At 39.8% G+C, this 64389-nt stretch overlaps 2 protein-coding genes across 11 annotated transcripts; one reads left to right on the top strand and one right to left on the bottom strand.

Moving 5' to 3' along the window:
* Window positions 1–17168: 17168 nt before the first annotated feature.
* LOC107775352 (thylakoid lumenal 17.9 kDa protein, chloroplastic) lies at window positions 17169–19845 on the top strand. The gene is made up of 4 exons (XM_016595080.2): window positions 17169–17480; window positions 18907–19021; window positions 19110–19179; window positions 19410–19845. Exons 1-4 carry the CDS (start codon window positions 17197–17199, stop codon window positions 19628–19630), a joined length of 690 nt encoding a protein of 229 aa, XP_016450566.1. The 5' UTR covers window positions 17169–17196; the 3' UTR covers window positions 19631–19845.
* Window positions 19846–21244: 1399 nt separating this feature from the next.
* Window positions 21245–60880, bottom strand: LOC107775353 (uncharacterized). Of its 10 annotated transcripts, XM_075251782.1 has the most exons (13): window positions 60737–60880; window positions 60305–60392; window positions 32622–32801; window positions 31813–31919; window positions 31647–31730; window positions 27663–27723; window positions 27198–27345; window positions 27002–27052; window positions 25251–25394; window positions 25065–25154; window positions 24652–24758; window positions 23814–23898; window positions 21245–21643 (listed from the first exon to the last, which is right to left on the bottom strand). In XM_075251782.1, exons 7-13 carry the CDS (start codon window positions 27288–27290, stop codon window positions 21545–21547), a joined length of 669 nt encoding a protein of 222 aa, XP_075107883.1. In that variant the 5' UTR covers window positions 27291–27345; window positions 27663–27723; window positions 31647–31730; window positions 31813–31919; window positions 32622–32801; window positions 60305–60392; window positions 60737–60880; the 3' UTR covers window positions 21245–21544. The 10 variants fall into 10 exon arrangements, with proteins under 10 accessions (XP_075107883.1, XP_075107888.1, XP_075107882.1 ...); XM_075251787.1 differs by lacking the exon at window positions 27198–27345 and having other exon boundaries at window positions 60737–60876; XM_075251781.1 differs by lacking the exons at window positions 32622–32801; window positions 60305–60392; window positions 60737–60880 and adding an exon at window positions 32092–32285 and having other exon boundaries at window positions 27198–27723.
* Window positions 60881–64389: the final 3509 nt, after the last annotated feature.

The following is a 64389-nucleotide window of genomic DNA, read 5'->3' as shown; positions in this document are numbered from 1 at the left end:
GTGTGAGGTGTGTCACAGATTTGAAAATGTCAGACCCATTGATATTGTTGATAAGTTCAACAATAACAAACAAAATGGAAGTGTGGATAGCTATCAAGAAAGGTTTGATGAACTCAAATCCTACATATTACTAGTAAACCCTCTTTTGAATGAAACTCATTTTATTGCTAGTTACATTAGCGGATTAAAACCTGAGTTGAAACCCTTAGTATAAGCCCTTAGTAGGTTTAGCCAATCCTACATCTCTAATGGATGCATACGAAATAGCTAAATCCTATGAAGCATCTTTCGAAGCCTTGACTAGAAACACTACTCCAAGAATTTTTCATTACCCAAATCACCCTCAAACTAATTTTAGAGCCATTGTGTCTTACCAGGGAACCTATAACCAACCTCAAAATATCCAACAATAAGGCGCTTGTTCCTAGACCAAGAGTTCCCTTCAAACCAAACACTTATTTTGATGCCACTAGAGATAAAAGTCTTTGCTATAAATGTCATGAGAAGTATTTCCCTGACCACCAATGTAAGCCCAAAATAGTTAATACCATCACTTGGGAAGGTGAGATTCCAGAGGCCCAGATGCAAGTTATGGAATAAGTGCAGGCTCTGCAAGAAGAGGGTGAAGCTAGTGGAAACAAGAATGATATGCAGGAGAGAAAGTTCAGGAGGAAGTGCAAGCTGAAATATCTCTTTGTGTGGCTATGGGGAGGCCCAGTTCTCCCTCTACAGTCAAAATTTTAGGTTATGGAAAGAAGATTCCCTTATCTATTTTGATCGACTCCGGGTTAACTCACAGTTTTGTAGATCCCCAAGTGGTTAAGAGTCTCAAATTAGAGGTGATGCCCTGTGCTATGAAAGTAAATGTAGCAAATGAGAAAATAATGTAGTGTAATAAAGTTTGTCCTCAATTATGGTAGTAAATACAAGATGAATATTTTTGTTTTGATATGGGAGTACTGAGAGTGGGAGGTTGTGGCTTGGTTCTTGGGATGAACTGGTTGGATATGTTTTCACCTCTTATCCTAAATACCAGGCCCCCTAGTGTCACGACCCCAATTTACCCTCCGTAGGATGTCGTGATGGCACCTAGTCTCTAAGACTAGGCAAGCCTAACAAATTACGGAATAACATAATAAGAGTCTGAAACTCAAACCTCAATAGTTGTAATAAATGAAAACTGCAAGTCAAAGAACTACAATCTCCCAAAATCCGGTAGAAACAAGTCACAAGTTTCTAAGAAAAATACTAATGTCTCTATACATTAGAGTCTACTAAAATAAGAAAAACAACATAATAAGGATAAAGCGGGACTCCGAGGTCTGCGGACGCTGACAAATGTACCTTGAAGTCTCCGCACACAGGTAGCTCACTAATATCTGGGCTGGTAAGAAGTACCTGGATCTGTCCAAAACGATGTGCATAAGCGTAGTATGAGTACACCACAACGATACCTAGTAAGTGTCAAGCCTAACATCGATAAAGTAGTGACGAGGTCAGGTCAGGCCCTACTGGAAATAATAGAAATGTAAGGCAGAGGACGTAATAATATAACGAAATGACCGAGAAGTGAGCAACACAGCAAATAAAGGTAAACAACAGGGGCGCTCCCGAGGTACCGCCTCGTAGTCCCAAAAAGTAAATATGCAGTGCGGGGGGATCTCCCAAGGAACCGCCTCTTAGTCCCAAAAGTAAATATGCAATATAGGGGGATCTCCCGAGAAAACGTCTCGTAGTCCCAAAAGTTAATATGCAGTACATGATGATCTCCCGAGGAACCGCCTCGTAGTCCCAAAAGTAAATATGCAGTATAGGGGGATCTCTTGAGGAACCGCCTCGTAGTCCCAAAAGTAAATATGTAGCACATGGGAATCTCCCGAGGAACCGCCTCGTAGTCCCAAAGTAAATATGCAACAGATATCCGAAGAAAACAGCAAATTTACAGCAAGAATCTCACAGTTAAAGATTTAAATCAAATCAAATAAGCAGGTAATTCAGCTAAGCATGTTACACATATTGCAAGTAAGAGTTAGGGCACGTAGACATATGATACTAGACTAAACATGATCACTACATATACTAAAGCAACTCAGTTAAAGAATTTAAAAGAAGACTACTCAGCAAGAACCTATATTTTCAAATTTAGCCCGTGTACGCACTCGTCATCTCGCATACATGGCACGTACATATCACAAAATGTTACAACAGGTTCAAATCCTAAGGGGCTTTTCTCCACACAGGGTTAGACAAGCCACTTACCTCAAGTCAAGCTCACTCAGTCAATAAGAATGGCTTTCCCTAGATTTTCCGACTCCGATCGGCTCGAATCAAGTCACAATTAATTCGATTCAGTGAATACAAATTATAGGAATTAATTCCATATGAAAATACAGATTTTTCAATAAAAATCCAAAATTTAACTCAAAAATCACCCGTGGGGCCCACATATCGGAACCCGACAAAGGTTACAAAATATGAACTCCCATTCAACCATGAGTCCAACCATACCAATTTTATCAAATTCTGACATCAACTCGACCTCCAAATCTCAAATTCTTATTTTGAAATCCCTAGGCCCAAATCCTCTAATTTCACCTAAACAAACATGTAATCTAATCGAAATACTCAATGATAATCCAATATTATTGACTAACAATGATCACAAGTGACTTACCTCAAGTTTTTTCGTGAATTCTCTCTGAAAATCGCCCCAAAACCGTGTTGGAAATGACCAAAAATGACAAAAACTCGGAACCCTCTGTTTTTGTACACTTCCTAGAGGTTCCGCTTCTACGGAATATTTAACCGCATCTACGGTTCTGCTTTGCGGTAAGTCTCCTGCTTCTGTGACAGCCTTCGCTTATGCGGACAAGGAGTCCGCTTCTACGATGAAGCGTCCGCTTCTGCGGTCCCAAGCGCACCTGCGATCCTTCGTCCGATCTGCGGTCGCGCAGATGCAAAAATTTCCTCCGCACCTGCGGCCACTGCTTCATTCTCCCTTTTCCGCTTCTCTGCTCCCACACTCGCTTCTGCGAGCCAAATTCCGCAAGTGCGATTGCATCAGATGATAGAAAGTTTCCAACTTTGTTCTAAGTCCAAATTTCGATCCGTTAACCATACGAAACTCACCCGAGGCTCCCGGGACCTCAACCAAATACACCAACAAGTCCTAAAACATAATACGAAGTTGGTCGAAGCCTCAAATCACATCAACCAATGCTAAAAACACTAATCATACCTCAATTCAAGCCTAATGAATCTAAGAAATTCCAACTTCTACATTCGATGTCGAAACCTATCAAATCAAGTCCGATTGACCTCAAATTTTGCACACAAATCATAAATGACATAACGGACCTATTCAAATTTTCAGAATCGGATTCCGACCTCGATATAAAAAAGTCAACTCCCCGGTCAAACTTTTAATTTAAATTTTTATTTTTGCCATTTCAAGCATAATTTAACTAAGGACTTCCAAATAATTTTCCGGACACGCTTCTAAGTCCAAAATCACCATACAGAGCCATTGTAATTATCAAAACTCTATTCTGGAGTCGTTTACACATAAGTAAATATCCGGTCAACCTTTTCAACTTAAATTTTTCCTCCTTGAGACTACGTGTCTCAATTCATTCCTAAACCTCACCGGACCAGAACTGACTACCCCGACAAGTCATATAATAGCTATAAAGTACAAAAATGAGTAGTAAGTGGGGGAACGGGGCTATAATTCTTAAAACGACCGACCGGGTCGTTACATCCTCCTCCTCTTAAACAAATGTTCGTCCTCGAACGGGTTTAGAATTATACCTGGAGTGGTGAAAAGATGAGGATAACGGATAACGACTGCACATATCATGCTCGGTCTCCTAGGTCGCCTCCTCGACCAGATGACCCCTCTACTATACTTTCACTGAAGCAATGCTCTTCGATCTCAACTTTCTAACTTGTCTGTCCAAAATGGCCACTGGTTCCTCAACATAAGATAGATCCTTGTCCAACTGGACTGAGCTGAAGTCTAACATGTGAGACGAATTGTCGTGATACTCCCGGAGCATGGAAACATGGAACACTGGATGAACTGCAGAGAGACTAGGTGGTAGTGCAAGTCTGTAAGCCACCTCTCCAACTCTCTCAAGAATCTCAAAAGGCCCAATATACCTAGGGCTCAACTTGCCCTTCTTCCCGAACCTCATAACACCCTTCATAGGTGAAACCCGGAGCAAGACTCGCTCACCAACCATGAATGCAACATCACGAACCTTCCGATCCGCATAACTCTTATGTCTAGACTGTACCGTGTGAAGCCGTTCTGAATCAATTTAACCTTCTCCAAAGCATCCTGAACCAAGTCAGTACCCAATAGCCTAGCCTCACCCAGCTCAAACCAACCCACCGGAGATTGGCACCGTCTCCCATATAAAGCCTCGTATGGAGCCATCTGAATTCTCGATTGATAGTTGTTCATGTAAGCAAACTCTGCAAGTGGAAAGAACTGATCCCAATCACCCCCAAAATCTATCACACACGCACGAAGCATATCCTCCAATATTTGAATAGTGCGCTCGGACTGTCCGTCCGTCTGAGGGTGAAATGTTGTACTCAACTCTACTCGAGTATCTAGCTCACACTGCACGACCCTCTAGAACCATGATGTAAACTACGTACCCCAGTCAGAGATAATAGATATCGGTACGCCATGAAACCTGCCAATCTCGTAAAAATAAACCTGAGCCAGTCGCTCCGAAGAGTAAGTAGTAACCACATGGATGAAATGCGCTGATTTTGTCAATCTATCCACAATCACCCAAACTGCATCGAACTTCCTCTGAGTCTGTGGGAGTCCAACAGCGAAATCCATAGTGATTCGCTCCCATTTCCATTCTGGAATCTCTAACTTCTGAAGCAATTCACCCGGTCGCTGATGCTCATACTTCACCTGCTGGTAATTTAGGCACAGAGCTATATATTCCACTATGTCTTTCTTCATCCGCCTCTACCAATAGTGTTGTCTCAAGTCCTGATACATCTTTGAAGCACCCGGATGAATGGAGTATCGCGAACTGTGAGCCTCCCGGAGAATCAACTCATGCAAACCATATACATTGAGCACACAAAGCCTAATCTTGCATCCGTAATACACCGTTATCTCTAATAGTGACTTCCTTGGCATCACCGTGCTGAACTGTGTCCTTAAGGACTAGCAAATGGGGGTCATCATAATGACGCTCTCTGATATGATCATAAAGAGAAGACTGAGAAACCAGACAAGCCAAAACTCGGATCGGCTCGGAAATATCCAATCTAACAAGCTGGTTGGCCAAGGCCTGAACATCCAAGGCTAAAGGCCTTTCTGCTACCGATAAATATGCTAAGCTTTCCAAACTCTCCGGCTTACGACTCAAGGCACCGGCCACCACATTGGCCTTCCCGGGATGATAGAGAATGGTGATATTATAAACCTTAAGCAACTCCAACCACTTCCGCTGCCACAAATTAAGATCCTTCTATTTAAATAGAAGTTGTAGACTCTAGTGATCGGTATAAACCTCACAATGGGCACCGTACAAATAATGCCGCCAAATCTTTAAAGCATGAACAATAGCTGCTCACTTAAGGTCGTGGATAGGGTAATTCTTCTCATGTACCTTTAACTATCTGGACACATAGGCAATCACCCTACTGTCTTGCATCAACACTGCGCCGAGACCAATATGCGATGCATCATAATACACAGCATAAGACCCTGAACATGTAGGCAACACCAATACTGGGGTTGTAGTCAAAGTTGTCTTGAGCTTTTGAAAGCTCTCCTCACATTCCTCGGTCCACCTGAATTGAGCACCCTTCCGGGTCAATTTGGTCATAGGTGCAGCAATAGAATAGAAACCCTCTACAAATTAGCGATAATACCCTGCCAAACCAAGGAAAACTCTGGATATCCGTAGCTGAGGACGGCCTGGACCAACCCTGCACTGCCTCAATCTTCTTCGAATCTACCTTGATCCCTTCGTACGAAACTATATGACCCAAGAATCCCACTGAATCAAGCCAGAATTCACACTTTGAAAATTTTGTGTATAACCTCTTTTCTCTCAAAGTCTGAAGCATAGTCCTCAGGTACTGCTTATGATCCTCCCGACTCTGGGAATACACCAAAATATCGTCAATAAACACAATGATGAAAGAATCGAGATAGGGCTGAAATACATTATTCATCAAGTGAATAAATGTTGCTGGGGCATTGGTCAGCCCATAAGACATCACAAGGAAATCGTAATGACCATACCGAGTCCTGAAAGCAGTCTTCAGAATATCTGGCTCCCGAATCTTCAACTGGTGATAGCCTGAACGCAAGTCAATTTTAGAGAACACCCTGGCACCCTGAACCTGATCAAATAGGTCATCAATACGTGGCAATGGATACCTGTTCTTCACCGTAACCTTGTTTAACTGGCGGTAATCAATACACATCCACATAGAACCATCCTTCTTCTTCACAAATAAGACAGGAGCACCTCAAGGCGATACACTGGGCCAAACAAAATCCTTATCAAGCAGCTCCTGTAACTGCTCTTTTAATTTTTTCAATTATGCTGGGGCCATACGATATGGTAGAATAGAAATGGGTTGAGTGCCCGATAACAAATCAATGCTAAAGTCAATATCCCTGTTGGGTGGCATACCCGGAAGATCCGCTGGGAATACATCTGAAAAATCCCTTACCACTGGAACTGACTACACGGTAGGAGTATCAACACTAACATCTCTCACATAGGCCAGATACGTATCACATCCCTTCTCAATTATTCGTTGAGCCTTAAGAAATGAAACAACCCTACTAGGAACATAATCTAAGGTACCTCTCCACTCTAGACATAGTAGATCTGGCATAGCCAACATCACCGTCTTGGTGTAACAATCAAGGATAGCGTGATAGGGCGACAACCAGTCCATGCCTAAAATAATATCGAAATCCACCATATTGAGTAATAATAAATCAGCTATGGTCTCAAAATAGCTGATAGCAATCAAAAACGACCGATACACGTGGTCAACAATAATAGAATCACCCACGGGTGTAGATACATAAACAAAAGAACTCAAAGAATTATGGGATACGCCCAAACACGGGGCAAAATAAGATGACACATAAGAATAAGTGGAGCCTGGATCAAATAAGACATATGCATCTCTATGACAGACCGGAACAATACATGTGATAACAGAATAGGATGCGACTGCCTCTGTCCTAGCAGGAAGGGCATAATATCTGGCCTGGCCTTCCCCTCTAGTTTGACCTCTACCTGTCCGACCTCCACCTCTAGCTGGCTGTGCAGGTGGAGTGGCAACTGGTGCAGTAATCATGACCTGAGAAACCTGAGGGCCCTGTGGAATAAGTCGGGCCTGAGAAATCTGTGAAGGTGCACCCCTCCTGAATCTGGGCCAATCCCTCACCATATGACGAGTGTCACCACACTCAAAACAAGCTCTCGGAGGACTTGTCTGTTGTGACTGGCTTAGGCATGATCGACTGGAATGACCACTGGAAGCACCCCATACAAGAGGTACATTGGCGGTGCATAATAAGGATCCTGGGGCCTAGGAATTGTCGGAGTACCGCTAGCGGCTGGAAGTGCTGAATAAACAGGACAATTCCTATAACCCCTACCCTGACGAGTTGTAAATGGGGCACGAGAACTGTTATACATGCCAGAATATCTGGGTCACTTAGCTTCCCTCTCTTCTCTCTCCCGGATCCGCATACCCTTCAATCTCATAGCAATTGACACCACCTGCTGGTATGCGATGTCCATCTCCAACTCTCGGGCCATACTGAATCGATGTTGGAGATTGTGTCTTTTTCCTTCGGGAAATGGTCGCAGTGCATATCAGGGAAAGCCTAGAGGCAAGTCCCGAGGCCCCTTGTTTGGAGGATACGAGTATGCGTCCTGTGGAGGGCACAATCGAAGGTGTGGTAAGCAATAACAACCTTGCTCTTCCGAGACGCGGAGAGGCCTCGGCTTCCGGGGTTGCGGCAGATGTGCGTTCTTCGACTGGTGATAGAGGGAAGGTTATTGCTGAGGAGGATGTTGGATCCGATTCTGACATGGATGTAAACAAATTGAGGATGATCCACGAGGGGCTTACTCATCTTGAAGTGAGGTTGAAAGGGGGTTCAAGGGCTATATCGATACTGATGGACCGTAATCTTCTTGTGGATACCAAGAAAATTATCCCCTCCCTCGTCCCTCTTTGTTCTGAGATTGAGGGTACGACCTTCAAGACCATAGATGACAACGCCCTGTTAAATAACATTGCTGGTCTCGCCCTACGGGTAAGTGCATTTGCTGTCAGCTATTTTCCTTAGGTTTTGTTCTTTCGTAGTCTCTAACTTCCTTCATTCATTTTGTAGACAGTTGTCTTGGAGATTGAAAGTGTTCGTAGAGAGTAGAGGCATAAATATATCTATGTGAAGTTGAAGGACAAGTATTTCAAATGTCTTGAGAAGTATCGGGAGCTTCGGTGCCTGCTTCGCGAAGGCGGCGATGTGTGCCAACTGAGGGAGGACTTGAAGGCAAGAGACGAGGAGCTAGTATGGATGGCGGGGAAGTGCAGCATCCTAGAGGGTACGTTGAGGAGCAAGGAGGAAGAGCTTGAGCTTAGCAAGGGGTCGAAGTCCATTGCAGTGATCTCCAAGCTCAGGTAGTCATGTTGCGAGGCCAACTTGAGGAATGTCAGTTTAGGGCGGAAGCTCTTAGTGGTGAGGTCGCTAAGAAGCATGGGGAGCTAGAGAAGGCGGAGTCTGTACGGTCAGAGGCTTTAAGGAAGGCGGAGTCCCTTGAGGTGGTGATCCGGATTCTCCGTTTCGAGCGAGAAAATGATTTAACGAAGGCAAGGCTCAAAGAAGAACGGCTCGATGAAAGGATTGGGGAGTTGGAGAAAGAGACTTCTTGTCTCTACGATCGAGTTGTTGCTCTGGAGGCTGAGAAGGCCGAATTACTTGCATAGCCATCCTGCCCCCACACTTCATATTTTTCCAATGTTCCTCGGGAGTTATATGAGGAGTGGATTCATCCCGAGGCCCAGTTAGATGTCTTTCGAGATTTGCATGCGGCGGGATCCGTTTCTAAGAGTGCCCTTGAAGATGTTCGTGTTAAGGCTCGTGAAGCTCGAGTCGCTTGTGGGCACGATCCCTCTACGCCTAAGGCCGATAAGATGGAGGTTGACTAAGTTATAGACTGGCTTGAGGAGAATGCCTAGTACAATACTGCTTATCCTGAGGGAGAAGGTGGCGATGGCAAGGGGAATCGAGATGGCGAAGTTATTGGCAGTCAGGGTGATGACACCATTGAGAACTAAGTTGGGGCGTTACTGAAGCTCGTGATGGCGACGACCAGTAGTTTTCTTTTGATGTTTTGTGTGTTTTTGCTGGCGTCTTCACGAGCCCTTGTAAACAGTTTTTAAGGATGAAATATCAATGTTGTTCTTTGTGTCTTTTTCCCTTACTGTGGTTTACTTTCTCTACTTGTATGTTTTTTGCTTCTATTGTTTGCTCGTTTCGCTTTTGTCCTACTTTTGTTGAAATATGGTCGAGGGCCGATAGGTGTTTGTTCGAGTGAGGTCGAACATAACCTTTTATTGAATCATGGCCGAGGGCCGGTAGGTGTTTGTTCGAGCAAGGTCGAACATAACCTTTTCATTAAGTCGTGACTAAGGGTCGGTAGGAGTTTGTTCTAGCGGGGTCGAACATAACCTTTTCGTTAAGTCACGGTCGAGGTCCAGTATGTGTTTGTTCAAGCGGGGTTGAACATAACCTTTTATTGAATCACGGTCGAGGGCTGGTAGGTGTTTGTTCGAGCGAGGTCGAACATAACCTTAATACGAAAAATGTGTTCTGATAAGAGTACTCTTCTTATTGCTTTGACATTGTTGCTTTGGTTACATACTTGGAGAAAATTATAGATTTTGGGTGTTGGCTGGCGTTCCAGTCCCAGTCCCAGTCTACCCAGTCCCTGCATTGTTTGACTTGGAGAGTATTGAGAAGTCGAGATATGAAATAGTAACAAGGGTCCTACCCTCGCGTACTTCGATCTAAAGTTCTCCCTTTGCCGCCTCATTAAAAAACTCCTTGAGAAAACCCAAATAGGACAAAACTCAAGTGAGGGAAAAAGAGTACGACTCGGGGGCCCCTTTTTCTCTCAGAAGTTGAAGTATTTGAGGTGGCTGATATTCCAGTTGTTTGGTAGTTGCTTTCTTTCCATTATCTCTAGTTGGAATGAACCCTTGTTTGCTTTGGCTGTGATTTTGTACAGACCATCCCAGTTTGTTCCCAGCTTGCCTTCTCGGGGGTCTTTGCTCACTTGAGTTTTGGCTTTCAGTACGTAGTCCCCGACTTTAAGTGGCCGGAACTTTGCTTTTTTGTTGTAATATCGTTCTGCTTGTTATTTTTGGGCGACCATTCTTATGTACTCCATATCTCTTCGTTCGTCGATTTCGTTAAGTTCCTGCCTTCTGCTATCATCGTTACTCATGCTGCTTTCATGGGAGTACCTTAGGCTTGGTTCTTCGACCTCTACCGGTATTACTGCCTTGGTCCCATAGACCAAAGAGTAGGACGTCTCTCCTGTGCTCGTTGTCAGAGTTGTTCGGTAGGCCCATAATACTTCCATTAGTATTGCCGGCCACAGTCCCTTAGCGTCTTCGAGCTTTTTCTTCATGATGTTTAGTATGGACTTATTGGAGGATTCTGCTTGCCCGTTACCCGCTGCATGATATGGGATTGAGAGTATCCTTTGGATACACCATTTCTCGAAGAATTCTTCGGTTTTCTTTCCTGTGAACTGGGGTCCCTTGTCAAAATCAAATTCTTTGGGTAGGCTGAATAGGCAGATGATGTTTCTCCATATAAAGGTGATTACTTCCTGTTCCTGTATTTGGTTGAATTCTCCTGCTTCCACCCACTTAGAGAAATAGTCAGTTAAAACCAAAAGAAATTGTACATTACCTCGCCCTGCTGGGAGGGGACCCATGATGTCCATTCCTTATTTGATGGGGGAGATGACTGAGTGGAGGTGTTCACCCGCTTGATGAATCATTGGGGCGTACTTTTGGCACTGTTTGCATTTTCTCACGAAGTTTACGACATCCTTTTTCATGGTGGGCCAATAGTATCCCGCTCGTATGAGGCATCTGACCAGTGCTCGATTGCCGGAGTGAGCTCCGCAATGGCCTTCATGGCTTCTTCAAGGATGCGCTGAATTTGGTTCGTGCCCAAACATTTCGCCAGAGGGCTGCCGTAAGTCCTCTTATATAGATCGCTCTGGAGAAGACTGTATCTGGCCGCCAGCATTCTTAGTTTCTTGGCTTTTTTTTTCGCCTGGTAGTGTGCCGTCCTGCAAATATGCGATAATACGATTGCGCCAGTCCCAAGTTAAGTTTATGGTTTTTACCTCGATTTGGTCCAGCGATGAGTTGAGGAGATGAACTATGCTTCGATCTCCGGTCGTTTTGCTTTTGGTAGCTGCGGTCAGTTTGGCGAGGCCATCTACTTCGGCATTCTGTGCACGCGGGATCTGATCGAGCTAGCACTCGTCGAACTCAAGCAATAGCTTGCAGATTTTGGTCTGGTATTTTTGTAACCTTTGTTTCTTGATTTGGAAAGTCCCAGCGACTAGGTTGACTACGAGCTGGGAATCACAATGGAGTTTAACCGTTTCTCCCTATACTTGAGTGCTTGCCTTAATCCTGCAATTACGGCCTCATACTCGGTCTCATTGTTAGTCATATCCAGGCACCTTATGGAATGGCGAATTACTTCACATGTTGGGACCTCGAGTATGAGGCCCAGTATGGACCCTGATGCATTGGATGCGTTGTCAATGTACAGGACTTAGAGGTCTTGTGTTTGGAGGGAAGGTTGGACGTCTTCTCTTTCAACTTCGGGCATTATTTTAGCACTGAAGTCGGCGAGAACTTATGACTTTATCGCCGTTCTTGGCTGGTATGTGATATTGTGCTAGCTTAGCTCGATGGCCCATTTGGCCAGCCTCCCTGACAGCTCGAGTTTATGCAACATGCTCCTCAAGGGAAAGGTTGTGACGACCGAGATGGGGTGGCATTGGAAATAGGTTCTAAGCTTTCGTGAAGCTACAACCAGGGCCAGAGCAAATTTTTTGAGGTGCGAATACCTCGTCTCGGCGTCGAAGAGTGTTTTGCTAATGTAATAGATGGGAGATTGCGTACCTTTGTTTTCGTGGATCAGGACTGTGCTTACCGCTACCTCGAAGATGGCTAGATAGACGAGGAGTTGCTCCCCAGGTTCGGGTTTTGAAAGCAAGGGCGGTGATGATATGTATGCCTTCAGTTCTCGCAGAGCCTGGATGCACTCGGGAGTCCATTCAAGGTCATTATCCTTCTTGAGTACACCAAAAAATTAGTGACATTTATTCGACGACTGTGAGATGAACTTTGATAGGGAGGCGATTCGACCAGTCAGCCTTTGGACTTGCTTTTTGATGTTTAAGAGTTCTAGTATCCCCTGACCTCGATTCCTCTCTACGACACCAAAAAACCCAAAAGTTTTCCAGAGGCTACACCAAACGCACATTTCTCCGGGTTCAGTTTCATTTTGTACCGTCTGAGTATGTCGAGAGTTTCTTTCAAATGATCGATGTGATCCTCTGCCCTCTCGGACTTAACCAACATGTCGTCTATATATACCTCCATGGTCTTACTGAGCTGGTTTTTGAACATATTTGTTACCAATCTTTGATAAGTGGCCATCACGTTCTTTAGTCCAAACGGCATGACCCTATAGCAATACGTCCCTTGGTGGGTGATGAACGTGGTCTTCTCCTGATCATCTTCCTCCATAAAAATTTGGTTATAGCCTGAGTAAGCATCCAAGAAACTTAATAGTTCGTGCCTGGCTGTTGCGTCGATGAGTTGATCGATATGGGGTAATAGGAACGAATCCTTTGGACATGCTTTGTTCAAGTCTGTGAAGTCCACACACATCCACCATTTCCCATTTTTCTTTTTGACCATCACTACGTTGGCGATCCACTTGGGGTATTTCGACTCCCTGATGGAGCCATTCTCTAACAGTTTTTCCACCTCCTCGCGGACTGCATCGTTGATGGTGGAGTTGAATTTACGCCTGACCTGTCTTACTGGGGGTGGAGTGGGTCGACATTTAATTTGTGTGTGGATATTTCCTTTGGGATGCCCGACATATCTGTATGGCTGAAAGCAAACAAATATGCATTAGCTATTAAGAATTGACTGAATTTACCTGGTTCTCGGAGTTTGTAGTCGATATAGGCCTTCTTGCTATGGTCGTTGAGGTCCAATTGAATGGGGTAGAGGTCTTCTATGGTCGAACCTGCATCCTCGATCGTGTCGGGATCCATGATGATGTCCCCGGTCTCATCTTGCTTCGACCTCGACCCTGTTGATAATTATGCCTCTTTTTCTTTGTCGTTTCTCTATTGGGTGGCCATGCTGTCTAAGGCAATGTGGTAGCATTCCTGGAATGTGCGTTGTTCCCCGCGTATGTTGAATATCCCCCATGGTGTTGGGAATTTAATTACTTGGTATAGGCTAGAGGGGATGACTCTCATGGGATGTATCTATGGTCATCTCACTATGGCGTTGTACGCAATGGCCTGGTCCATGATGTGGAATATCGTCTCCGGTGTCACTCCACCGGCCAAGATGAGGAATATAATTTCCCCGAATGTCCGCTCAACTTCATTATTAAAACTGGTTAGCGTGATGCAGCGCGGCACTATCTACTCCTCGAGTCTCATTTGGGTAAGGACTCGGGGATGGAAAATGCATGCGCCACTTTCGTCGTCCACCATGACGCATTTGACATTGGTATCTAAAATGCGTAAAGTAATAACGAGGGCATCATTATGAGGGAAAGTCAAACCGTCAGCATCTGACTCGTCGAAGATGATACTTTCTTCGAGTTCGTCGTACCGTTCGCGGGTGATAGACTGCTTGAGCTTATGAGTGGTGGTGAACTTCACGTTGTTGATAGAGGTGTCATCGCCGCCACCGATGATCATGTTGATAGTACGAGCTAGTGATGGAGGCTTCGGCGGGCCTTGGAGTTCGTGTCCTCTAGCGAAGTTGTTTCTTCCCTTATTGCTTAGCAGCTCCTTGAGGTGCCATTGCCGCAACATGTTTACGACTTCTTATCTGAGGGCGATGCAGTCCTCTGTTTTGTGCCCACATTCTTAGTGGAACTCACAGAGGGCGTTGGATTTTCTGGTGTTCGGGTCTAATCTCATCTTTGACGGCCACTTCACCTTCGTTTCGAGTTTCTCAAGAGTGTAGACTATTTTTGCAGCTGACACACAAAAATTGTGAGCAGATAATAAAGGGGGCATACCTTTTTTGTTCCGGTGAGTCCTTGTCATTGGCCTGGATGGGCCTTCTTCATAGGAGGGGAAATGGCGGTGACTGCCCTAATATATGGTTGATGTCGTTCCATATTAGGTCGCAGAATCGGGTGATCCCTCCTGATGTTGTCTCTTCGTTCCTTTCTGGATTCGGTTTGTACTAATACTAGCCGATGAGTCGGTCCGTTGAGGTCATCTTCATCTGCTCGGACCTCGGCGCAATAAGCATTATGGATTTCATCCCAAGTGTTTGGGGGATATTTCATCAAACGGCTTAGCAGTTTCCTAGTTTCTCTTGAACCATCCCTACTCAGTGCGTTCTGTAAGGCGACGACCGCCATACCTTCGGATACGTTCGGTAGAGTCATCCTTAATCTGTTGAACCGGGCGAGGAAGTTCCTTTCCCAAGGACTGCTTAATAGCGAATATATCATTTACTCTCGCTTTGGCCTTCTTGGCTCCGACATGGGCGATTACAAACTTACCGGCCATTTCATCGAAGTTTTCTATGGAGCGGGCTGGTAGTTGTGAATACCATGTTAATGCTCCTCCTGTAAGGGTTTCGCCAAACTTCTTCAGCAAAATAGAGGACACTTGTTCCTTGGCGGGGTCGTTGCCTTTCACGATGGTGACGTAATGACTCACATAATCCTCAAGATTGGTCGCTCTGTCGTATATCTTGAGGTAGGGTGGCATTTTGAAGGTCTTTGGTATGGCATGCGAGGTTGCGTCATCGCTGTACAACTGTTCTATGAACCTGTCGGCGTCCCTTTTTGGCAGCAACTTAGGAGCGCTCGGTATCTTGTCGATCCGTTCTTGGTATTCTTTCATCTGGTTTCGGAATGCCTTGTTTTCGTTCTCCATTTCTTCCATCCTCTTTAGAATGGCAGCGAGGCCGTTGTCGCCTGCATTGTTAGTAATATTGCGAGTTATACCTATTATTGGAGGGTTTGGTCGGTTGCACTGCTCGTCTGTTTGTTGTATCATGCAGGCTTTTACGGTTTCTGCAGCCATGCCTGGAGCGGGTTTGTTGAGGCCGCTTGCTAGTGTGTCGGTCAACCATGCTTCGAGGAGCTTCTTAGCAGCTGGGGGCGTGCGTCCCTTCTTCTGCGGACGTGGAGGCCCCTTTTCCACTGGGTTTTGTTATGCTGCAATGTAGGGGAGGCGACCTCGCTTGCATAGGGGACGCGTTGGGCGTCGTGTCCTCACATACTGTTTCACAGCTTTCATTGATGACATTCCTGAAGTTGGTTTAGAAGTCACTTGTTATTTTTGTCCTTTCTCCTTGATTACCTGCCATGTAGGGTTTTGCATGCACGAAGAAAGAAGATCTCGGGGGTTTTGACGTTAGTGACTTCCGTTAATTGTAGATCTAGAGGAAACTAAAAATTTAGCTAAGAAATCTCCACAGACGACGCCAGATTGTTTGACCAAAAATAATACTTGATTCAAATAATTAAATTTATATAAATGAGGGTTAATCTTAGCTAATAATAATATCCCTAAGGTAGAGTTCTCGGAAATGCAACAAATACTATGTAGATATATCAGGGTAACAACGGCAACATGCAATAAATATTCCAAAAATCAAAGATAATAATGTAGTATTAAATCTTAATGAATAGCAATAAATGACATTTAAGTAAATAGAATGAATGAGTCACCCAAGAAAGGATGGAATCGGTGAATGTTCTTTCTAACAATGATGAGTGATGGACAGTCCTTTGAATATTTGAGTTATTCTCATATAGTGGAAAAGTATAGACAAGAATCTTAGTGAGAAGATGATGTTTGTATATTTGCAATGAGATCTGATTCTCTTTCTCAAGTCAAAGTGTATTTTTACAAATGAATATCACATGTTCCCTATCATTGTATCTCTTTCCATTTATAGGAAACATGTTCCTAAAACCCCTAATAGAACAAGTGTAGAGAATATTCACTAGAATATTCTCTTTTGTATCCTATCTCGAAACTAGCCGTTACAGCTCTGTTAAGGGTGCTCGACCTCGGCCTCAATGACAACTCCTCGACTTCAGACTTGCTGACTCTTCGACCGCGGCCTTCGCTGATAATTAGATTATTTCGACGCGTGACATCCCAGGAATATTTTACTAATACTATTTTGACTAAAGATGGATTTTGACTCATTCACTCACGACAATTTCTAATAGTAGAAATATCTAATTTATGATAAAGTGAAGTTATTTATCACTAATAACAGCATAGTGAAATAAACCAACTATGCTATTTAGCAGCTTTATGGATGGATCCGACCGGATAGCAATTCCTCAACAGTTACAGCTTACGAAAATTCACATTAAGTTTGTATATCTTCAAAGATCAAGGAAAGTCGATCGCTTTATAACTTTTCTATAACTTGATTCGTACCATATCATACGGCACCAAATTTGATTTCATATTATTGCAAAAAGAGAAAAACGTAACTGGACTTGTAAATATAAATGTCTATAGAGCACCGTTAATAAGTAGGGTAGAATTGATGAAATTTCTCCATCTATAACTAAATATCTCGAATTTGAGTATAAAGAAACTGATACAAAAATGCTTTCTTCTTTGTTGAACCTAATCCAAAACAAATTCAAATTTATAAAACCAGTAATTTTAAACAATAAGGAAATTAAAGTAGGCTCTAAAAGAGCAAAACCAAGAGCAAACATATGGGATTCATGAAAGTATCTGTTGTCAAACGTGGCATTCCGTGGACCATAAATAGTAGGCTTCATATAGACGGGACGGAAAAGAAATAGAAACATCAAACATGGCATTTGGAATGAGCGGTCAGCTTCTTCCGCTGCTTCCCAAAGTCACTGCCAAACACAATTCGCCGACCAATGTAGCAGCTACTACTAAAGTTGAACACCACCAATCCGTAGCAACAGTACCATATTTTTGGTCCAAGGTACTCCCTTTAGCAGTTGCTGTTTCGCTGGTCACTCCCTTGTCTTCTTCGGCGATACCTTTTCTCGACTCCAAATCTTCTTCGCTCGTTCCCACAACCCCATTCTCACAATCCAAGAACTTGCCCACTGGACTCGAAAATGGGTAATTTTCTGCGCTCTCTATTTCCTCATTTTAGCTATCCTAATCAAGTTTATAATAATGTTGTTAATTATCTGTTTTGCACTTTGAGGAAAGTCAAATGGGCACTTAAATCTCTCTCATTGCAGAGTCCGAGTCGGAGTTGTTTGTGTAACTCATGGTAATTAAAGCTACTGTGTTGAATTGTACGACCATCTATCTTAAAGTTTAAATCTTTTAGGTAAGATAGTCACATTACTCACATAATTCAACATGCATATCAAAGCATACTAAGGTTCTGAGTACAGGTCTCACCTCGACCGTCTATCACAATGAATTTCCATATGCTAGTCCCACGTGAGGAGACGTGCTGGAGACAAGTAAATATAAATTTTATATTTCCTAACTGTTTAAATTTTTAGATAAGATTGTCGCACAATTCAAAATGATATTAGATAAGTTAGAGATGGTGCAGGTTTCACAATTACCACTTCATAAATAATCTCAACATGCTAGGGCGAAGAAACAGAAAATTGAAAATACAGTAAATTTTTTTTTATGCAGGGGGTTGGGGTGGGTGGTGCAGGAAAACGAAAAAACAGAAAATTGAAAATACAGTAAAAAATTTTTTTGCTTCATGGGTTGTATTTGGGCTACTTCATGTGTCAGAATGAGCTATAAAAAATAATGGGTTAACTTGGGCGCAGTCCAAATAGACCCATGAGTTAAATGTTGTAGCTCAACCCATTAATCTCTTGGCGGGTTGAATGGGTTTGGGCTCAAATTGACACTCCTATAGAAATCTGTCCCTCCTTAACAGTTCAAGTTTTTTGATGTGGTCGTTCACAATTCAATAAGGAGGCACAGCTAAGTTAATTTTGTCAACTGCTAGAGGTAAAATTTTGTCATTGTCGGCAGCTTAACACACGCATGATCCATTATTCCGTTACGTTGAAGGAGTAGAATCTATAAATGCTGAAGCCTATTGCAGGAAGATAGTCTAGTTGCGAACCTCCTCGGCTAAGAATGTTTACCAAGTATTGGTACTAGTAGTTTGTAGCAGGTACCTCATGTACTCATCCTCAAATATGCTACTGTCACAAAGTCACTTCAATAGACAAGGTATAGATTTTTTGGAATTCACCTAGTCCCTTAATGTCTATAGTGTTATTTCGTAATTCCAATTGTTATTTGAATCTGATTTTTTGTAGTTTTAGATACTGTATTAGGGACCGTCGTGTTAATTTAACTCCATAAGTAAAATATGCGATGCACTCCTTGCCTACTTGGGGATATAATTAATGTTGCTAATTTAGCTTCCAAAAGTACAACCATTCTGTTCTCTTGCATATATAGAATTGAGACAATTATCTAAAGGCAGGCTGCTGAATTAATTAAGGTTTACTTCTTCCATTGGCTTATGGTTTATGCATGTCGCCTGCTATTGCAGAAAAATCAGACCTTGCCCCTCAGTTAATCCGGGGTGTGTGTCGACAAATCCCCAGTCTTCTTCTTCTGCCTTCCCCTGGATGATTCCTCAAAATTCTACTGGCAATGCTATTACGGTAAATAAGATGTAGACTTCCGATAGTCGTTTTGATTTTGTTCGCAATTGTCTATCTGTCTGTTAAATTCTTCATCTGTACGTTGCAGCAATTGCAGGACGCCATTTTGAAGACACAGAAGAATGCAATGATTCAAGTTATTGAAGATATCCCTGATGGTAATCATACTAAAAGAAGATGCATCAAACACTGCACTTTACTCGATCGATATGCAATAGATGCCTGAAATGACTAGATAGATACAGATGAAACTGCAAAAAAGATCACAAAGTGTTCAAATGAAATCAAGATGTATTGAACATTTATTTCATCAAACATTGATTAATTAGAATTTAGGACTGAATAAGAAAAATTCCTGTTTGCTGATGATGGAAACAATTGCATGCAGGAAAATATTTGCAGGCTGAGGTAGATGGAGGATTCGGCAGAGATGTTTTAGAATTTTTGGTGAAAGGAGATTCAGTTGCCTATAGAGCAATGGCCACAAAAGTGACCTATATATACCCATTTACTACAGCATTAGGAGATTCAAAAGGACAAGAAGAAAGAATGAAAAAGATCACAGAAGAGTTGGGCTGGTATGCACCAAGTCTTGACTCAATGGATTAGAACTATGATGTATATAAATATCTACATGCATTAAGTTTTGTAGAACCACTTGTGCACAGCGTAAGTCTTAATCAAAATACTTGTTTTTTTGTCCTGATCATTCAAAAAAAATATTTCTGCTATGTATCCTGGCTGGCACTCCCCTTCGACGGGGAAACAAATTGGACAATCAAGGAGTTTCTTTCCAAGTGTTATGATTTCACTATATTGTTATGTATAGGACTACTAGCAGAGCAATAGTCCATCTTTCCCAGTGTATCAACGAGTTAGTTTCTCTAGCTAAGTTGCTCGGACTCGGTTGTAGTTATCCGATACGGATGCGGATCTAGAGGTTGAATCCTCTATGATCCAAATTTTAAGATTGGGATTATGTATCTAGCTACGGATACGGGTGCGGGGATTTGACTAAAAGTAATTCAAATATCTAAAAATAGAGTTATAAAAATGTTTAAATTATGAGACATTATGTGAAAAATTTATGTGGTACTTGTAGAGAGCAGGAAAAGGACTACAAGTTCAGTAACCATAAAAAGTGAAGAACATTATTAACATTTGAATGAAGCTAATAAGATAACAGAAAAGCATTTTCTAACAAAGATTAAGTAGTTTCTTTTTCTATCCTAATACATAGGATGCTTCTGGTGTTGGAACTCAAATTTCTTTTGTGATTATTTGACCTCTTATTGCTAAAAAATAAGCATCAAGAGGAACACAATTACACAGTTATAGCTAATGGTTTGCTGATTTTTTTTAAAAAAAAAATTTTAATTTTTTTTTTTGTTGGGAAAAGTAGTTTATGGCAGTTAGAAGATGTGGTGAAGGTTTTGATATTTTTTAAAAACTACCATCCCACATTACTTGTTGAAGTGTGTGGCCACATGAACGAGCTTGATCTTTTTTATGGGGTAACTACGTGAAAATTCATTGACTCTGCATACTCTGCTCTTATGGTTAATTGTATGATTATCTCATCTAAAAGTTCCGTAACAACCTAATAGGAGCTGATACAAGTAAAAGCCTCGCTCCAGAAGAAAAGGAAAAAAGATTACAAGTTATTCACTATGGCTTTGAAGTGGTCCAGTAATCTTACACTTAATTCATACTCGAAGAAAGGAAACCTTCTGGCAGTAGTTGCAATTTTTTTTAATGAGAAGGCGAGGCTTTGTCAACCAAAAAATATTATAGCAGTTGGTCCTGGAATTGTCATGAAACTGACTTATCATGAAAGTAACTTATTATAGCTTGAGAGATGCAAGGTGGGAATATCTTCCTTAACCTTTCCATTTCGAGCCACTCCATAACTAGCAAACTAGAATGGGGTCGAATGAAGAAAGGGATTAATGATTAGCACTCAAAACAGATTAGTGCAGCATCGCAACTTCAACGCACAACTTTTCAACATAATCATTAAGGGGTCGTTTGGTTTAACGAAACAATAATAATAACAACAATATACTTGTAATCCTTGTAATCCTATAAGCAAGGTATAAGGAGGATGGTGTGTATGCAAACCTTACGCCTACCTTGAGTAAGTAGATAAGTTGTTTTTGATAGACCATCGGCTCAAGGGAAGCAAAATAAAAGCAGTTTAAAAAGAAACACGATAACAAAGAATTTAGTTTAACAAACTAGGAGAAATAGTTCCATAACAAAATTTTGCATAAACTAATCAGCGTTAAACTGGAGATATTAGAAAAAATATTTCCGCGTAAATATTGCATTATTTAACCTATTTGCAATGATCAATGATCAAACCGAGAGATATATAGCTCTCCTGCGATTCAATGATCAAACACATATATTGCTATGTGATGTTTTCTCGCTAACAAAATTGATTTTGGCAGCAACGACCACCAAAGTTTGAAATCAACTTCTGTTAATGCTTGGGGGCTTCAAAGTTTATATTCTGCAGCTTCAGTCCCCTAGAAACTTCTGTTTTTTGGATGTGTTCATGTAAGGCCTTATGACCCACTCGGTTTGAGCTTCATCCTGATCCATCGTTCCTAGTTTTATCTACAGAAAGGAAACAAGTAACTTGATCAGACACGACAGATGGAACGCTGATCAAGACTTTCAGCAAAACCAAAAGATATCACATGATGCTAACATAGCATGAAAGCTGTACATTATGTACATTGACATTCAATAAAGAGACAGCACAAGCACTTGGAAACTTGCTATGGAAGAAAATCATGCATCTCGATGAGGACATTATGTTCGACCATGTTATACTTTAAAATGGAGAAAATGATCTATTCAGAATCAGAAACTGTCAGGCACACAAAAGTTGAACTACACTGTAACATGTAAATAGTATGAAGCGCTACTATTATCTTACATCAAATTGGATGTAAATTATAGAACTTTCAGAGATTAGAGGTAGATTAACTACCATATGGAATATGTTCTACCATATTTTTGGCCTGAGTTGGGTTATGCCACAGAATATGAGACAGGCACACATTAGTTGGAGTTTGTGGAAAGTTAATACGGCCGTCAAGAAAATCTGGTTGATGATTCCTACAGCTATTTTTTGGTGTTTATGGACAAATAGGAATAGAAGATATTTTGATGGCATCTCAACTCCAAATCACTCTCTCAAGGCAAAATGGCTACTTGAACTTTTTTGCATTTTTTGGACTTTGTTAGTACTTTTGTCCTAGATTGACACTTTGTATAGGGTGCTTCTCTCTTTTGTTTTTGTCTTTTGTAACTAGGCCTTCCGTAACTATGTAAATATGCATCTTCTTGATGCTTGTTTTTAATGAAACACCTTACTTCATAAAAAAAAAAAAAACTACTACTAATATCTGGCACCAAATCAGAGAACTGCGAAAAAGAAAATATCAAACTGCTGAATATTTCACCACTTGTGTTCAGGAAGAAAGTAGGATATGGTCTTTCCTAACTTCCACCGTCCTCCACAATATCAATTTCAAGCGCGGAGTCTTTAAGACCAAAACAATGATGTTAAACAATATGACAAATTTCGCAAACAAGAGAAAAAGATAGTTTCAAGTATCTTGGGTCGATAATCTAAGGCAATGGGGAGATTGACGAGGATGTTACTCATCGCATTGGAGCGGGGTGGATGAAATGGAGGCTAGCTTCGAGGGTTTTGTGCGATAAGAATGTGCCACCTAGATTTAAGGGCAAGTTCTACTGGGCGATGGTTAGACTGACTATGTTGTATGGAGCTGAGTGTTGGCCCGTCAAGAAGTCCAATGTCCAGAAGATGAAAGTAGCTGAAATGAGGATGTTGATATGGATGTGCGAACATACAAGGAAAGACAAGATTAGGAATGACGTTATTAGGGACAAGGTGGGAGTGACCTCTACGGAGGACAAGTTGCGGGAATCGAGGTTGCGATGGTTCAGGCATGTGAAGAGGAGAGACATAGATGCCTCGGTTAGGAAGTGTGAGAGGTTGACCATGGCGGGCCTGAGGAAGGGCAAGGGTAGGCCAAAGAAGTATTGGGGAGGGATGATTAGGCAGGACATGTCATTGCTTCACCTTACTGAGGACATGACCCACTATAGCAAGGTGTGGAGGTCGAGGATTAAGGTGGTAGGTTGACAGGTAGTTGTGAGGCTTACCAATTGTACTAGTACTAAATCTGTATTCTCTTATTCCTGGTTCTTTATTACTTGTCATGCCATTCGCTTCCATTACCCTATTACATTACTGTTGCTATCGCTTGTTGCTTTATTTTTATTGTTCCTTGAGCCGAGAGTCTATCGAAAATAACATCTTTGTCTTTATAGGGTAGGGGTAAGGTTTGCGTACACACTACCCTCCCCAGACCCCACATATGGGATTAAACAGGGTTTGTTTGTTGCTGTTGTTGTTCACAAACAAGAGAAATCACAGATTAATAAACTCATGGAGACAAGGGTCCAATATCACTTACAGTCTAGTTACTTGACATCCATTATCATGATACAGATGCGAGAGCCTGCAGCATTTTTTTCTTTTTTTATCATTCCGAATTTTTCTATAAGGAATATGTAGATATGAATCCTTACAACCCCCCCCCTCCCCCCCAAAATACAACGAGGAAAATTATATAGATATGTCGGTCTGCTAATAAACTTAGATAAGCTATAACACAGTTTCAGAATTATACATAAACACGGATGCGGACAAGAATGATGAATCAAATCTCATTTGAATTGTGGTTACCTGGTAAAGCCGTAGTTCAAATCGAGGACCAACCTCTTTCAGCTCAATTGATTTTGGACCTCCGTGCTTTTCATAGATGTGATGTCTGCATGTTTCGATCAAATTTAATACCAAGCAAGGAGGAAAAGAAGAAGCTGTATATTTGGTAAATGATCAAAACTTAACCTCCTTTTCAACTATCCTCTCTGTCAATCAGAAAAGGCCCTTCTCTTTTCCCTCTAATGCTTAGGTCTATATAAAGAGTTCTTTGACAACACAAGGGATAGCCTAGTGGTAAAGACCCTCCACCTCCAACCATGAGATTGGTGGTTTGAAACAATCAAGAGCGTAAAGTGGTAAAAGCTACTGTTATATTCCTGGTTATGAAATTTAACCAGGATACGCCTTGTCATAATCCATTTGTATTGTCTATCCTTTTCTCCTTTTAACTTTTTGAGACGCAGAATTATGATGCATATCTTGGATCTTGCCACCTTTCTATTTGTTAGGATATTTCAGGCAAATCCATGTACACCACCATGACAGAACTAAACAAAGGTTAACGATTTTCTAAAAGATTCACTATGCTAAGCTTGCTAGAACAAAAGTGTAGAATCTAATGACTGAAACAACTAAAAGAGACATCCTTGAAATGATGGACTTTGAAAAAGAAATAAAATGTTACCAAAAAGAAAAAATAATAGAACATGGTCGGGTGCAATCTATTGAAACAGAAGTCAGATATATATCTACTTGTTTAAGGATAGCCAATGCCAAAGATACACTTTACAAGCTTCATTCTGCTCGTATGACACCATTAATTTTTAAGTAATTTAACTACTACAAACAAGAAACTAACCTGAATGAAATGTAGTCCGACTGATTAGCAAATGTGATAATACGTTTTGTATCAGGCTTGGGTACTGGAAACAAATGCTTTAGGATGTTAACTGTCCTCTCACCAAGCTGCATGATCAAAATACTCCTGGTTAGTATAGAACAGTATATTAGATGCTACACTAAGAATACAAAGACTCCAGACATTCATATATAATTAAAACTTCTAGGATTGGATTGTTTGCAGACATAAGCGACCAAATTAAAAACTCTTGATGTCAATATGTCACCAACTGGGAGCCATTGTGAAGCTATAAACTTTAATATGGAGATAACATCTTGTTTCTTTTGTTAATATGTTTAGCAAGTCCATTGGAAATGCATGAAAAAAATGATAGGTTTTACTCTTCATCAAAAAAGGATGTTAGGTGTAACCTTTGTTGACAATTTGTCAAAAATCAGATGTGGGTACGCCTCCGGCATGGTTCCAATAGATGTTTTGTCCTTTATATCATGTCTCGTGACCTGCATGAAAATGGTTAAATGAGGACATCATCTGCAACTCTTCACAGCCAGCATAAGACTTCTGGAACTATATAAGGGAAGAGTAAGACCACTTACCACATTGAGCAATCCAAAGTAAGCAGTTGGACCAAATGGCAGATGGCTAATGATAATACCATCAGGCACACCACGATGCTCATGGACCAAAATTACATCTGTAAAATCATGAGCTCGGCAGGTTTCAATTATTTCTGATATAACCTGCAAAAAGAGGAAAAAGAGTCTAAAATGCAAACACATAATAAGTGTATAAAATAGGACTAAATACGTATGCAAGTACATAAAAGTTATGAAGTGCTTAAGCCAAATCATTTTCCCCGTTGAAAAAAGAAACGTCCAGAAGACGAAGAGTCACAGCAATTTCTTTACAAAACAAATATGTGGCATCCGTTGCCATGTGCTCTCTTCTTTTTATATTCTATTAGTAAGTGCGACTGAAATATGTCCTTGCCCTAGTGGAGTAAAATACGGGCCACTTCAATTTTTCTGAAGCAAAGACACAAAGCTGATACAGGTTACTTCAATTCCTTACATTTTATTTTCATATAATAGAATGGAGTAGAGACTATTAGAATAAAACAACACACAAAAAATAATGTCTTAGAGAGATAGTAGAGAGAGCTGCCCACCTGCCTATACTATTGGCTTGTCCCAAGAAATATTTAACCAAAGTGCCAAACCTTGTAAATTTTGTTTGTAATCAGTAAAACCTTGTGAAATAAACATGCCAATTGTAAAGTGTTCTCCAAAATGCCCCATTTTCTGCCAAGTATAACAGGAGATTGACATATAAAAAACACAGAGAGAGAGAGAGAGAGGATCATCATCGTTCAAACTAGCATGTAGGAGGATCGATCCAATTTCTTCCCTTTTATCTTGATGTTCCTTTATTTTTAAATAACAGGGGTATCCCACTTGCTTGTGTGCACCTCAACTAATCCACTAGATGAGTCGAATGAGTCCACTAGTCCATCAATGAAAATTCGATAGAACGCTTAAGTGAAGAAGTCATAATCCATTGAATAAGATTGGCTCAAGGTGATGCCTAACTCTATCCACCAGGGCTTACAAATGGAAAGAAATCACATAAGGTATTTTGCTGCTCTGATGGGATTTGAACCTTGATCTCTCATGCCCATTCCTTACTGCTAGCCGCTAGGCCACACCCTTGGGTGCTGATCTTCCCTATTTTATGCTCAGTAGAAGAACGGACTGACATGGAAACGGAAAGTAAAACAAGGGAGAGAAAATCAATCTCAAAACTGTAGCATATAAGATTCTGATTTGTTTTCTTCCCACCAAAGAGGAAGGACTATGTTAACAGGTTTCTCAAAAATCATAGTGATACTACATTTTATTGTAATATATAATGATATTCCCAAGTCCCAACCACATAAAGAGCCAAGGGTATAGGAAGTGAGGAACAGTATCAAAATTGAACTAGTACGCGACAGTGCAAAAACAATTAGCTTTCTTAAATACACATTATCACTAACTAAATCTTCCCAAGTACAATGGAATAAGTTTAAAGAAGGTCAAGTTTCAAGATTGAAAAGCGTCCAGTAAAGATTATTAAGCTGACTAAACCCCAGCATTAGGTTGAACATGTCCATACAGATACAAATATGTACATATACCAATAAGTCTAAACTGTAATTTACACTAAAGGAACACCTCGTCCTATTCTTAGATACAAAATAGCTCCAATTATGAAACTCTTAAGCTATAATGCTCCAAAAGCCATCACTAGTTAGCTCATAATGCATTAAAGCATCAAACAAGAATAGACTTCACAATAGTAAACCAACCTGACCACCACGGTTCATCCGCTGAGCATTAGGGAACACAATTTTCAATTCCTGTCTCCATACAACAACAGGGGAAAAAATAAAGAGAAGGACAACAAGAGAAATCATTACCTTGAAAAAAATATATTTATCAAATAAATGACTGATGAAACGGGGGGGGGGGGTTAGGGGACTAGGTTTAGATAGGTACACCAACCTTGACAAACTGAGTAAGAGGAGCACTAGGATTTCTTGAAGTGGTAAGCAAAATTTTGGGATCTTTTTTAGTTGCATTAGTGTCACGACCCATTTTCTGAACAAGTCGGGACCGGCACCCGATCACTAAACATGACCGAGCGAACCATCTGCGCTTATCAAATCTATTATAACTTCAAACTTTATATGCCACAAGGCAATACTGTAACCAAATACTTTTAATTAATTTAAATATCTAAAATAAACCAACTCCAAAACTTTATTCGTAGTAACCAATGAAATACTGCTAAGTTATTATCAAAAACATCTGAATCTTAACCCACCGACTGTGTCTATGAAGCCTCTACTGATAAACTGACGCACTGCTCAGGACATGAGATTTCCTAGCCAGTTCTCTAAGTAAACAAAGAAATAGCTAAATAATGACGACTCAAAGGAGTACTCCACGAACAAAAGCGGAGCTCACCAATAGCACTGGAAGTGAGGGAAGTCCTAACCCGTAGCCTGCTCGCCTGCAAAACCGGTTCCTACGTTGTACCGCATAACAACGTAAGTTCCCAAAAGAGAACGTCAGTACCATCAATTGTACTTAGTGAGTCTCAACGACAGGGGACGAAACTTTAATAACATATACATTACGAGCAAAGATTCTAAATGCATGTAAAACATAAAGCATATAAGAACAATTCTAAAATAATTGCATAATAGCAGTTTATGAATATTCTAAAAAGAAATTCTTTTCTTTTTCTTTCTTATAAAAAAAATACTTCACTTTATACTTTGGGAGTTCCAACTATCCTGACCTATTTTTGTCTTAGTCACCGTGTGATCGGCATGGGTTCGATCCCAACCTGATCGAATAGGCCCAATCCTCGAGGTGCCACTCGCTTCATGGTTCTCAGCGCTCATGTACCATACCTTAGCCTGGCTAGGTAAATTCTAAGCAACGAGATCCTTGCTCGTGTGCTCCCTACTTTGGCACAAGTAGTTTCAGAAAGTCAATGCCTTGGTCAGGACCCTCGGCTTGGACGATGACCCCTTCTCAAAATAAAGGATACTCCCCAAAATCTTTTTCTTTCTAAAACTTTTCTTGTGACTTTTCAAGTCTAAATCTTTTCTAGAACATCTTATACATACTCATGCTGGTATCCTTAAATGTAAAGCATGGCATAAGAATGAAATAAACATTCAAAAGTATTTCTAAAGATTCTTGCTTCTTCATAAATTTTCAATATGAAAATAGCATATAAGAATAACACAAAAATCTGAAAATTTATGCACATATATCATAATAAATCATCTAAACTTTTGCTAGAACAATTCTAAGTTAATAGGTACTCACTCGCTCCAATTAAGTAAATATAAACTTTTTTAAGCAATTCATCCAACACCTTGTATGCGTGCTTTTGTGAGAAACCGCTTTAGTAAAGGGTTATATCAACTCACCTCAAAACTTCTTGAGCCAATATGTAGGCCCCAGTCCAATTGACACCAGTCAAATAATCGATTCTACAACAACCAGTGCATTTCAATTAATTTTAAAGTTTCGCACCTAAACACGGAACTTTACTGTTGATACAGATAAAGAAGGGAATTAACTATTCAATTCTTACCTACCACTACCTTAAGATAATTGACAATGGGGAATTTTATATACCTGAGTTCAAGAATTAGTGATTTGTAAAGAACCCTAGAATTTTCGTTGCCTGCGTGAATTTCGCTGCCTCTGTTTCTTTGAGCAAACAGAATGTTAATTCTGTTTGGTTCTTGTAAGGCTATTTACCCCTCTTGTAAGGTTATTCTGTTTGGTCCAACAGCCCTTTATGGGCTTAGCTTGGCACGTGCTTCTCTTTTTTTTTTTCTTTTTTTGACTTAAGTAGTATTTAGTTATACCTGCTTTTAATAATTAATAATATTAACAACAACAACAACAACCCAGTAAAATCCCACTAATGGGGTGTGGGGAGGGTAGTATGTACGCAGACCTTACCCCTACCCCGAAGGAGTAGAGAGGCTGTTTCCGAAAGACCTCGGCTCCAAAAAAAAAAAAGGAGAAAAAGACAAAAGGACAAAAAGGGGGCAATATTAGTATCACAACAACAATCATATGATAAATAAGAACACCATGAAATCCAGAAGAAAGATGCAAAGTAAGGGGAGATAATATTAGTAAATATTAGTATCACCACGACAATCATATGAAAAATAGGAACACCATGAAATCCAAAAGAAAGATGCAAAGCAAGGGGAGATAATATTAGTAAATATTAGTATCACCACGACAATCATATGAAAAATAGGAACACCATGAAATCTAGAAGAAAGATGCAAAGCAAAAGCGATAGCTAGTAAATAGAGCATGCACTGAAAAGCGAAATAGTAAGCCACAACATTGCCACTGGCTATCTTAGCCAAAAACCCTACATGGCTAGTCCCACAATGGTACGAAGTAAGGCACGACTCAACTGCCTCCTAGCCTACAACCCTAATACTAGACCTCCACATCTTCCTATTAATAATATTTTAATTAATAATATTAAAATCATTAATATTCCACTAATTGTATATCCAATTATTTATAAATAGAGAAGTAACTAAAAAATCAATCACAAGAGTTTAAATCCATAATAAAAGTATAATTTAAGATTATAAAAATTATAATCTATATTTAACGTGTCTTGAAACTTTTATAGATTTGAGGAGTGTTACAATTAGCATATTCGTCATCAATAGTTGATCGAGGTACTGCATCAACAACATTAAAAAAGATAAAAGACTAGTCCTAGCAAATACATAGCACGTTCAACTCAACAAGTAACGTAATTGGAAACTACCTCATCTCCATCTGGAATACTTATTTCAAAAGAACAAAGAGAAAGAAAGAGAGAGCAAGAGAGAGAGAGCGCATGACAGAAAATACAGCATTAAAGGAACAATAACTGTAAAGGTTATAGGTTCCAATCGCAAAGTCTTTAACACCAAAAGGGAGTAGTCTAGAGCAAAGAAACTTCCATTCAGGGACTGGCTCTACAACAAATCCTAAAACAACTCTTTTTTTATCTTTTTTCTTTTATACGGTTGATAAATAAAAATTGAGAACATGGAACTTCTCCTTTCTTCCATAAGGTCCACCTAACCCCAGCGGACGACAGCAAACAGCATGTATCTATGTTCCCGAGGGACATTAACTCGCACCCTAGGAAGACACCGCCATTGAATGCCAAAACAACCAAAAAGTCCTGGCAACTTGGCAATGAAGCAGAATGACCTATAGTTGATTTTAGCCAAAAGGCGGAGAAAGGTATTCTAAGTCTGATACTATAAGCTGAAGAAAAAGGTAAGAAATGATCATCCACCACAGGATCAGAGAATATGATATTGAAACATGAGATCCATTGAAGTGAGGAACAATAGGCAAAGGATATGGAGCAGAATATAGCGAAAGATGAAGAAAGAGCCATATATAGCAGGAATCAACTCGGTTCAAGAAAGGAAAAAGATCGCCATGTTGAACTTCTTTAACCACACAAGGTGCAGCTGTTAAGGAGATAGTTCATGTTTAATGTTTCCACAATTCCTTGGCTCTTCCCTGGCCTTGTGTTTTAGGGTAACAATGACGTTAGGGACACTTTTCTAGTAAGCCAAGACATTCAAACAGCACAAAGTGTAGGAGGCAAATCATATCTAATATATAATGCATTTCACGACAGATCTACACTTTATAAAGGAGAACTATGCCAAAATTTACATAGCTTCTCTGTGATGGAGATTTGATTTTCATAGAACGTACTCTAATTTTTTGACCTACTGATACTAAGACAAATTATAGGCAGAAGTAAAAGTGAATAAGGCATGTAATCCCCTTTCTCATGCATTTCCGGCATCTAATAATTTCCAGTTTATTTTATGTTCCATATCCTTCTATCATCTGTCATAACACTCCTCATTGCTTATCTCTTACCTTCCCTTTCATACTCTACAACTATAAAAATTTATATCACATAAGAAGACCAAATAAATTCCTCTTCTTTGCATTCACTTAAGCAGACCAATGTTCCACAATTTTCAACCAACAAAGCACTATTTCTCCAAGCCTATAGATGTTATAAAAGTGCATAAAGTAGATGGAGTTTGAGGCGTTTTATTGACTCAGCTATGATTTGAACCCTTATCTCCCACGATTCATTTCAGCTTCATTGTCCATTAAGTCACACCCTTGGTGTTAATATTTGCCACAAATCCCTTCAAGTTATTTATATCAATCATTTTAAACAAATTCCAGTAAACATGGCACTTCTTTTCCTATCCTAGACATCTTCCATTCCCAATTCAATCAAGTATACCAAATAACCAAGACATGTAGCAGGATCCTTAATCAGCCCTCTAAACTATATAAAAAAAAAAACATGCAAACAAAAGATGGGCAAAAGCAAAAGGGGAATTAACATACCAGCAGTATTTTCATCTTCAAGGTCGATTTCTTTGCGAAGAGCAGCCTCTTCATTCCTGAGCTCAGTTGGAATCGGTTTTCCCTCTGAAATACCCAAAATCGTTCATTAAAAAGAAGAAATATATACAGTTCAAAATTTTCTCATTTATTCAGTGGGAAAACTAACCCTCCAAAGCTGCTTTGATTTTGCGTTTCTTCTCATAGGGCAAACGCTCCTTCCCTTCTATGCATGGCTTCCAAGTCGTTCCATAAAGTATGCCACTATATTAAAATCTGACGTTCCATAAAGTAGCACTTTTTGTTGTTACATAAGGATGAATTTAACGATACGATACCATAAAATTTAACTTACAATCAAAATAAATATTGTATTTAAAGTAATAATATGATACAATACAATAGGTTACAACCATCCAAACAAGCCGTTAATTTTGCTCTGTTTTACCATGATACCATAATTTGCTCTGCTTCAGCCTCTTGCTTTCTGCAAAATTCGCCCATCCTCTCCTTCTTTGTCGCTTAACCTTGTAATTTTTACGGTGCTTTTTGCTTTCATAAATTGAATACCAGTTTCTGGAATATCAATTTGTCCGCGTAGTTTTCTTTTGATTATATTTGTCATTTTTGTCACAATTTGTGCAGGTAGCAGAGTCAAATAACATGTCCAAAGTTCAACCCTGCTTTCACCCATCCACCCATGTTTTAGAGTTATTAGCTCCACGACAAAATTACTTACTATTCATATATCTTTGTTTTCCCACTAAAGTAAAGGATTTGCTGGTAAAATCCTTCGAAGTACCACTGAAGTGGAATAATATATTGAAATTTGACGGTAAATGAAAGTTGTTGGTTTCTACTGAAGTACGAGCTTTAATAGTTCCATATATTCATTTCTTGTTGGGTGATAAATTATGAAGGAGAATAAAAGTTTTGGATGTAGTGATTAATTAATTATTACCAAGCATAATGCCCTACCTGTGAACATAGGAAGACATGTTGTGCTCTTACGATAATAGCAAAGTAGCTGCTTGATTTGTATCTAATCATCTGCTTTCCCCTTTCTGTTCCGGCGCTTCCCTTTTCAATTGTCACATTCTTGACCGTGTGGTTGTTTGTGGTTTATCTCCATCATTGCTTCTGTATTTGAGTGAGCACCTAATAAAATTATCTCAGTCTTTTACTTTGCAATACATTCAAATGCTACATAACATATTCCACGATAAACACTACAGCAGGTAAGGCTCAAACTGTGCCATATTTTTACTTTAAAAATTCTGTATAGTAGTTTGCCTGTCATTCTTGGAAGTAGCAAACCATTATCATTTGTTTGCTTATTTCTAATGCTTAATACAGTAAGATTGAACAACTTGGTCCTTTTGTTATTTATTGTTTAATATATTGGCGATGGGGCGAATGGGAGGTTTTAAATAATTAGACCATTTATAGAAATAAATTATTGAGCCTTATTGTGCATAGTGTGCTTAATTTTCTTGGCAGAGTAGACTTAAGGTGTGTTGAGGTTTGTGTAAAAAATATCTTCTCACTTGATTTGCCAGTCGTGTGTTGATGGTGTGTCGTTTTATTGGCAGCTCGGAGATTTATCTTTTACAAATTTACGAGTTGCTTAGATTCATGTTTGCCGCCATGTCAATTCAGTTTTTTTTAAGACATCACAAGGAGCATATGTATTTCGCACCAATCTGATTCAATGAGAATCCTCGTTCTTTTTAGTGAAAAGTCTATAGAGACTACAATATTTTTTCCTCTTTTTTTTTTTTTTTTTCTCTTTTCTCCTCTTTCTGTATTTTACGTTTGATCTTATACCTAGCAAGAGTACTTTTATTGGTAGTAGATAAATCAGTGTTTATCATACTTATATTTTACTAAGTTGTAATTCATACTCATTTTCTTTTTAGATATAACCCTTACTAGAAAGAATCTTAGCAAAATTCCGATAAGTATATTACTACATTTATATTAAATCATTTATTTGTGTGTTGTATGTAAGTATATTTATTTCTCTGAGATTCTTTTGGCGAATAATATGATATGTCACATGAAAATTCATTGTTAGGGAAAAAGAAAAAGAAGCAACAGTTTTGGTTTGAGTGACATTTGCAGAAAAGAGATGGAAGAGGCTTCGCTGCAAAATGAGACAACATTATTGAAATTCTTGTTCTCTATCTTATTTTGTTACAATACAGCTTAGAAGCAGGAATATGACTCTTGTTAGCTTTAACTGGATCTTGTAAATTCCTTCTGTTCAGATGCCTTTTATTAGCCATGTGTATGATAACGTATTTGCAGACTTATTGAGACTCTTGATGATTTTGGCTCCTTAATTTGTAACTTTTTTTTATTTAGAGTATCGTGATGTTTTTAGGTATTTTATTTATTTTATCACATCATATGTCAGCAGTATAATCTAATAGTTCAGAGTAAATTGAGTTTGTGTTATGCATGTTTATTGATTGATATAACTCTAAAATTTATTGTATTTTGATATATGTATTTTGGGCGTCTCAGGTTAGTTAGCCTAACAAGCATTCATGTGAGGATAGGCTTATTAATTGTGATTAGTGAGATAACGAAGTGTGATTTTTTTTTATAATAAAATGATGAGCTAGATATAAGGTTAAATTGGCAAATAAAGGAGGATAATTTATGGGACTAACCTTCTAATCTCAAGAAATATGATGATCCGATAGGTCATTTTGAGTTTTAGTCTTTATTTTCGCGTTTCGAGATCTCGACTAGTTCTGTTTAGTGTTCTCGATTTGCGTGCCCAGTTCGTGTCTTGTTCAAGTTTTTATGTGAAAAAAATATAAAATTTTGCCTTAAAAATTTATTTGAATTGACTATGGTCAACATTTTGTGTAAACAGACCTGGATCTGTATTTTGACGGTCTCGGTGAGTCCGTATCGTAATTTGGGACGTGGGCGTATGCCCGGAATCGAATTCGGAAGTCCCTAACTTGGTTTAACGTGATTTGTTGAAAACTAGTAATTTGAAGGTTTAAAGAATTTCTAAGTTTGACAGTAGGTTGACTTTGTTACTACCGGGTTCGAATTTCGGTTTCGGAACTTGAAATAGGTTCATTTCACTATTTATGACTTGACTGCAAAATTTGGTGCAAAACGGAGTTGATTTGACATGATTCGGACGTTCAGTTATAAATTTGCATGTTCTTCATTTTCTTTGAAAATCTCATACATTTTGATGTCCGATTCGTAGTTCTAAGTGTTATTTTGGTATTTTGATCGTGCGAACAAGTTCGAATGATATTTTTGGACTTGTGTGCATGTTTGGTTTGGAGCCCGAGGGGCTCGAGTGAATTTCAGATATGCTACGGACTGATTTTGGACTTGGGAGAATAGATGATGACCCTTTGTTGCTGGTGTGGTCTGCAGATCCCACAGTTGCGAGGTGGGGGATTGCATTTGTGATTTCTGGCTTGGTATGTTATGGTCGCATTTGCGAACATTTTGTTCGCAATTGCGAAGATGGCCTGGGAACAACAGAGATTGCATTTGCGATCATTTGATCGCATTTGCGAATTGTCTATGTTCGCATTTGCGAACAAATCATCGCAAATTGCGATGACAACAGAGATGTGATTGGAACCCTAGGCTCGGTAGGAGGCGATTTTGAAGAGAAAATTTTATCTACAAACTTTAGGTGAGTGATTCTAACCTATTTCTAATCATATTCCATCAATTTATCTTAGATTTTAACATCAAAATCATGTGAATCAAAGTGAAAAATTGTGAAACCTTGTCAAGTTTTTGAAAATTAATAAATTGATTTTAATAGTCGATTTGGATTCGAATTTGGAAACTAATCACATATATGAACTCGTGGGGTCATGGGTAGTCGGAATCTACCATTGGACCCGAGTTTTAATGGGACGGGCCTCGGGTTAACTTTTGTTGAGTTTTTGGGGGAAAGTGTAAAGATCTTAGCTTTATCTATTGTAATTGATTTCCCTAGAATTGTTTGTTAATATTGAGTCTATTTTGGTTAGATTCGATTGGTTTGGAGGTGAATTTTAGAGGAAAGTCCCCAGTTGAGCTTTGATTTGATTGCGGAGCGAGGTAAGTGTTGGGTCTAACCTTGATTTGAGGGATTTAGGAACCCTTGAACTATATGTGATACGAGCACGCTCGATGAAATTGCAATCGAGAATCTATATTTACCATCTGGACCAATCACGAGAGCTAAAGCTAGAAAAGCTCAAAAAGTAATGCATGGGTTTGTAAAGAAGCTACTTGATATGAGATCGGAAGTCACGGGTGTGGATGAGAAACTAAAATTTATACACGTATCTCAAGTGAGCCTAAATGAAGATACTCATGATTCTTAATCAAAATGGTGATGAATTAACTTGTGATTGACTATTTAGCCTCTCTCTTAATAATATATTTTGTAGTACTTTATTTTTAGAATATATTACTTTGAGTGTGTTTTTATTTTATTTTGTAGGCATGCAACATTTGGTGAATACTTTGGGTGAATTGGAGCAAAGGAGTGATACTTAATGCTATCCAATATTCACAAAACTATCCGAACATTGGTCCAACTTCAAATATTAATTTGTTCAAGTATAGATAAAATTGGGCTACAAAATTCATCATGATTAAAGATATTGAAGTCTAGATTCTAATGAGCTAAACCATTCTTAATTTGGAGCTTCCTACATCAAGTTATGGCCATATAAGCTATAGCTATACAAATCTGGACAGAATCACATTGGTCAACTTTAAAATTAGTTGTGGAATAGTGTAATATGAATTTAGTTGAGAAACTTATCAAAAGTATAGCCTAATATGTTTTCTTTTCAGAGAATCAAGAATTGTGCAATTTCAACACTCATAGACAAAATTATAGACTTTCTACCAAGACTGCACCAATCTACCGAGATTTCTAATACAAGAGATTCAATCATTCATACTTGGTGGAAAATATTAAATTGAATTGTTCTTGTGAACTCATTTAAAAGGTGCAACAAGTAGTTAGATGGTATGACTATGTTTGTAGGCCTCCGTAAGATTTCTTGGATGATTTTAAGGCCTCCATTGTTGAAGATTGCATGTAGCCACCATTGAAGACCTTTTTAGTATTTGTTTTCATACTTGTAGTTTGCTAAAGAGTAGTTGAAATGGCTCTATAAATAGCCATCACTCTTTCATTGTAAGAGGATCATATCTTTAAGTTTTATATGAAATATATTCATCTCTTTGAGAGTTTAGGAGAGTTCTCCTTAAGTTCTACCAAGGACTTGTCTTTGATTGCTTCAAGAATAGTTTTTCCTTTTAAGTAATCTTCTATATTAGGTGATAGAATAGGTTACTTGATTATTGTTCTTGAGGTTGTGGATTTAATATATCCATGGTTGCTTACGCTTCTAATCTTGGGGTCTAATCTCCTTGTAAGCTTCTTAATTTTATCTTTCAATTCCATATATTTCTTATTATCCTTTGTCATTTTCTTCTATATTTACATCATAAATATTTTGATCTTGAGTTCCGCATCATTTGGTATCAGAGCCTAATTGATTATATTATCTTATATTTGTTCAAGTTTTGATCTCTTTATTTGAAAAAAAAAGAAAAACAAGGTAAAAAAAAAAAACTAAACAAAGAAGAAAAAACAACTATCCATAAATACTAGTATAATCTAGAGCAGTCTTTTGTTTTTGGATTTTTTTGGGGTGATATATTCCTTTTATTCAACAACTAGTATTTTACTTAAATACTATACATTGTGATCTTGTAATAATCCGGCCGGTCGTTTTGAGAGTTGTAGCTCTGTTCCCCCTATTTTTCTGCTCATTTTGTGCTTTACAGTTGTTATATGACTTACGGGGTTAGTAGACTCGGGTCCGGAGGGATTTCAGAACGAATTGAGACACTTAGTTTCAGGGTTGGAAGCTTAAGTTAGAAAGGTTGATCGGATGTTGACTTATGTGTAAATGACTCCGTTTGCTTTTTGATGGTTCTGTTAGCTCCGTTGGGTGATTTTGGAGGTCCGTAGTTGAATTAGGCTTGAAATGACGAAAGTTAGATTTTTGGAAGGTTTGACCGGGAGTGGACTTTTTGATATCGGGGTCGGATTGGGATTTCGGGAGTTAAAGTAGGCCCGTAGTGTCATTTGTGACTTGTGTGCAAAATTTGAGGTTATTCGGACGTGATTTGATAGGTTTCAGCGTCGTTTGTAGAAGTTGAAAATTCCTTAGTTCATTAAGCTTGAATCTATGTGCGATTCATTTTTTTGATGTTGTTTGAGGTGATTTGAGGGCTCGATTAAAGTCGTATGATGTTTTGGGACTTGTTGGTATGTTTGGTTGAGGTCCTGGAGGCCTCGTGTTGATTCCGAATGGTTAACGGATCAAAGGTTGAATTTGAGAAGGTGTTGAAGCTGGGTTCTGCTGGTGTAACCGCACCTGCGGAGCTTTGATCGCAGGTGTGAGGAGGGCAGCGCAAATGCGAGGTTTGGAAGGGGTGAGCAGGTGGTCACAAGTGTGAAGGCTTTCCTGCACCTGCATGGCCGCAGATGCGTCTGGGGCACCACAAAAGTGGAGATGGGCAGTGGACTGGGTTCCGCAGAAGCGGACTCAATGCTCGCAGAAGCGAGTCCGCATGGGCGAAGTTAGGGACTGCATAAGCGGAAAGAAACTGCAGGAGCGGTTGAGAGGTCGCTTCTGCGACACCACAGAAGCAGTTAAGTTTCCGCAGAAACTGAAGTGCTGGCCAGAACATATGAAATTAAGGGTTCGTGATTTTTCTTCATTTTGGACATTTCAAGCTCGGTCTAAGGCGATTTTTGAGAGGTTTTTTTAGGAGATTCTTGAGGTAAGTCTCTTGTGCTCATTTTTGATCAATAATCTTGTTTCCCCATTGATTGTCCCACCTAAATTGTGTGGTTTTGAGTTGTAATTTGGGGGTTTGAGGCTAGGGATTTGGAGAGTTTGATTTGGGGATTTGAGTGGCGATTTGGTGTCGCATTTTGTTAAAATTTGTATGGCTGGACTTGTGGTTGAATGGGCTTTTGGGTTTTATGATTTTTTATCGGAGTTCAAGATGTGGGCCCGCGGGCCAGCTTTAGGCCAATTTTTGGCTTTTGATTAATAGCTTCATATTTTCTTGTGGAATTGATTTCATTAGCCCCTATTGATTGTATCGTACTGTTTGTGGCAAGATTCAGGGCATTTAGAGGCCGATTTGTGAGGCAAAGAAGTGTTGGAGAAGAGTTTTGCTCGGATTGATGTAAGTAACACTTCTAAACTTGGCTCTGAGGGTTCGAAACCTCGAATTATGTGTTATATGATTGGTGTTGAGGTGGCGCACATGCCAAGTGACGAGCGTGCGGGCGTGCACTGTGAGAATTGTGACCTGGTCGATTCCATGGCACTGTATAGTGGATCTATCTTGTTGATATCCGTGTTTTCATCATGTGATCAAGTAATTGAGCTGTCAATCATGCTAAAGATCATGTTTAGGCTTTATGCTGGTACTGTTGGGACCCATAGTGGTTGTTTCTTACTGTTGATTTATTGATTTCATTGAAATTTCGTACTCAGTCATATTCATTCATTACATATCATATCTTAGTCTGTGTTATTAATTTTTGATACATCATATCATCATTTTCGGGCTAGTTTCATGATATTGTGAGCCTGTGAGAGAGATACTGGAGAGATTGATGATTGAGTGAGGCCGATGGACTGATTATGAGTGACATTTATGGGATCGGGCTGCACGCCGCAGTGGGTTGTACTAATTTATGATAACGCTTGGGCGAAGGAGCCCCTCCGGAGTCTGTACATACCCCTAGTGAGCGGGGTTGATTTATATTGAGAGATGGATCTTCCCTGGACATGGATCTTATCCGAAGCATTTATACCCGGGGATGGATCTTCCCCACGAGCTGGATTGGCCCTACTCAGTACTGAGTGACTGATGGTCAGTTGAGGTATATATTCCGGGATGGATCTTCCCTGGGCCGGATTGGCTATATACGGTACTGAGTGATTGAGCATTTGAGAGTGTGAGCACATGAGGCTATCAGCATGGTGCATCACATACAACATGTGCATTGGCATGTAGAAGTTATATTCTTCACATTATTCAGAATTGATATGTTTTACTGTATTGAGTTTAACTGTTGAACTTGAAAGCATGTCTACGTTTCTGCACTGTTATTTCTATATTGAACTGCACCTGCTGAGTTCGTCACTACTTTCATTCTAAATATTAGATTTGTTACTTATTGAGTTAGTTGTACTCACGCTACACCCTGCACCTCGTGTGCAGATCCAGGTGTTTCCGGTCACGGCGGGTGCTGAGTTGCGGAGTTCGGACATTCGGAGATCATCGAGGTAGCTGCTGGGCGTTCGCAGACCTTGACCCTCCTTCCTTATCTTCATTTATGTTTCAGTTCTTATTTTATAGATGTTGTATTAGACTATATCCCTGTATAGATGCTCATGTACTCGGTGACACCTCGATTTTGGGAGAGATTTTGTATTGAGCTGCGGATTTTATTCTGATTTTAAAAGGTTTTCCTTAAATATTTACTGCTTCCATATTTTTCAAAGGTTTTGTTATGTTGGAATGATTGAGTAGTGGCTTGCCTAGTTCCACGATAGGCGCCATCACGACAGTTGGGTTTTGGATCGTGACAAGTTGGTATCAAAGCCTAAGTTACATAAGACTCACGAGTCATGAGCAGGTTTAGTAGAGTCTTGCGAATCGGTACAGAGACATCTGTACTTATCTTCGACGAGCTGCCGAACCCTTAGGAAACTTCACCTTCTTGAATTCTTGTCGTGCGAATCTGTTGATCCTGGTAACTAAACTTCTGTTATTTTATTCTCTCACAGATGGTGAGGACACGTGCTACCGGACAGGATGGACAACCACCAGTACCACCAGTTAGGGCCGCGAGAGGTCGAGGCCGCGGTAGGGGTAGAGGTGCAGCTCGTATAGTAGCTACGATAACACTTGCAGACCCACCAGTTGCTCCAACTCTGGAGCAGGTACCAGATGCAGTCGAGCCAGTACGAGCAGCTCAGGCATCAGCTGCGCCCATTGTGATTCTAGGCCTTCAGGGGGCTTTGGCTCAGATTCTGACTGTGTGCACCAGCCTTGCTCAGGCGGTCTCTATTCCGGCCGCAGCAGCCACTTCTCAGGCCGGGGAAGGTGCTCAGACTCCCGCTGCCCGTACACCAGAGGAGTGATGCAGGACTCCAGACACTGGGGGCACTACCAGCCCAGTCGGTAGCAGCTGCTCAGGCCCATGTGGTTTCTGTTATGACTGATGATGAGCAGCGGAGACTAGAGAGTTTTGGGAGGCTCCAACCTCCATCTTTTAGTGGGACAGAGTCGGAGGATGACCAGGGTTTCTTGGACAAGTGTCATCGGATTTTTCGTACAACAGTGGGGGTCTTGTTCACTACTTTTTAGTTTTCTGGGGCTGCCTTCATATGTTGGGAGGCTTATGAGAGGCGCAGGTCGATCGGTGCAGCACCACTTACCTGGCAGGATTCTCCGTTCTCTTCTTAGAGAAGTTCGTGCCGCAGTCTTGCAGAAAGGAGCTGCGTAGACAGTTTGAGCAGTTACGTTAGGATGGCATGTCTATGATGCATTACGAGATGAGGTTTTTTAAGTTGTCCCATCATGTTGTTTGGTTGGTTCCCATTGACAGGGAGAGGATTAGGAGGTTCATTGATGGCCTCACATATCAATTGCAGTTGCTTATGACTCGGGAGAGGGTATTTGGTGCTACTTTTGGCGAGGTGGTCGACATTTCTCGGAATATAGAGATGGTCCGCAACCAGGAGTGGGGTGAGAGGGAGGCCAAGAGGCCTTGTGGAACGAGTGGTTTCAGTGGTGTTCCTTCTGGGGTCAGTTCTACCACGGTAGGGGTCGTCCTTTCAGACATGCTCAGACGGCTCGTCCATTTCACCGTGGTGCGTCATCTGGCCATGGTTCATACAGTGCACATCAGGGTCACTCATCTCTTAGTGCCTTTCCAGCTTAGAGTTCGTCTCGTGCACCATCAGCTTAGGGTTCATCGGTACCGGGTCCTTGTGATAGTTACTCTGGTTCTCGGGGCCGGTCTCAGCATTCATCGCCATTCACAGGGAGAGGTTGTTTTGAGTGTGGAGATTTGGGTCACCTCAAAAGGCATTGTCCCCGCCTTTCGGGAGGTCCAGCTCAGCAAAGGAGTCAGCCTATGACTTCAGCACCGGTTACTTCACCACCCGCCCAGCTAGCTTGGGGTAGAGCTCAAGCAGCTAGGGGTCTCCCTAGAAGGGGAGGCCGATCAGGTGGTAGTCAGGACCGATTCTATGCTCTTCCTGCCATACCAAATGCTATTACTTCAGACACAGTGATCACATGTATTGTCTCAGTATTCTATAGGGATGCCTCTGTATTATTTGACCATGGTTCCACTTATTCATATGTATCATCGTATTTTACTCATTATCTGGATATTCCCCGTGAATCCTTAGTTTTATCTGTTCATGTATCTACTCTGGTGGGCGAAACTATTATTGTGGACCGTGTATATTAGTCTTGTGTAGTGACTATTGGGGGATTTGAGACTAGAGTTGATCACTTGCTGCTTAGTATGGTTGATTTTGACATGACCTTGGGTATGGATTGGTTGTCTCCATGTCATGCTATTTTGGATTGTCACGCTAAAACCGTGACGTTGGTGATGCCGGGGTTTCCTAGGATCGAGTGGAGAGGTTCTCTAGACTATGTTCCCAGTGGAGTGATTTCATATTTGAAGGCCCAGCAGATGGTTAGGAAGGGTTGTTTATCTTATTTGTCCTTTGTGAAGGATGTTGGTGCTGATACCCTTACTATTGATTATATTCGGGTGGTATGAGATTTTTCGGATGTGTTTCCTGCAGACATGCCGGGCACGACGCCCAACAAGGATATTGATTTTGGAACTGACTTGATGTCTGACACTCAGCCCATTTCTGTTCCTCCGTGCCGTATGGCACCGGCTGAGTTGAAAGAGTAGCTTCATGAACTTCTTGATAAAGAGTTTATTAGGCCTAGTATGTCGCCTTGGGGTGCACTGGTTCTATTTGTGAAGAAGAAGGATGGTACCATGCGGATATGCATCGATTATAGGCAGTTGAACAAAGTCACAATCAAGAACAAGTATCCTTTGCCACGCATTGATGATCTATTTGACCAGCTTCAGGGAGCGAGAGTGTTCTCCAAGATTGATTTGAGGTCTAGGTATCACCAGTTGAAGATTCAGGACTCAGATATTCTAAAGACAACATTCAGGACCCGTTATGGTCATTATGAGTTCCTCGTGATGTCTTTTGGGCTGACCAACGCCCCAACATTGTTCATGCATCTGATGAACAGTGTATTTCAGCCTTATCTTGACTCGTTTGTCGTAGTATTCATTGATGATATCCTGGTTTACTCTCGTAGCCAGGAGGAGCATGCCCAACATTTGAGGATTGTGTTACAGCGGTTAATGGAGGAGAAACTTTATGCCAAGTTCTCCAAATGTGAGTTTTGGCTCAGTTCAGTGGCATTCTTGGGGCACGTGGTGTCCAATAAGGGGATTAAGGTAGATCTGAAGAAGATAGAGGCGGTTCAGAGTTGGCCCAGACCATCCTCAACTACGAAGATTCACAGCTTTCTTGGTTTGGCCGATTATTATCGTCGCTTCGTGCAGGGTTTCTCGTCTATTGCATCGCCCTTGACCAAATTGACCCAAAAGGGTGCTCTTTTCAGGTGGTCGGATAAGTGAGGAGAGCTTTCAGAAGCTCAAGACTGCCTTGACCATAGCACCAGTTCTAGTTTTGCCTTCAGCTTTAGGCTCTAATACAATGTATTGTGATGCTTCTCTTATCGATATTAGGTGTGTCTTGATGCAGGAGGGTAGGGTGATTGCTTATGCTTCGCGCTAGTTTAAGCCCCATGAGAAGAACTACCCTGTTCATGATTTTGAGTTGGCTGCCATTGTTCATGCATTGAAGATTTGGAGACACCATCTCTATGGTGTGTCTTGTGCGGTATTTACAGATCATCGGAGCCTCCAGCACTTGTTCAAATAGAAGGATCTAAATTTGAGGCAGTGAAGATGGTTGGAGCAGCTAAAGGACTATGATATTACTATTCTGTATCATCCGGGGAAGGCCAATGTGGTGGCCGATGCCTTGAATAGGAAGGTAGTGAGTATGGGTATCCTTGCATTCATTCTTGTTGGCGAGAGACCTCTTGTAGTTGATGTTCAGACCTAGGCCAACCAGTTTGTGAGATTAGATGTTTCGGAGCCCAGTCGGGTTCTAGCTTGTGTGGTTTCTCGATCTTCTTTATTTGATCGCATCAGAGAGCGCCAGTATGATGATCCTCATTTGCTTGTCCTTAAGGACAGGGTTTTGCACGGTGATGCCAGAGATGTGACTATTGGAGATGATGAGGTGTTGGGTATGTAGGGCCGGATATGTGGGCCCAATGTAGGTGGGTTACGTGAGTTGATTCTTAATGAGGCCCACAGCTCGCGGTATTCCATTCTTTCAGGTGCCGCGAAGATGTACTAGGACTTAAGACAACATTATTGGTGGAGGAGGATGAAGAAGGATATAGTGGGATTTGTAGCTCGGTGCCTTAACTGTCAGCTGGTAAAGTATGAGCACTAGAGACCGGGTAGATTGCTTCGGAGGATAGAGATTCCAGAGTGGAAATGGGAGTGAATCACTATGGATTTTGTAGTTGGGCTCCCACGAACTTCGAGGAAGTTCGATGCTATTTGAGTGATTGTGGATCTGCTGACCAAGTCGCACACTTCATTACAGTTAGGACTACTTATTCTTTAGAGCGGTTGGCTGAGATTTACATCCGCGAGATTGTTTGCCTTCACGGCGTGCCAGAATCCATCATTTCAGATTGGGGCACGCAGTTTACATCACAATTTTGGAGAGATGTATAGCGAGAGTTAGGCACCCAAGTTGAGTTGAGTACAATATTTCACCCTCAGAGGGACGGACAGTCCAAGCGCACTATTCAGATATTGGAGGACATGCTACGCGCTTGTGTCATCGATTTTGGGGATTCCTGGGACCAGATTCTGCCGCTTACGGAGTTTGCCTACAATAACAACTACCAGTCGAGCATTCAGATGGCTCCGTATGAGGCTTTGTATGGGAGGCAGTGTAGATCTCCGATGGGTTGGTTTTCCCGAGTGAGGCTAGGCTATTGGGTACCAACTTAGTTTAGGATGCATTGGACTAGGTTAAATTGATTCAGGAACGGCTTCGCACGGTGTAGTCTAGACAGAAGAGCTATGCTGACAGGAAGATCCATGATGTTGCTTACATGGTTGGGGAGAAGGTTCTGCTGAAGGTTTCACCCATGAAAGGTGTCATGAGGTTAGGAAAGAAGGGCAAGTTGAGCTCTTGGTATATTGGGCCGTTTGAGGTACTTCAGAGGATTGGAGATGTGGCTTACAAGCTTGCCTTGCCACCTAGTTTGTTGAGTGTGCATCCATTATTTCATGTTTCTATGCCCTGGAAGTATGTCGGCGATCCGTCTCATGTTTTGGATTTCAGCACGATTCAGTTAGATGGTGATTTGACTTATGATGTAGAGCCGGTGGCTATTTTGGATTGACAGGTTCGAAAGTTGAGGTCAAAGGATATAACTTTAGTGAAGGTGCAATGGAGAGGTCAGCCAGTTGAGGAGGCTACTTGGGAGACCGAGCGGGAGATACAAAGCAGATATCCACACCTATTTGAGACTCCAGGTACATTTCTAGACCTATTCGAGGACGAACGTTTGTTTAAGAGGGAGAGGATGTAACGATCCGGCCAGTTATTTTGAGAGCTGTAGCCCCGTTCCCCCTATTATTATGCTCATTTTGTGCTTTACAGTTGTTATATGACTTACCGGGTTAGTCGACTCGGGTCCGAAGGGATTTCAGAATGAATTGAGACACTTAGTCTCATGGTTGGAAGCTTAAGTTAGAAAGGTTGACCGGATATTGACTTATGTGTAAACGACTCCGGATTTGAGTTTTGATGGTTCCGTTAGCCCTGTTGGGTGATTTTGGACTTAGGAGCATGTCCGAATTTTGATTTGGAGGTCCATAGTTGAATTAGGTTTGAAATGGCGAAAGTTGGATTCTTGGCAAGTTTGAGCGGGAGTGGACCTTTTGATATCGAGGTCGGATTGGGATTCCGAGAGTTGGAGTAGGTCCGTAGTGTCATTTGTGACTTGTGTGTAAAATTTGAGGTCATTCGGATGTGATCGGTAGGTTTCGACGTCGTTTGTAGAAGTTGAAAATGCCTTAGTTTATTAGGCTTGAATCTATGTGTGATTTGTGTTTTTGATGTTGTTTTAGGTGATTTGAGGGCTCGACTAAGTTCGTATGATGTTTTGGGACTTGTTGGTATGTTTGGTTGAGGTCCCGGGGGCCTCGGGTTGATTCCGGATAGTTAACAGATCAAAGGTTGAATTTGAGAAGCTGCTGAAGTTGGGTTCTGCTAGTGTAACTGCACCTGCAGAGCTTTGATCGCAGGTGCGAGCTCGCATATGCGGGGAGGGCAACGCAGATGCGAGGTTTGGAAGGGGTGAGCAGGTGGTCACAGGTGCGAAGGCTTTCCCGTACTTGTGTGACCACAGATGCGTCTGGGCACCGTAGAAGCGGAGATGGGCAGCGGACTGTGTTCCGCAAAAACGGACTCAATGCTCGCAGAAGCGAGTCCGCAAGAGCGAAGTTAGGGACCACCGAAGCGGAAGGAACTGCAGGTGCGGTTGAGTGGTCTCTTCTGCGACGCAGCAGAAACAGTTAAGTTCCGCAGAAGCGGAAGTGCTGGGCAGAACGTATAAAAATAAGGGTTTGCGATTTTTCTTCATTTTGGACATTTCAAGCTCGGTCTAAGGCGATTTTTGAGAGGGTTGTTTCGGAGATTCTTGAGGTAAGTCTCTCGTGCTCGTTTTTGATCAATAATCTTGTTTCCCCATTGATATTTCCACCTAGATTGTGTGATTTTGAGGTGTAATTTGGGGGTTTGAGGCTAGGGATTTGGAGAGTTTGATTTGGGGATTTGAGTGGCGATTTGGTATCGGATTTTGATAAAATTTGTATGGTTAGACTCGTGGTTGAATGGGCTTTCGAGTTTTGTGATTTTTGTTGGATTTAGAGACGTGGGCCCGGGGGCCGGCTTTGGGCTGATTTTTGGCTTTTGATTAATAGCTTCATATTTTCTTGTGGAATTTATTCCTTTAGCCCGTATTGATTATATCGTACTGTTTATGGCTAGATTCCGGGCATTTGGAGGCCGATTTGCGAGGCAAAGGTGTGTTGGAGTAGAGTTTTGCTCGGATTGAGGTAAGTAACACTTCTAAACTTGGCACTGAGGGATCGAAACCCTGAATTATGTGTTATATTATTGGTGTTGAGGTGGCGCACATGCCAAGTAACGGGTGTGCACCGTGAGAATTGTGACCTATCGATTCCATGGCACTGTATAGTGGAATCTATCTTGTTGATATCCGTGTTTTCATCATGTGATCAAGTAATTGAGCTGTCAATCATGCTAGAGATCATGTTTAGGCTATATGCTGGTACTGTTGGGACCCATAGTGGTCGTTTCTTGTTGTTGACTTATTGATTTCATTGAAATTTCGTACTCATTCATATTCATTCATTACATATCATATCTCAGTCTCTGTTGTAATTTGTTGATACAACATATCATCATTTTCGGGATAGTTTCATGACATTGTGAGCCCGTGAGAGAGAGACTGGAGAGATTGATGACTGAGTGAGTTCGAAGGCCTGATTATGAGTGATATTTATAGGATCGGGCTGCACGCCACAACGGGTTTTACTGATTTATGATAGCACTTGGGCTGAAGGAGTCTCTCCGAAATCTGCACACACCCTAGTGAGCGCGGTTGATTTATATTGAGGGATGGATCTTCCGTGGACATGGATCTTGTCCGAAGCATTTATACCTGAGGATGGATCTTCTATTGATACCCAATTTTGCCCTCATCTTTTTTCAAATAATATATATACGTTCAAAACATTATTTTTGCATCATTAGTTAGCTTACAAATCTATACAAGCACTTTTTATAATTGTTCATAATTTTTAGAGCTTTAAAATTAATTTTCTTGCATTTAAATTACATAAATATTTAGTAATTATCCCTTGAATTATTTGTGATGACTTAATCATCCAAAATTACTATTTTGTATCCTCATATATGTCTCATAATATTTTCACTTCATTTTTTTTTATATAATTACATTAGCATTTTAAAGCTATTTGCACAATCTTGCAATAATAGCCTATATTCATATACAAATGCTCCTTATTTATATTTATATTATTGGCGTCAAAATAGCATTTTTATATTTTTATAATGCTAAAGCATTATTTTAAATTATTTTAGTACATAAAAATATTTTTATTCATTTAATAATTATTTTTATAAATTATGTGTGTTTAAAAGGCTGGTCCAATTTTTAAACCAATTTTCGGACTAAAAAATGGCCCAACACCTTAGCCCAATAGATCCCAAGCCCAAACCAGGCGACCCTTGTAACCAACCCGGTCGCGACCCGCTTAATAACTCGTCCGCTTCCCCGTTTGATCTTGGCCGTTGATCTTAAATAATCAATGACCCATAATTAACCTACCCGTTCCTTTATATTACCCCTTACCCAAAACCCTAGCCCATTTCTACCAATCCGCTGCCCCTAAAAGCTCAATCTCCCCTTCTCTCTTCTGAAGAACCCTAGTTGCCTCCCCTTAATTCCCTCTTCTAATCCTACTGATAATGGGATTCCCCTATTATTTACTTACCATATTAGTGCTCCTTCGCTACTGGGTCTCCATGGTGTTACATAAGTACTTGCTCTAATTTGGCAAGTGTAAACCTCCGAATCAAGGGAGATTAGCTTCACCCTTCAAAATCTGGACGATATCTCGTCCATATGCATCATGGCAAGGCTATACGGGTCCGATTAGCCAAGATCTCCGGCCAATCTCCGATTCCTGTCAACTAGGGTTTACCTAAATTTTCCCTAATATGATTTTTACTGATTCTGCTTGGTATTATTTACTTATTTGTGATAATTTTATAGTATTTCCTTGTTTGTTTGTTTGCCGGATTTCTACTACTATATAAACCTCTCCCCATTCCCCTTTAAGACGGGAGCTGAATCGATATACTTTCACTAAAAATTAGAGCTTTGTTATGTGATTCCCTCATTCTCTTATTCTGTACTTTGTTTTTGGTCGACTAAAAGCCAAGGCCACTGAGATTATATTATTCGAACTTTCTCTTGATGCGAGCATTGCCCGGGGTTCTTTCGAAGCTCTTGGGAACTTTGACACATTGAGATTCTGGGTTCTTGTGGAATTTTTGTTCTTTATTGTTGTCTGTTTAACTGGTAAGCCGCTTGACCTTTTGCAATTTCATTTTTTATGTGTCTCTGATTTGCATGTGCTCTCGCTTCTGAAATCTATGGCTTAATGTGTTTCTGGGCTATGTTATGCACAACTCTGTTAGTTTTACACCCATTTTAAATCTCTTTAGCATTTAACTTCTCCTAATGCTGCTAGTTCTGAGATTGTCTATGTCTAACTTGGATAATCTGAACCCTCCTAAGCTCGTTTAGCTAGTGTATTGGGGCCTGAATGTTCATGAATATGCTTACCTGCTTTGTCCTGAATCTCTGTAATGAATGCCTCACATCTGCAATTACCTGTGTTAAGACCTTCACTGTTAACTATGACTTGTTTCCTTGCTATTGTGTCACTCAGCATGCTTACTTGATCCTATACTCCTTTAGTGATTGCTTGAGGTTTTAGAACAGTTATCTCAACTTATTTTCCCTACCATGTTTGAACTGTTTTGTTTCATGATATTAGGATGAATCCCTGGCATAACTTGGACCCTCTCTAGTTAATTAGTCTACTGTGTCAATACCTGAATACATTTGCTATTTGACATGTGTTTACTTTGCCACTATGTTCTGAATCTCTGTAATGATAGTCTTGCATATGTAATGTGTTCTAATCTGTGCTAAGACCTTTTCTATCAACTATGATCTACTCCCTCATAGCATGTTTCTGTTTTGCTTAGTCTTATATCCTTAATGACTATTTGAAACCTTTAGAATGGCCATCTTAGTTTGTGTTTCCATACCATGTTTGACATAATTAGGACCTTTAGGCTTCAAATCTCTAAGTCAGTGCCTTACTTCAACTTGTTTGGTATTATGCACCTGTGTATGATAACTTTTGTCAATCCTGCAAACTTGTTTCTCCCCTAACTCTTTCAATATGTGGCTGCTTATGTGCTACTTTGCTAAGTGTTTAAGTCATGCTGAACCTGCTTCTAAGTCTTGTGACCTGCTTGATTAGCTGCTCTGTATGCTCAACTTTCCTATGCCTACTTTAAGCTATAAGTACATTTACTCAACTTCTGTCCCTTAACCGTTGTCCATTCTCTCTCATTTGTTACCTACGCTATTTTGAACACTATCATTCTTGGCCGGCTGAAAGCCAAGGCCACCAAGACTCTTGCTACTGACCTCCCTAGTGTGAGCACTGCTCGGGGTCCATTTGAGACTCTTGTGAACTCTGACACACTAGGGTTTGGGGTCTTTTAGCCACTTTCTCTACTACTGAGACCTGAACTACCCCACTCAATTCCTCCTTCCTATTGTCTAATGAACATGTAAGCTGGTTGGTTTAAGTGATTTAATGCCTGGGTAATATGGTTGATCTATGGTTGTGTGATTTGGCTTTGAGCTCTTCTATGGATTTTGGGTTGTGCTGATGAATATGGTTCCTTGTTGAAAATCTTGGTATACCACGGGAGAATTATTGAAGGCCCAGCAGTTCTAGGTATTTCTTTTGGGCCTGCTGTGGGCCTACTGTCATTATTTGTATAATATTTGTAATCATATTCATTATTGGGCCTGTAATAACTTTGTTATAAACAATTGGGGTGTTAGTAAAAACGGGGAATGGGTAAATTCTGATGTTTGCATGCAAGGGTAGAAACACATGCCTATAGGATTCAATGATTCATCTGCTATATATGCCATTTGATCTCTATGTGCACTATAGAAATCATGGCATTAAGAGAAGCACACACTCACACTACTTGTCTACTAGCAAAGCATGACTTCAAATACTTCAATTATCCCTGCTGCTACATGTTATTAGAAAACATGCCCATAGGAAATAAAAATCATTGAATTTCTCTCCAATTTGCATCGCTGCAGCATATCCACTAGAAATCATGCCTATAACATTTTAATCATTTCATTCGCTACTGTATCACACTGTTCACCTAGAAAATATGCCTATAAGGTTAAAGTATAACAATAGAATTGGTTCCAATCGCCAATTGTTAGAGATCCTGCCTATAGGTTATTACTCCTCGCCAAAAAGTGTTAATTTTCTAAACGTTGTTTGCTGCTCGAAAATCATGAATAATTCTGGGCTTTCCTCCAATAGATTTCATTGTTACTTAGTGCGTAAATCACCTAGACACAACATCTATAGGTTAAATAACTGGAAATCTGCAATCTCAAATCAACATGTAACAATAGTATAATTATTTGGAGATAAGCAGCGCCTAGCCTTTGAAACTACTTGTATGTTTTAATGCATGGTCACATAGAAACCATGTCTATAGGGCTTAATGATTTTTGATTAGCTTTAGTTCTGAAACTATCCAACGCTCAATGTGAGAACCTATTTTACGTGCATTTGTTGTCTAAGTGTGGAGGCTAACTTGAGCCTTTAACTGCTCTCATTTGAAGTTCAATTTGTTTTGTATGTCGCCTAGTTTTATCATTTTGAGCAGTCTAAGTTAAGTCTAGAACCACCCTAAATAGAGGTCCAATGCCTCCTGGACCATAGGTATGAGACGGGTAGTGCACGCATAGAGCACGACTTAGAATTGAATTAGCGCGCTTCAGGTAAACAACTTTAACATAGTAATCGGGTAGCAGGAGATGATAGTCTGTGCCCGCTGAATAATATGAGTAACTCCCAATCTCAAGAGAGTTGCGAAGTATTATTTATGTTGCACGGGGTGATCCTTTAGGATAAAAAACTTAGGACCCCCTCCCCCCCCTTTATATGTTGTTATTAGATCCAAATAATTGTGTCCCTATATTCGTACTAAGATCTGTACTAATCATGTTGTAATGAAATTCTTTGACCGTTACATTCGCTTTGTTTATTTGATCACTTAGCCTAATTGTAATCCACATAATCTTAAGTTTGGCCGGGACCCACAATTGTGGACCTCGAAGAGTGCCTAACACCTTCTCTTTGAGGTAATTTGAGCCCTTACCCGATCTTTGGTGACGCTGACTAGTCAAACAGAGTTATCTGCATGATAGGTGCCCTAACGAACCTTTAAAACCGTTAGGTGGCGACTCTTCTTTTTCTTTTAACACCCCATCTCTTATCCAAAAGAGTTGTAATATGTCGAAAGCCCTCTTTTGCGAGAAAATAGGGCTCGACATCTTCTCCACGGGCTGGATTGGCCCTACTCAGTACTGAGTGACTGATGTTCAATTGAGGTATATATTCTGGGATGGATCTTCCCTGGGCCGGATTGGTCATATAAAATACTGAGTGATTGAGCATTTGAGAGTGTGAACACATGAGGCTATCAGCATGGTGCATTACATATAACATGCGCATTGGCATGTAGAAGTTATATTCTTCACATTATTCAGAATTGATCTGTTTTACTGTATTGAGTTTAACTGTTGAACTTGAAAGCATGTCTACGTTTCTGCACTGTTATTTCTATATTGAGCTGTACCGGTTGTGTTTGTCACTACTTTCAATCCAAAGGTTGAATTTGTTATTTATTAAGTTGGTTGTACTTATGCTACACCCTGCACCTCGTGTGCAGATCCAGGTGCTTTCGGTCACGGCGGCTGCTGAGTTGTGGAGTCAGGACCCTTGGAGATTATTGCAGTAGCTGCATGGCGTTCGCAGACCTTGACTCTCCTTCCTTATCTTTATTTATGTTTAAGTTCTTATTCTATAGACTTTGCATTAGACTATGTCCCTGTATAGATGCTCATGTACTCGGTGACACCCCAGATTTGGGAGAGATTTTGTATTGAGCTGCGAATTTTATTCTGATTTTAAAAGGTTTTCCTTAAATATTTACTGCTTTCGTATTTTTCAAAGGTTTTGTTATGTTGGAATGATTGAGTAGTGGCTTGCCTAGTTCCATGATAGGCGCGCCATCACGACGGTTGGGTTTTGGGTTGTGACAGATCTTTTTCGTCTTCTCTGAATCAAATCATTTTTAGTCGTGTAGGCCAAGTTATGATTAATTCCATATAGTCAATCCTGTGTATTCAACTATTCTTGCTGAATTTTTTTGTTCCCTTAGTTTTTGTTTTTCCAGCATCATTGTTTCTTCTCTTGTCAACATGTGAGCTATTTTTATTAGAATTCTATAATATAAACTTTCTTTTAAAGTCGTCCAGATTTAGTTACTCGGCAGAACTATAAAGGAAAACTCTATAGTAGTAAAAGGCTTGAGCGGAGAGATTTTAAAAAAAGTCAAAATTATTAAGGGACACAAATGAGGGTTGTGTGACATTGAACGAGTGTAAACACATGAGGGAGCATTGTGAGGCCCTAACTTTTTTTATTATATAAGCATGTCACCCACAGGTAATGGTGGTGAAAGCACAAGAGATGTAAATCCCAATCGAGATATATTGGTTGCCCTTTCAAACAATGCAACATGAATTTTCAAAGATGAGTATGAGATTAGATAATATGCAAGTGAGGCTGGAAAAATATTAAAATAGGAGAAGAGTCCAAGTGAGCGAAAGGATGCAAGAACAACCACGTGCACAATCACGGGTTGGTGAAGAACACTTTGATGACATTGAAGAAGATAGTGAAAATGATTATGTTGATATGGGAAGACATGGTAAAATAGGGGATAGAAGAGAAGGAAGACCACAAAGGAGACATAGGAATGAAGAAGGAATTAATAGGAATTTGGGTAGTATTAAGATGAGCATCCTTTCCTTTCAAGGGATGAGTGATCCGGATACCTATCTATACTGGGAAATAAATATTGAGAAGGTGTTTAATTTCCATAATTAGTCAGAGAAGAAGAAGTTAAAATTGGCAATTACCGAATTCACCGATTATGCTTCAACATGGTGGGATAAGATAGTGGTGAATAGAAGGAATAATTTGGAGAGACCAGTTTCTACTTGGGAAGAGATGAAGGCTATTATGAGGAAACTATTTGTTCCTTCACACTATTATAGAGATCTTCATAGGAAAGCAATGCATGATGGTTACAAGATTAGATATTCATTTGAAAAGGATGGAAGAAAGGTGACACTTTCACCTTTAAAACCAAAGCAAGTTTTTGAAGATCAAATAAAATAAAGAGATTCTCATGGGAGTAAGGATTAAGAGAAAAAAGAAGAGAGAATAAGAAAAAAGAAGAGAATAAAATAAATGAGAGACAAAAAAAAGATGATTTTGTGAAAATTGTGAGACCTAGTGAGCAAGAAAAAAAGAGGGGAGAGAAAATGAAAAATATTGGTGAGGAAAAAGAAGATGAGGTAAAAGAGAGAAAAATAAGCCTACATGCAAAATCCAAAAAGTGTATGCGTGTTTACAAATCTAGGTCGCACCTTGTGGTTCTTTTGTATAAGGGATCTTATTTGAACGCTAATCAACTAACCATTTCTTTGCCTAGTGTTGCTTCTTTTCTTTTGCAGGAATTTAAGGATATCTTTCCCGAGGATGTTCCAAATGGATTTCCACCAATTCGAGGAATTGAACATCAAATTGATTTCATCTTGAGAGCGTCTATTCTAAATAGGCCGGCTTATCGAAGCAACCCCGATGAGACAAGAGAGTTGCAGAGGCAAGTACATGAGCTTTTAGCAAAGGGACACGTCCGTGAAAGTATGAGTCCATGTGCAGTGCCATCACTTTTAGTGCCAAAGAAGGATGGAACTTGGCGTATGTGTGTTGATTGTCGCGTCGTTAACAAGACAACGGATCAAAAGCCAATTGCATTCTTTAGTGAAAAACTTGGAGGAGATACATCAAATTATTCAACATATGATAAGGAGATTTATGCATTGGTGAGGTCATTGGAGACATGGCAACACTACCTTTGGTTTAAGGAGTTTGTTCTTTCGACAGACCATGAATCTTTGAAGCATTTGAAAGGCCAAGGAAATCTCAACCGAAGGCATGGCAAGTGGATTGACTTTATAGAAACATTTCTTACGTGATTCAATACAAGCAAGGTAAGAAAAATATAGTTGCCGATGCACTATCTCATAGGTTTGCCCTTCTGTCAACTCTTACATCTAAGTTGCTAGGATTTGAACATATTAAAGAATTGTATGCTAAAGATCATGATTTTTGTCAAATATTTGAAGCATATTGAGATAATTATTTTGGTAAATATTATAGATATGAAGGCTTTTTATTTAGAGAAGGTAAACTATGTATTCCTATGTGTTCTATAAGAGAGTTACTAGTAAGAGAAGCACATTCTGGAGGCTTGATGGGGCATTTTGGTGTTCAAAAGACTTTGTACATATTGCATGAACATGTTTTTGTCCTCATATGCGTAGGTATGTCGAAAGAATTTATGTCCAATGCATATTGTGTAGGCAAACAAAGTCCAAACTCTTGCCTTATTGGTTGTACACACCTTTACCTGTACCTAGTGGACCTTGGGTTGATTTGTCTATGGACTTCGTGCTGGAAATTTTACTCCCACATTGGAAGCTTGGAGGAAGGATAAGGGGTATGCTTATGATGTATGCAAAAAGGGTAAATATCAGGTCAGTGGGATGAGTCAGTTTAGCGAACCTCATCCCTGTTGTGTGAAGTGTGGGAGATGTCATCCGGGAGTATGTCACTATGGTACCTATGTATGTTACAAGTGTGGTATGAGGGGTCACATTCAGAGAGATTGTCATTTATCTCGCCAGAGTATGGGCGGGGGTGCGACACGACCATCCAGTTCTATAGCTACTACATCCACAACGCCTCCCCCAACTAGAGGCACTATACCACCTGCAGGTCGTGGAGCAGTTAGGAGTGGTATTCAGAGCTCAGGAGGGCCCAACAGGTTTTATGCTATGAGGAGACGTCAAAAGTTTGAGGCTTCTCCAGATGTGGTTACAGGTATATTGACTGTCCAATCTCATGATGTGTATGCTCTTATTGATCCCAGTTCCACTTTGTCATATGTCACTCATGTATGTTACTATGGAAGTTGGGATAGAACAGGAACAACTTTGTGAGTCGTTCTCTGTATCTACTCTTTGAACGAGATACAATGTTCGTGAAGCCTCTTTATCATAATTCCTTATATTTACAACCTCTTTAGAAATTGAGTTCTATAATGGGTTCCTTGAATTGGGTTATAACCCTAGGTTAATACTTCCCACTGCTTCCCTAAATTCTCAACAAGGGAATAACATTTTGATTCAAATGGATAACATATTCTCACTTGTGCCTATGCATGCACCATCATAATATTTACATATGTGGTATCATATCTAATGTAAATCAGCCTAGTGTTGAGATCTTTCTTGAGCCACTATTTTTTTTTCTCCGGTGTATGTGGCTCCTATGAATGGAACATTCATTTTACTCCTTTATGAATATCATGAATCCTTCCACGGTCTAGTAACATGAGAACATATCTCAGCACCTATCCTGTGCGTACATGTCAATTGAAAGGGGCCGCTTGTCCGCATAAAATTTCTGAGAAATTTGAGATTTATCACAAATTCGTCACAGGAAGATCTTGTTATTTACCCATCTCAATATGACTTTCATCTTCACCTAAATTGTCTCACAGTAAGTAGCTCACTTTGTACCTAACATTGTAGTCTTCCATGAAGTGGCCTGGTATTGCATCATGAGAGTTATTATGGCAGAAACATGCCCATCTCATAGAAAAATGTTCATATTCTCTAACCAATACATGATTTCATCCCAAATATTTATATGTCCCCACTATGTGGTGTCACTCGTGAAAGGTTGAAATTAGATGCTTCCAGATTTTGGGCACATATCATGAGTATATTGATTTGAAAGACAAGTTTGTCGCATTTCTAGTTCTCTCATATAGGATCAACTATCGAAAATGGGTTAAGCTATCAGAATGATAATAACATCACAAGTGTTCAACTTCTTTTTCATCCTCGTTGGCTTGTGGCATAGATTCCTTGTGCTAGTTACTGTTAAGAGCATAATGAAACTTCATGTATTTTGAAACCCATATCACATTCAGGGTGCCAGAATATTCTCATTTTGAATTAAATAATTTTTCTCTACACTCAAGTAGGTAACTGGTGTCACATACTTGACTTTTCCTCCTTGAGTATTTCTATTGCCGATATACTAGTTAACTCTATGCCTCATTTGTCGAATCAATGATGTCATCACTATGATTAATCTTGTCAGCGTTATCAGTAGTAAGCTTCATGTCTTTTAGGATATATAACCTCATGAAATACTCTGCGCAGCCCATTGATGGATTCTTGGATAATTCCAGCCAAACCTCAAACCCCGTTGTTCCTTCTTGTATTAAATCTATGGGGGTTGAACGTTCAAACATGTCAAAGAAGAAGCATCATCCCGTGATCAAATATATAGGATAGAAAATTTTGTCGTCATATTCATGCTAGCACATCTTAGAGAAATTGTTGGAGGTTGCCAAAGGTTTAGTTTGGGTGTTCGGCATAGAGATTTAGAGTTGAAGAAAGTGAATGGGTTATTCTCAATATTTTCTCCATGAGGATGCTATGTGAATTGTTAATAAAGTTATAGTATGTGTCGTCACATTAGGCCTTATGAAATCTTGAAGGAAATAGGCCAAACTATGAGTGTGATGTTTCCCTATTATTGTTCTCCGTGTACCTGATGTTTCATATATCTATGTCTAAGAAGGTGAAGTTAATGGATAATTGGATTGTGAGGAGCAACTATTTTCTATCCTTTTTATAAAAGTTCGGGAGTTGAGATTGCCTCCATTAATGTGTTATGGCGAGGTCTGTAAGTCGAGAAGGCCACCTTGAGGGCCAAAAGTGTTAAGGAAATAAAATGTTCCCACTTGAGTGTATAGTCAAATGATTGTGATTTGAAAGGTACTTTCTATGTGTTATGATTCAAATATGTGCAGCCCATGTCCAAATATCACTCTATATAATATAATGCGTGTAATGATGAGATTAGTGATGTTGATATACATGGTAATGCTTTGTTAAGTTGTGGATGTGTTGTTAGGAGTTGTTTTGGTGTTACTCTGATAGGTGGATAGGCCTAGTTACAGGGGAGACTCTGGCAAAATTTTTGGAAATTTAGGGAGTTAGCCAAATTTTGAAACTACTGGTGTGTGTGAACCAACAGTTGGGCCACATTGAATGCTAATGACGGATTCTGACCCTCATTCGAGGACGAATGATTCTAAGCGGGGGAGAATGTAATACCCCGGAAAATTTCGAAGTACTTGAGTGTAAAGCCCCGTAAAATTTTGCAAATAAGTTTAAGGTTTCGTGGTGCCGGAGTAGGCTTACGTGTTTGAGGATTGTATAAAATCTTGGTTGAACAATGCACCGTAGAGTAAAGGAAAATATTTGGCAAAAGAGGACGTTTCTGCAGCCCACTATGCGGTCGCAAAATCACTCTTCGAACCACTTAATGGCCGCAGAGTGAAGCAGAGGCGAGGCATATTTGGAGCAAGTCTGCGGTGCATTATGCGACCGCAGACCTATTCTGCGGTGCATTATGCGATCGCATAATAAGTATGCAGGCCGCATAATCACCGCAGACCCATCCAGGCGACTTCAGTTTTTGGGCACAAATTATGCGGCTGTTATACAGTCCGCATATCAATTGTGTGATCACATATCCTATTCCGGAGCTTCATTTTTGGGTTTTTACAACCCGACCCAACTTCGTTAATTAGACGAATTGTACCATTTTTGACCAAAATTTGACATTTTAGAGTGAGAGAGAGTGCCCTAGAGTGAGAAGGTGTTCCCCAATAATTGTTCTTCAATTCTTGCTCAAATCTTGGAAGATTAAGAAGGAAAACACACAAGGTCTTCACCCTAGAGGTAAGATTCTACACCCTAACCCTCAATCTCGAATTTTATCTAGAATTGGGTAATTAGTAAGATAATTTTGGGCATGAGAGTTGTTTATTTTATATTCATGTATTATCAAGGGGTGTAGGAAGATTGTTGAACTAAATTGGTAAAGAATGGGTTGTGGGATGATGGAATCGTCCATAAAAGGACCTTGAAACCTTAATACAAACCTAGTGTTTGATAAAATGCTCAAATGAGTTAGAACCATGATCATCTTCCTTATTTTGATTCAACTTGTTATATTTCTAAAATAGATTGAAGTTGCTAACAATTCTGGAACATTTTAGAGTTTAAGGAAGCTCAATTGAGGTATGTTGACTAAACTTTCTCTCTTTGAATCGAATTCCATAATGTTCCCGTGAGTTTTAAAGTATGGGTTGCGTATTAAAATGTTGTGGCTTTGAATCGTATTTCATATGAAAGCTAGTATGCCAAATTGTGTGAGAAAATCTCAATATTCTTAAGACTCTTAATTGCTCATATGTGTACCTAAAGTCTTGATTGAAAATGTCTTATTGTTGATAACCTATAAAAGTGGTTGGAAATGAAATAATTGAATTGGGGATATAGTATGTGGCCAATGTGCCAAGAATTTAAGTTATGATTGTGGCTAGTAGTGCAAATGATTTGAGAGAACGCGATAAAGAATATGAAATGAGCCTCGACTCGATTATTTAAAAACGATTTCAAAAATAGAATTGCCTAAAGGCTTTTGTACTCAATTCATGCCCATAAGTGGCTGCTTTAACTAATGCTTTGCTTTATAAATATATCCAGTGTGATTCGAGTTCTTACATACTCAGGTGTTGAAATTGTATATTGTCATTTCTGGGAAGGAGTATTGCAAGAATAAATGGTGTATTGATTGCTTATGATTTTGATGTGTGCTTGTATTGCTGGTCGGTATGCCCCATTATTTGGGAAGGAACCTTATGTGTTTAAAGTTTCCATTGCTAATAAATTTGAGGTATATGATTGCTGAAATATTCTATATGTTGATATTTGATGGTGACCTTTGAAATTGAAAGAGGTGAAAGTGTAGAATATGAAATACGGCCACCGTGCCAAGAATAAAGAATCTTGTGAATGGCCAAATGAGCCAAAGAAATATTATTGTTGTGAGTGACTGGAAATACTAATGAGAATTTATACAATGTGAAAGATGTTGAGGTAAGTACAATTGTATTTATGTTACCTTTGTGTGCAAATCAAATCAAAAAAATATTTTTGGAAGCATCATTAGCAAAACCGAGGAAGGGTGGGTCATAAGACCCACACCTGAAACTAATAATTCAAAGAGTAGATACATAGAACAACTCACAATTCACACGGTGCACGCCCACACGCCCGTAATTTAGTATGTGCATCACCTCAACACCAACACATAACATGTATATTAAGGGATTCATATCCTCAACACCAAGTTTTGAAGTGTTACTTACCTTGAACAAGCCGAATTCAATACCGAGCAAGCCAAAAAATACTCTAGAAACGCCATCCCGTGCGTACCGACCTCCGAACGGCTCGAAACTAGCCAAATGCAACTCAAGAACATCAAATAATGACAATGGAAACAAACCCAATCGATAAAGGTCGAATCTTTAATCAAAACCCCAAAGTCAATCAAAAAGTCAAACCCGTGCCCGCACCTCGAAATTTGACAAAACTCACAAAATTTGATAACCCATTCAATTACGAATCCAACATTACTAGTTTCATTCAAATCCGACTCCGCATCGATGTTCAAAACTCAAAATTCACTTTATGAAAAGTTAGACAAAATCCCCCAAATTTTGCTTTAAAATCATCAATCAAATGCCAAAAATATAGATGGATTCATGAAATATAACCAAAATCGAGTATAGAACACTTACCCCAATCCATGTGGTGAAAATCGCCTCCAAAATCACCTAAATCCGAGCTCCCCAACTCAAAATATGACCAATGAACAATCCCTCGATATTATTTGCTTCTACCCTTCTGCCTCGTTTCTTGTACCAAATGATCCCAAAACTCTTTTTTGATGCCTCCAATGGATTCCTCGTGAAATTTAAGTCAAGTTAGATTTTTGAATCACTCCATTTGACCTTATAATGAAGGAGATATGTTCGTTTCAATATTTGAAAATAATGCAGATTTTTAAATACGAATTTAGTGGCAATTGCGTAATTAATCTGAAAAAAATCTAACAACCCTATTCTTAGTAAAATGATCATAAATTCTTCATAAGATGTCGAAACTTGATAATTTCAGTTGCTATGGTTCCAAAATTACGATACGGATATAATGGTTTAGTCGAAACACGAATATAAGGTTGTTTGCTCAATATGGTAACCTTTATGCTCAATTCGAAGTCGAAAACGAAAATAATCACCATAGAACCCAAACTTATCCAAAACTCATCAAAATTTAACCAAACTTTGTGGGCATGTCCTAAATAATCATACAAACTTATTAGAATAATTAAAACCCGATTCTGAGTTCGTTTACCCAAAAGTCAAACCTTGGTCAACTCTTCCAACGTAAAACTTCTAAAATGAGAATCATTCTTCCAAATCAATCCCGAACCACTCAAAAATCGAAACCAACTATACACGCAATTAATAATACATAATATGAAGCTACTTAAAATCTCAAACCACCGAATAGAACGCTAAAGCTCAAATACACCTTGTCTTGATTTCTTGTACTAAAATCCTTAGCAAACTATGTCCTTGCTCAAAATTGATCTCTTCCTGTTGAATCATTTATGCATAATTTGCTGTTTCCCTGCAAATCATGTGGCCATACTGTGCAAATGCTTAGCCTAAAACGTTCTCTTGCCACTACTAGCTTTAATGCATGCCCATTATATGTGTCTAACCTAATTGATTGCTAATTATTAAGTTTATATATAGCTGGTTACTTATACCTATTTCTTGTTATAAGTCTATGCCTTAGATTCTTATGAGGAAATAACTTATGCCCAAAATTTGTCCAAATGAACTACTTTTCTATAAGTCCTTCATGTACAATCTGCTATTTTCTTAGAGTCAATTCAAGAGGAACCTATATGCTAATACTATCCCAACTAGGTCTCTTTGCTATTTTTAAACTCTAATGTCATGCTATCACTCTGCGTTCACTAATTGCTTAAGACTACTAGGAGGAATCTCATCATATTCAATTTATTCTCCCTATATGGTCAACTGGGATAGTCCTATTGCCTGCTTGACATGTTAGTCTGGAGTTAATGTGTCTTCCCACCATGATACCTTTGGACTTGGGGATATTTGTCTTACACTCAAAATGATTAGGTTTCCTATTGATTATTTGCTTGTCTGTTTATTATATTGTCATTCCTTGACTATGACTCTTTTTGACCTTCATAAATTAGACTCCTAAGTTTAAAATCCCTTTTAGGCTAATTATGGACCATGCTCTATTCTGAACTCATTTGGCATGTGCATCTTGTATATATTTACCCTGTAACCTCAAATGACCTTTTTTCCCAAACTCTCTCTCAATGTATTGTTCATGCTCAACATTCTATCCCATACTAAGTGATAGAACCTGTAACGTTAGTTTGCCATATCAAACTTTCCATGTTGAAGCTAAGCCCTATTGATTCTCTTAGTTTTCATGTTCTTTTATTTAATCAATCCTGTCACACTTGCTTCTAAAATACATATACACTTTCTTGTAAATTCTATCATCTAGTCGCTGTTAATAGGTCCCAGATTTTTTTAGCTGATTGCTATGTGTGGTTTGTTAGTTTGTCTGGTTAAGTTGTTGATTCACAATTATTAGGTAAGTGGGACTCCATCTGGGCTTGATATGGGTCCAAGTGTGGGCTTCGGCTGTACAATCGATACACTCCAATGTTTGAGCTGAGTTTGGGTCTGGGTCTGGGTCTGCTACCTGTGTGAGGAGCGAGCTTGTTGAAGGCCCAGGCAGTGCTGGGTTATTTCTTCTTGGGTCTGCTCTATTTGTTGGGCCTATGTTCACCTTGATTTTGTAATATTTGAGTTGTTTCTTCTTTTATCTTTGGGCCTGTAATAATTTGTAAACAAACGATGGGGAACTAGTGAAAATGGGGTTGGGTATCCTAATTCTTGCATAAACGGATAGAAAACCTGTCCATAGGATTTAGTTGCCTTGCTTGCTGTTTGCTTGGCATGCTACACATAGAAATCATGTCTATAGAAAATCACACACTCCACTTAACTTGTCTAATACCTGTACATTATCCAAAAGCTTGTTAGTTTGAGTAAACGCTGTACCTATTTCCATGTCTACCACTGTGCGCTATTGGACAACATGTCTATGGAAATCAAATGCCAATAACTACTTGTTTAATTGTTAGACAACATGCCTATATGATGTAACAATACATACCTTTGCTAATGCTCATGTAGATACCATGACTATAAGGTTTTAACTAATTAATCGACTACTTCTATCACTTTCATTATACTGCCCACCTAGATGACATGCCTATAGGAACAAGTATGATAAAATCGAGTTCAAACATCAATTATTAGAAATCCTGCCTATAGGAAACTGTTACTCGTTTAGAAAACATGTCTATAAAATCAAACACTGGTAATTCCGAGTTGTTTTACTGCCTCATTGCGCAAACAATTTAGAGATCATGCCTATAGAGTTTGTAATACTTGTAATATGCAAATTCGTTAGTCTAAAATAGCAGTACTGCATGTAAGACGCTTGAAATCAGAATTACATAGAAGCCATGCCTATAGGACTTAACGACCCTAATGTGTCTTAATTATGAAATTGTCTACTACCTAATATAAGAATCTGCCCGCATGCATTTGTTGATTATGTGTGGAGGCTAACTTGAGCCACTTATTGTCTCTACGTGTAGTCCTACGTGTTTTGAATGTACGCCTAGTTTTATCATTTTTGAGCACCCTAAGTAAAATCTAGAACCACTCAAATAATAGGTCCAAAGCCTCATGGACCATGGGCATGGGACGGGTAGCGCACGCATAGGACACGGTCTAGAATTGAATTAAAGCGCTTTAAGTAAACAACTTTAACATAGTAATTGAGTAGCATGAGATGATAGCCTGTGCTCGCTGAATAATATGAGCAACCCCTATCCTATGGGAGTTGAGAAGTATTATTTATGTTGCACGAGTGATCCTTTAGGCTAATAAACTTAGGACCCCCTCCTTTATATGTTTATTGTTCGCACTTCGTTTCTTGAATTTAGATCAGTTAAGTTATATCATGTAAGCTCCAAAGACTTGCACTGATTATTTATAGTTTAATTCTTGCGCAATTTTCTTTACACTTATTTACATCATAGTAGAACTTTTAAATTCCTTGTCTTCCCTCGCTTACACGATCACATAGGACAATTATAATCCGATAATCTCATATAGTGTAAAACTTCGGCCAGGACCCACAGTTGTGGACCTCGAAGAGTGCCTAACACTTTTTCTTTGAGGTAATTTGATCCCTTACCCGATCTTTAGTGACGTAGACTAGTTAAACAAAGTTATTTGCAAATAGGTGCCCT

This window comes from Nicotiana tabacum, chromosome 4 (assembly GCF_000715075.1).
Source record: "Nicotiana tabacum cultivar K326 chromosome 4, ASM71507v2, whole genome shotgun sequence".
In the NCBI taxonomy this organism is placed as follows: domain Eukaryota; kingdom Viridiplantae; phylum Streptophyta; class Magnoliopsida; order Solanales; family Solanaceae; genus Nicotiana; species Nicotiana tabacum.
This window is presented reverse-complemented; position numbering and strand designations above follow the sequence as displayed.

Coding starts and splice junctions, on each gene's coding strand:
- LOC107775353 (XM_075251782.1), bottom strand. CDS start 27,290: ATGGGTCGTGACACTAATGCAACTAAAAAAGATCCCAAAATTTTGCTT. Junction 25,395..27,001: donor GGATGAACCGTGGTGGTCAG/GTTGGTTTACTA, acceptor CTCTTTTTGCAG/GTTATATCAGAAATAATTGA. Junction 23,899..24,651: donor TCGGACTACATTTCATTCAG/GTTAGTTTCTTG, acceptor CGAAACATGCAG/ACATCACATCTATGAAAAGC.
- LOC107775352 (XM_016595080.2), top strand. CDS start 17,197: ATGGCATTTGGAATGAGCGGTCAGCTTCTTCCGCTGCTTCCCAAAGTC. Junction 17,481..18,906: donor CCCACTGGACTCGAAAATGG/GTAATTTTCTGC, acceptor CTGCTATTGCAG/AAAAATCAGACCTTGCCCCT. Junction 19,180..19,409: donor TATTGAAGATATCCCTGATG/GTAATCATACTA, acceptor AATTGCATGCAG/GAAAATATTTGCAGGCTGAG.